At 42.4% G+C, this 72,089-nt stretch overlaps 2 protein-coding genes and 1 pseudogene across 6 annotated transcripts; 1 reads left to right on the top strand and 2 right to left on the bottom strand.

Moving 5' to 3' along the window:
• Window positions 1–33,605: 33,605 nt before the first annotated feature.
• LOC147628973 (uncharacterized) lies at window positions 33,606–37,650 on the top strand. 5 transcript variants are annotated; one of them, XM_086812158.1, is made up of 3 exons: window positions 33,606–36,690; window positions 37,004–37,093; window positions 37,426–37,650. In XM_086812158.1, the coding sequence occupies exon 1, from the start codon at window positions 34,000–34,002 to the stop codon at window positions 35,731–35,733; it is 1,734 nt and encodes a 577-aa protein (XP_086668284.1). In that variant the 5' UTR covers window positions 33,606–33,999; the 3' UTR covers window positions 35,734–36,690; window positions 37,004–37,093; window positions 37,426–37,650. The 5 variants fall into 5 exon arrangements, with proteins under 5 accessions (XP_086668284.1, XP_086668281.1, XP_086668283.1 ...); XM_086812155.1 differs by having other exon boundaries at window positions 37,291–37,650; XM_086812157.1 differs by having other exon boundaries at window positions 33,606–36,915.
• A 1,317-nt stretch (window positions 37,651–38,967) lies between these two features.
• On the bottom strand, window positions 38,968–45,488 carry LOC147628972 (uncharacterized). The gene is made up of 10 exons (XM_086812843.1): window positions 44,244–45,488; window positions 43,384–44,112; window positions 43,266–43,323; window positions 42,978–43,118; window positions 42,493–42,881; window positions 41,947–42,393; window positions 41,530–41,796; window positions 40,785–41,262; window positions 39,902–40,110; window positions 38,968–39,138 (listed from the first exon to the last, which is right to left on the bottom strand). Exons 1-10 carry the CDS (start codon window positions 45,486–45,488, stop codon window positions 38,968–38,970), a joined length of 4,134 nt encoding a protein of 1,377 aa, XP_086668969.1.
• Window positions 45,489–45,491: 3 nt separating this feature from the next.
• LOC147628971 (uncharacterized) lies at window positions 45,492–47,789 on the bottom strand (annotated as a pseudogene).
• Window positions 47,790–72,089: the final 24,300 nt, after the last annotated feature.

The following is a 72,089-nucleotide window of genomic DNA, read 5'->3' as shown; positions in this document are numbered from 1 at the left end:
GACCATTTGATTAAATGAAATGGAGAATATATATTTTGACATTTTGGCACTGTTTCTTTGACTCATTGATTTAAAGTATTGGACTTGTCACACTAGAACTTGAACAAATCTCAATTGAAACTTGGGTGTGAATGGGTAAATATGAGAGGCCCTACTAAGGAAGACCTGGTCATACTTCCGTAGGGCACGCAGCTGGAAGACACGGTCGCGCAAGGCTACTTTTATATGAAGGCCACGCGCGATGAGCGGCCATAGCAAACTTCCAAGCATTCTCTGTCTGTGAGCTCTCGTTGTAACACAAACACACACGCGCACACTCTCTCTCCCTATATTAATTCATGGGCAAAGTCCCCAGCTCCTCTCTGCCCCTGGCTGCCCACCGATCTATCTCCGTCCGAGAGAACAACCCTAGCTTTGCTGCTGCAGAATCGCTGCGAAGATCCGTCTCTGCCCACACTGACGCCACTCCTCTCATAGAAGTGGGCTTACAAGGCTCCATCTTCTCTCTGATCGACAAGGAGGTATGCTCCTCTCAGCCTTCTCTTGCGCCTGCTGCTGCTGAGTGTTGCTACTCTGCTCCATCGAGTAAACCATGGCAACTAGGAAGCAGAAACGGAAGCAGACGGAATCCAAGCGACAACCATATTCAAAGCAAAGCTAAACTGCAAGCAGTGTCGGAGGAGGCGTCAAATATAGTAAGAGCAGCAGCTCGTGGTAGAGTGCCCAAGTGGAAGCGCTTCTTGCACAAGGTCAAAGGCTATGTCAAAGTGGGCGCCCCTCGACTACCCAGAAGCGGCGGCGCTTTGAAATCAGGCTGGTCGGGAATTGAAGCAGGAGCTCAAGCACGCCGGGATGTGAAGCCGAGGGATTGCAGGCCCATCTGGGAGAGGAGGAACGTGGCGCAGATAGCTTCGCTCCAAGTGAGGCGTCATCAAGGAGCAAGGGCGGCAACGGGAAGGCCTGGAAGGCTGGCTTGACCTGTGTACGGATTAGTAATGGATTCATCATCACATTGACTACATTACTAATTCACATGAAAGTTGGGATTAGAGAAGCCTTTTTTTTTAAGTATCATAAAATTAGAAAAAATCAAATTTACACATGAATAAAAAGAACGATGGTAATGGCAAGCATTTAATTTGGGTGATGTCACCAAGTTTAGAAAACAAAGGTCATCGTCTTGTAAGCTTCTTTGATGTGATAAGCACAAAGACATAAAGAGACCAAAACAAGGTTGTTTAAGTTTATTAAAAAGAGAATTGTCTAAGTTCCAACAAGAGAATTAATCTCCCCTAACAAGAATTAAGCATCCATCACAAATCAATTATTATCTCAAGCTTCTAATCGATTCCAAATAATATTGAATAGAAGATGATCCAAATTTCGTAGCCTGCATAGTCAAAATCACATGGCATATCTACATTGATCATAATTACATTAAAAAATAGCAAAAACTATAGAGTGATCACATTTTATAATGATGGAGCTAAAAGGGACGACTTTATTTAGCCAAGCACAACCATATGGATCAAGAAAGGGGTTTTGAATTCATATTGAAAACTCATCCAAAACTCAAGAGCACATGTAGCATATGGGTCAACCAAGGGGTTTAATATTACATGATTGAGGTCATTTTCAAGTGCTTAGATTATCATAAGAGGAATTGAGCATTGATACCTTTTAAGCACACCACTTGATAAGAGGTCATTTTCAAGTGTTTAAATTATCATAAGAGGAATTGACATTAATACCTTTTGAGCACACCACTTGACCATTACTTTTCAAGCTAATGATAAATTTTGTACTTCATTTCATCACAATGAGTTCTTGCTTGATTAGAGGGGGAGCCTACACCAACACATAGATAATACACCCCTTTTCCCCATTCGCATGCATGAAGTTGATCATCAAAGGACTAATGCTATTATTCTCTTTTAATGATACAATAACTTATGTTTAGAGTATCAAAAAGCAATTAAGTGCAAGCCTCTTTTTATTCTTGAAGGATCCACGAAGTTTTATTACAAGGTATCATTACGGGACTACTGCTAGAAATATGAGTGGAAGAATGAAGATAAAGATGATGTACATGTTTAAAAGGTTAATAGACCAAATCAAGTCGCTTGATTATAACAAAATGATTAATTGGTTCTCTTGGGTGAGGCAAAATGGACAGACACAAATGCGGATTTTTCCATGGGTTTCATCATGTATCATACTCATATATTCACATTTACCAATACTCTCATACTTAATTGGATTGTGGACCCAACTAATAAGTATACGACTAAACCTTGAGAGTAAAATGTTTCACTAGCTAAGGTCTCCATGCTGCACATGACTTTGTGTACCTCACCCTTGTCACCATCTAAGGTCACCATACACACGCCTTTGTGTACCTCACCCTTGTCCTCATCATGCGAGTGTAGCTTGTTCTCATCATTTATGTTGCCCATGCCCATGCCCACTCCCTATCATTCTCGCCTTCGAAGAAAAAGCATACCTCCCTATTATCTCATCCTCCTCTTTGTGAGAGCTAGATTATATGCCATGAATGCGGAGGTTATTTTCTCGATGAGCTTTTGGGAGCGAGCTTTTTCATTTTGGCGAGCTTTAGCAGTATGGTTTTTGCTGATGTGGATTTGATGTGTCCATGTCAACAGTGAACATAGCATGGACATCCATGACATGGACATGCATGCATACATGGCCATGCACATACATACATAGGCATACATACATATATACATACATAGCTTGCCATGCATATGGGCATACATACATACGTACATAGCTACGCTTGACCATGTATGTGCATACATGCCATTCACCATGGCCATGTACATACTCAAGATATGTGCATGGTCATGGTGCATGGCATCCTATATGGCCTTTTAGAGGCTGCTTATAACATTTATACCATGCTACTAGAGTGATGCCAATGTGCAGAAATGCTTGTCCATAGACAAAGCATATTGAGACAAGGCTTTTCATACACACAACTCCAAGAAAGGGTTGAATAAGTTCTTCACATGCTTGCATGCTCAAAAGGGTCTTTGTGTTTACAAGAAGGGTTTCATGTGTTCTCCACATACTCACACAGGGTTTTTCCATTGTTGGAAGAAAATTTCTCATGGTGTTTACATGCTTGTAAAGTGCTGCTAGTGTGTAAAAAGGCATTTCCATGCTTAAAACACTCTAAATCAAGGCCTTCCGTGCTCAATATGGCATGTATATACTTTGTACATGCTCAAAAGTTGGTGTACATGCTCAAAAAGGGCATCAAATGCATGGTCATGTATGTATCTGCATGGTCATGGTGTATGGCATCCCATATGCCTTCCATTTATATGCTGCTCAAGTGTTGCCAATGTGCAAAAATGCTTTTCCATAGATAAAACATGTTGACACAAGGCTTTTCATGATCCCAATTCCAAGAAAGGGTTGCATAGGTTCATATGCTCAAAGGGATCTTTGTGTTTTCAAGAATCGTTATTGCTCATACTCTTTACATGTATGTAAAGTGTTGCTAATGTGCACATAGGCTTGTCCATGCTCAAAACATCCCAAATTAAGTCTTTCCATGCTATATGAATATGCTATGTACATGCTCAAAAGGTGCTTTGTACACGCGAAAAGGGCATCAAAGGCATGATAACAACCTAAGCATCCCTTGTTTTTAGAGTTTACAAGGAGGGTTACATGTGTTCTCCACATACTCACATAGGGAATTTCATGCTCGAAAGAGACTAATGATGTTATTTACATGCTTGTAAAGTGCTGTTTCCCATGCACAGAAGGGTTATCCACACTTAGAACATTCTTGCTCTAAGAGAGGCTTCTTGATCCTTTAAATATTCTAAAATAAGGCTTCTCGAGGGTTTCCCATACTCAAAATTGGGAAAAAAGGTCTACCCATGTGTAGAAAAGTAGTCTGTCCATGCTTAGAAAGGCCTTGCCCATGTGCGAAAATGCCCCTCCATGTGTAGAAAGGCTTGTACATGCTTGCACAATAATTTTTAATGATATTTATATTTGGGGAAAATCCACTCCTTGCTAAGAGAGGCTTGGACATACTTTAATCATTGTAATATAGGGTTTCACATGCTCCCAATTAGATAGAAGGGGACGGATTATGCATAGAAAGGCCTCTCCATGTGTAGAAAGGCCTATCCATGCTCAAAACTTCCTGCTAAGATAAGGCTTCGCAATTCCATGAAATGGTTGCACAAGCTCTTCACGTGCTTACATAGGGGTTGCTTATGATATTTATATGTTAAGAAAGGTCACACCTTGCTAAGAGAGGCTTGGCCATGCTATAAACGTTATGGTATAGGGATTTGACGTTGGGGGAACGGCCTAACGATTCTAAGGAAGGGTCCAATGTTGTTTACATGTTCAAAAAGGGCATCCATTATCCTAGGTGCACTTGTTCTTCACGTGCTTACAAGAAGGCATACACTCGTATTTTGACCATGGGACACATAAAGCCCATTCCAACCATGTACAAGAGAGACCATTCCTGTACTAGCTACACTGAGATAACGGCAAGTATGTAAAGATATTAGGCAACCCATTTTAACCATTTATAGAACTACATGAACCATGTAGAGCACACCATCAGAAGAACAAGCATATAGATATAGATCCCATGGAGCCCTTTCTTCTTCATGTGCAAATCACACCAATACAAAAACGAGCATGTAAAGATCTTGGATAGCCCATTTTGACCATGTGCAAAGATCACATGGACCATGTAGAGCACACCGTTGAGAGAGCAGCAAAGAACAATTTGGAAAAGCCCAGCGTTTTCTTACACAAGAGGAGTGGAGGCACGCATAAAGCTTTGTAAGAAAGCACCCACATGCTTTTCAACAACAAGCGGCGGCGAGTGCTTCTTGACTATGGAAGCGAGGGGCCTCACACTTTGGCTCAAGAGGAAAGTCCTCCTTCATTGCTTGTTTCATAAGTACCTATTTTACTAATCATTTCCTTCTCCTTCTTCATTTTGTTTATGCTATATTATTTTCTTTAACTAATTGTATATTTTCTTAAATTTTTTTCTTGTAGAGGGAGGTTGTTGGGCATGACCCACAAAGGAGGAGTACGATCATGGATACAGAGTCCCCCGTCTCACAATTGTAGAAGTGGATGTGTATACAAGGTGTATGCTTGGACGAGTCTGTTTTGGGGACTCAAGTAGACAAGGTAAGTACTGAAATGGACCTTCTCTTATCCATATATAGAGATCACATACCGCCCATAAGTTAACTATATGCAGATCACATATAGCCCATTTAAACTATATGCGGATCACATTGAGAGATGACATTAAGCATGTAAAGATCTTGGGCAATCCATTTTGATCATACAAACCACATAGATTGCCATGAAAAGCACAATGTGAGAAGACCTAGAGAGATCCCTAATTTATGAGCCTACATGTATATGTGTGTGAGAGAGAACTTGCGCCTTTTGGATGGAGAGAGAGAGAGAGAGAGAGAGAGAGAGAGAGAGAGAGAGAGGGAGGGAGAGAGAGAGAGAGAGAGAGAGAGAAGAAGAAGAAGAAGAAGAAAGGGGGTTAGAAAGAGGGACAAGAGGCATACTTTCTAAAAATGTTGCAACATTTACAAAACCTTTGAAAGAAGAAGGATATCCTAAGATTTTTTCATATTACCTTTGAGAAATAAAGAAGAGGGGCATATACACAACTTTGGTTGGGATATATGCCACAAAAGTGTGAAGATAGGAAGGGGGTTGGCAAATGGTTGTTAAGATGGAGATAAACCTTACATATGAGGGTGCCCTAAAATGTTTAGTTGTCAATTGCCAAGTTGCACCACCCATTTCTTGTTAGTTCAAGGGTTTAGGCCATGCATATTACATGTAAGTAAAACACAATGGAACCCTTTGATAAGAAGAATGATGATATCGAGTCCTCCTATGTGAAGCCAAGTGGTTAAGGGGTCAAAGTCCCAACGTGGAGGTTGTGGGTTCGACCCTCTTTCATTGTAGCCAAGAGAACATGTAATAAAGTGATGCGCTAAAAAACTTGTGGTGGAAAAACCTCTTTAAAAAAGGAACCAAGACAACATGATTTTTAGTATATTGTGTAGAAACATTTGTTATGATACAAATGGAAACTACGTCCACACTTCTATATAACAAGCTAATATGTGCATGCATGGTACAAATGTGGCCATGGTATTATGAATCTTAATTATCTTGAATCTCAAAAAATTAAATATAACCTAGAATGAGCTACATCCACACCTCTATATAACAGGCCAATATGTGCATGCATGGTGCAAATGTTGTCCTAGTATTATGAATCTTGATTATCCTCTTGAATCTTACACATTATTATTTGAATCTCAAAAAATCAAATATATACCTAGAATGAATTATAACAACTAGTTTATTCATTTATGAAATGTACTTATTTATATGAAATTAAAGACATATAATGATATAATAAAGGTGATGAATCCACTTATTATAATGGTTATTATTTATATCATAATAATTAAGGTAGTCAAATACTACAAGCCAATAGTGACATTCACTTCTTTTGTGTCATAAGCTAGTGCAACAAATTTTTCTCTAGTGATGAACCATCCCAATAGGAACACAAGGTTTCAAGGCAATTAATCGCCAAATGGTCTACCACAAAATGTCACCAGTCACCACAAAATGTCACCAGTCACCACCCCAATTTAGTGACAAAACGGTGAAAATATATATATATATATTTATACACACACCTTTTGGCACATGTTTCTTTGACCATTTGATTAAATGAAAATGGAGAATATATATTTTGACCTTTTGGCACACGTTTCTTTGACTCATTGATTTTAAGTATTGGACTGTCACACTTTAACAAATCTCAATTGAAACTTGGGTGTGAATGGGTAAATATGAGAGGCCCTACTAAGGAAGACAGTCAAAGATTTTAAGTATTGGACTTGTCACACGAACAAATCTCAATTGAAACTTGGGTGTGAATGGGTAAATATGAGACTAAGGAAGACCTGGTCATACTTCCGTAGGGCACGTAGCTGGAAGACACGGTCGCGCAAGGCTACTTTTATATGCAGGCCACGAGCGATGTGCGGCCATAGCAAACTTCCAAGCATTCTCTGTACTCTGTGTGCCGCCTTGAGCTCTCGTTGTAACACAAACACACACGCGCACACACTCTCTCCCTATACTAATTCATGGGCAAAGTCCCCAGCTCCTCTCTGCCCCTGGCTGCCCACCGATCTATCTCCGTCCGAGAGAACAACCCTAGCTTTGCTGCTGCAGAATCGCTGCGAAGATCCGCCTCTGCCCACACTGACGCCACTCCTCTCATACAAGTGGGCTTACAAGGCTCCATCTTCTCTCTCATCGACAAGGAGGTATGCTCCTCTCAGCCTTCTCTTGCGCCTGCTGCTGCTGAGTGTTGCTACTCTGCTCCATCGAGTAAACCATGGCAACTAGGAAGCAGAAACGGAAGCAGACGGGATCCAAGCGACAACCATATTCAAAGCAAAGCTAAACTGCAAGCAGTGTCGGAGGAGGCGTCAAATATAGTAAGAGCAGCAGCTCGTGGTAGAGTGCCCAAGTGGAAGCGCTTCTTGCACAAGGTCAAAGGCTATGTCAAAGTGGGCGCCCCTCGACTACCCAGAAGCGGCGGCGCTTTGAAATTAGGCTGGTCGGGAATTGAAGCAGGAGCTCAAGCACGCCGGGATGTGAAGCCGAGGGATTGCAGGCCCATCTGGGAGAGGAGGAACGTGGCGCAGATAGCTTCGCTCCAAGTGAGGCGTCATCAAGGAGCAAGGGCGGCAACGGGAAGGCCTGGAAGGCTGGCTTGACCTGTATACGGGCGACCACCGGCAAAATGAGGCTCTGCCTGATGGGGGGTGAGGGCTGAGACGGCTTTTCTTCTCTTATCCGCTTAGTATGCCGCATCAACAAGGATGTGACCATCCTTCAGTATACATATGTGAATTGTGAGTGCCCATCAAAAGTTGGACATTGAACATCGTCATCTTGCACTCACTCTTGCCCTTCTGTTGTAACCTCCCAACCCAATATCTTCTAAAGTACCCTTTTTTTTAATGATGTGAAAGCTTAACATCTACACATAGTCAATGTTAGCTTAGGAAATAACCCGACATAATAACTTTAGCTTAGTGATAGTTTAAAAATAGGAGTTCAATAATCGCAAGTATCTTTCTAGTTCTCAAAGCCGATAACTATATACATGCTTACAAGCGCTCATTGTAGTAATGCATGGTGTATGAATGGATAATCAAGAAGAAGAAGAGCTTTGAGTCTACTTTTTGTTTTTCGCATTGTATATACAATGTCGCATTCACCTGTAGTATATGTATCAACAAACTGCTCATTGTTTAATTCTACCATAATGTTTACTATTAAATCTTCTGTTATTGTATTGGTTTACTCGTCAACACTTTAGGCGATGCTGTTACGATTGGTTCCTTGCTCATGCTCAGGTTTCATCGTCTAATCATTATGTCTGTGTTGCATGGAGTTGGCATGTGTGGATCCTCTACCCTTGCCGCTAAAAAGTGGTGGATCGTTCGCTGTTTGTTAAGTCCTTCTTCCGTTCGCCTTTGTTCTCATTTAGATCAGAATGGTGTTCATTGCTCCATTCTACATGTTGATGTATTCTCTCTCTATGAGTTTCTGCCACTTAATTTATCAACCCTAATTCTCTAGGTGAAATTTTGGTGAGAATTCCTCTTTTGTCACCAAAAATTAATTCACTCGCATAGTGCTATTTTGCTCATCTATCTATGGCGTCTGGTGGATCACATTGAAGTGACCACATTTCGTGGGTTTTTCATCTTTGGGTCTTTTAGAGCGTCTTCCATTTTTCAAATCCAAGCTTGTTTTAGTACTCCTCGTCAAGAGTTATCCGGTCGTGTTTCCCATTCATGCTCAATCTGATGTGGAAATCTTCTTTTGCTAGAAGATAAGCATGGTAATGTGACTACTATTAACCACTCGCAAACTTTTGTCTGTCGTCGATGAACGGACCAAACGACGTTATGATGCTCATCTGTAGTATCGTCAACGAGCTGACGGACCAAGAATGACGTTATGATGCTCGTCTGGAGAGCATCATCAAAGCTACATTGGACTATCAAAGGGAGGACGACGACGACGACGACGACTCTGTGGAGGAAGTGATGGCACTAGTGTCAGGCTTGGGGAAGACATTGTCAGTGTTCACTTGGAGGATAGTCGGCACATGGATGACTTCAATGTTCCACTAGTGATAGCCTCTCATGCAGCTCAGAATTTACTGATTATCGGATTCCTGCTTATCCGAGTTGGTGCAGAATTGGCTTCAACACGTCTTGTCGTCGCTCTAGCTCCAACAAGTTCGGGAACCTTTTCAAGTCCACTTGGCCTTATTGGTGCAACCTTACCCCACCATAACCCAACGTGTGCCTCTCTTAAGTATCTAAAGTTCCATGGTAAGAAGAAGGAAAATCCGAACACGTGGCAAATTTTGAAAACACTTTATTGGCCAATGGCATGCCACTTAACGTCAGTATGGTTTAGAAGTGCGGCACATTTGATGGACGAGCAACAAATTGGCATGCGCAGTATGGTCCCAACGCATTTCCAACTTATGCAGCCTTATGCGATGCCTTTTGTTAGAAATACACCAAAATACCATGTGACATTGGGGATACGGGCATTTGGTCATTAGGTTTATAGCCAACTTCGTGTGAACAATCTCTTAGTTAGAGTCAAAAGGGTATTGTACTTGGTTGTTCATTCATATATCTCATTCTCACTCAATAGAATCACCTTGTGATGTGTCCAACTTGCTATTGCTAATTCTTTATGTTGGGGACTTGAAAGGTCCAACAAAATCTAAACCCCACTTCTAGAAAGGTTCTACTGACAATATTGGATTATGTGGCATTTTTTTGCAACATTTGGTTGACCCAACCTCTGACAAAAATTACAGGCTTTTGCATACTACCATGCATCTTTTAATATAGTTGCCTTACTTGAAAGATCTTACAACCCATTATGTCACTTGAGAAATGACCTCCACTAACACCTTGGTGTACCTCCGCGAGAACTATTATCTTCCCATGATCTGGTACACACCTCCTCAAAACCTGATGAATTCTTGTCTTGTATAACTAACCTACTACTGGCATAAAGGTTTTATTACTACAGAGTGCAAGTCTCTTCCGATGATCTCTTGATATTCCTTCTGGAAATGCTCCTTCAAGAACATCAGCATTTTATCGTACCATGTCATTAGGAACATTAGTATTTCATCATACCACATCACCTGAGGAACATGTAGTCTGACACACCACCCTGTTGGTCTCCATGATAAATCTGGGACAAAAAAATATGCAACTTCCTGGCCATTACTAGGCATGTGTTATGTATTTATTAATCACTCCCGTTAACATTATTTTTCAAACATGGCCACACTTCTTGTAACTTATCTTTTTGTAACCCCGCAAAGTGCTGAATGATAAAAGAGATATGGGATGACCGAGCTTACAGCTTGTGTAATGCCGGTCATAGGAAAGAGATGTACATAGAGCTAGGAGCTAGTTTTGGGCCCCTAAATTATAAATGGCGGCCGGCCATTGTAAAATGAGAGCTCTTGTATATAAGACATTTTATAGATATATGAAAAGGGGACAATCCCATTAGTCTCAATTGAGTTTTACTCTCTCTCTCTCTCTCTCTCTCTCTCTCTCTCTCTCTCTTATGGATGCTTGCTTGTGTTATAGATGCTTGCATTCTATATTGTTGTTGTGTGTGCATGTTAGGGATGGTGATGATCTAGCTTCTCTTCTCCTTTCCCCTCTCTTATCTCTCTACCAAGATCCCTCTTGCATGCATGTTGTCATGGAGTGAAGGTTGAGCTTTCCATAGCTCCTTCCTTCTTTGCTCTTCACACCTAGCTTGTGAATCTCCACTTGGGTGACACAAGTGGTGGTGGAGTGAGCCCCTGGCGGCCTCACAAAGGGGAGTTAACCCTTATTAGATTTGGCTAAGTGCACATCTCCGACTCGACCTTTGCATGGTTGCTTCTCTTCTTCTTTCCCTCTCTTCTATGCAAGTTTGTATGTTTAGTTTAACATCTTTGGCGCTGCTATCGGGGAGAGCACTTAGCTTAGGGTCCTCCACATATTTCATGTGCTAGATTCCGAAAAAAAGAGATTGTTCATAGGGAGTCCTACACAGTAATTCCACACATTCATGCACCTACGTTCGGGTAAATTGGTGCAAAACAACCCTCTCTTTAACGATATAAGCTGTCTTGAAGCTCCCTCACTCATAAGGTTAGACCCATCGGTCAATACAGCTTGGAGCCAAACGGTGCTAGTCTTTGACAACACTAGTAAGAGCGAAGATCATTCCAATATCGGACAAGAAACTCCTGACCTCGAAACTGGGAAACTTTGAAGCTTAGTGTATGGACATACCACCTATCTTAGGAGCAAGACCCTACCTCTCCTACACATCAGAGAGAAGCCTTGCTTCAAGGCTCCGTAACTTTATCCTAGGAAACGCACAGTTGGAAGAGCCCCATCCCAGAGCGAGAGGTATGGAACACCAATAGGAAAGAGAGCCCATGCCACCTCTATATCTTTGAGTGGAAATAGGGCAAAAAGAGATAGCCATTAGACCCAGACTCATCTGCCAATCTGGAGAGCCATGCCCGTCTCGGGGGTGGTCGATTCATACAGGGCCCAAAGACCCATACAAAACCTGGGACCAGATCCATCTTCCCAAGGACTTGAAACATCATACCAAAGAGAAAGGGCCCACCCAACCTTGTCACATCAACCTAAGCCACATGTATATCAACAATACCCACCACATGGAGCTTACCCAAGGTACCACATGGGGCCACATGAGGCACGACCCAATCCACCCATGAGACACTAACACCAAAAATGTTGAGAATAGCCATGTAAATAGGGAGGGGGGTGGCTGCTGGCATCACGCCCCCAGTACAGCTCAACCAGCACCAAGACCCAAACTAGAGTGGAACAAACCCACAAACATCTCGAAGTTAATCACTAAGTTTGATGGGACTGGAGACCCCATCCTGCACTTAGAGATGTTCAGCCAAATATGTGAACCTTTGGCCACGTGGACATTGCCATCCCAAACCCTAAGCAACATGTTTACACACACTCATAAGAGGATTTGCAAGGGAGAATGAGAGTAGAGAGAACACTCAATTCTATTGCAGAAATGAAAAGCTCTTAACACAATAAGGAAATTGACTTATATACTAAATAAGTTTAGGACACTAGAGTGTAAGTGACCCAAAGCACCACTAGCTAGTTGTGTCTAATACATATGTTTAGCATAATTAGCCACTTTCCAAGGATTCTTACAAATTAATAAAGACATTTAAATAAGTAATTAAGTGATTACAAAGTCATCTTTAACAGACAACGCTGTGAATATGTACTGGTAACCTCTAAGTCTTGAATTGTCGGAGCGCTTCATGTTAACCAAAGTGGAACATGCCCCTTTCCTATTCTCAATCAAGAGAATGATTGAAAGAGTTTTATCTATGCAAAGTTATAGATGTGGAAAAAAATTGGAGAAGTTGTTGCTCAGTTGTTGGTCCAGCAACACAGGTTGAGCAGTTGGCCATTGCATTAATGCAGCAAATGACCCAACATTACAGAACCAACCAAGGCTGGGATCGGGTTGGCCGACCCCATCTCTATCTAAAGAGGGCACTAGTATAGTGCCCAATTTGTTAAGGTAACCGTACTAGCATGGAGTGCCCATATCTGCAACCCCGTTCCACCCTCTATTGCACATATTTCCAAAGATGGGGCAATCATGAAGTCACGAACTGCTATCAGCAAAGGACTGCTCAAGCTCGCACTCTACCTCAAGCCCTGCCCCTGTGAACCCAAGGTAACACTTGCGCTTCACAATGTACCTCAACCAAGCCAAGAAGTAGCCCAAAGAGGAATTCATAGGGTACCTAAAATGTCCTTACCACCCCCAGTTCTCCCACCTCAACCCCCATTGCCACACGAGTCACACGCCTGTTCGTTTGTCAACTAACCCTGACATAAATATTTAAAGAAGGGCATAAGGGGAAAGTTCTTGAAGGTCCTACCTACGAACCTCTAGAGCCAGCCAGTCCATCCTCCCATATTCTAAGCCACTACGTGATAGAGGGTGACCAAATGTTCCCAGTGTACTTAGCCGCCCCCCAATCCCATGGGGCCGGGACATGAATACAATGGCTAAACGACCACCCATGCAATGCTACCATTGCGCACAACCTCATCGAGTGGCTGAGTGTCCAATCAAGAAAGGGATGGCAAGTACCTCTATAGGTGCTTTTGCATTAACCCCTTTATGCGTTGTGGGTGTGGGATAGACTATATGTATAAGAATCGTCTGCTAAGACCAGGGACAACAGGAAAATCTCGTGAAGCTAATCCAAGCACCAGCATTAACCTATTGAGTGTAAGAGATGGCTTCATCTATACGGTCCCTTTCAATGTCATAACCAGATTGGAGAACAAACAGGGGATCATAGCTCATGCTACAGCAGCAGAGGCATCGACCTTGCGAGACCAAGCACACACAAAGGTCTTATCTTCAAAGAAGGTCCCTGAACAAGCATGAGCAACTAGACGCTCGAGAAAGAAAACCACGAAAATTGGCAAAGGGGATAGCCATGTAGTTATTAAGAGTGGTTCAGAAGATGGCACAACCACACATGCATCAACCTCTTTGTTAGAAGATGAACATCTACTACACTCAGCTACTCAATCTAGGGAACCGATTGACACTAACCAGCTCTCTAAAAAGCTTTTTGAATACCCTAACCCCATAAAGGAGAAGAAAAGACTCTTTTAGCAGCGCAAGAATTGGTCAAGGGGGGACTTCCAAGCTCAGATAGAAGATGAGCCTCCAACTGCTTACCTTGATCCATGCCCTTCGATCTCCAACATGAGACCCACTAAAGAAGCTCAGGTATATAATAGAGAGCTCCCAGACTCGTCACCCCCACATAGGCCAACACAAGCAACAACACCCACTGAGACAGCTACCCCCCCACCAGGGAAATCGGGTAGCTGAATATCTCAAAAACCTGAGGGATGACCATCTCAAAAGAATGGACACAGAGGTCCCCATCCAATTACCTTATACAAATAAGAGCTTGAGAACAAGCCAAGGCAACCTTCCTCCTCAACGGAACAGCCTCCGCTCCTAAAGACATGCTACGGGTATCTTTCCTTTCTCTCTTTGCAGATCCAAATCCCCATTGGCACCTTGTTTCAAGATAGCCCAAGATTATGGAAGGATCTGAAAGATTGGATGGAGCGATGCCTTGGGGCAAGCATGCAAGAATCCACAGAGCTAGACAGCTCTAATGAGTCAGAGGAAGATGAGCTCATTGAACCCCATGAGATCACTGGCACCTCCATAGTTTGAGTAAATAAGCTTGGAAAATATTTTGAAGGCGATGAGCTCAATGCTACATTGACGATAACCTTTGACGGCCTCTAGGTCACAGCAGACCTGGATAAGGGAGCAGGAGTGAGCATTGTTACCAAACAATGCTTGGAAAAATGGGGAGCACCCACCATGGATGACACATTACTGGTAGTAAAACTCGCTAACGGAGCCACCGATAGACCTATTGGTCTATTGAAGGATTTGAAAATAAAGATCCTAGGAACCACCTTCCGCCACACCTTTGTGGTGATGAACTTTGGACGTCAGCTAGTTTCATATGACTGCATCCTTGGGTGACGTTTATGAGGAAACGAAAATGATCCACAATTGGGATACCACTCAGGAACCTGAACAGGACAATAAAGTGGAACCATAATAGGGAACACGCTCATACAGAACTCGCAAGCCTGATGGATTCCGTAGGCCAAAATGCTATGTTTTCCCTACCGATTCAGACACCCATTGGCTAAAATATGTAGGGGTGGTTGAAGCACAAGACCACTTCAACCAAATATGGCAAAAGGAGTTGACAAATAACTTCCTTCTTGTCCACACGACCATCCCAAAGTCAATGGAACCCATTGATCCCAAACCCAAACCCGAAAAGCTTTGTCGCTCTGTGCGCGCAAAGCACGCAATAAGAAGTTAACACTGGCGGGAAAAGAAGCTAAAAAACTAATAGAAGAAGAAAGTGCTAGGGCAGAAGAGACCAAGCAAGTGCCTAAACACTTCAAAACCTTCCAGATGGCTGACAGATTTGTGCAATATGACTTGGCCCAACAGATAGCTAGGGACCTCATATGATGGTCCAGCCAAGGTAAAGGAGATTAACCTGGCAGGTTCGGGCGAAGACCCAAGGCCAATATACATTGGAGATTACCTCTTTGCCAAGGAAGAGACCGAGATCATCGCTCTACTCATAGAATTCGAGGATTACTTCCGAGGATTACTTTGCCCTGGAAGTACACATATATGAAGGGGGTACCTCCTGAAGTAGTCAAGCACACCATTCCAATGGTCGATTTGGAGCAAGACCGATCAAACAAAGGGCTTACCCTATGAACTTGAAGTATTCCAAGATGGTCCAGGAAGAAATTAATAGACTTATTGATGCTGCCAGATTCATCTATGAAGAAATAGAGCACACAGAATGGGTATCACCCATAGTGATAGTGCCCAAAAAGAATGGGAAGGTAAGTGCGCGTGGACCTCAAAAAGGTCAATGCCGCCACCATACATGATCATTATCCCTTACAAAATAGAGCACACTATAGATATCACCCATAGTGATAGTGCCCAAAAAGAATGGGAAGGTAAGAGTGTGCGTGGACCTCAAAAAGGTCAATGCCACCACCATACGGGATCATTATCCCCCTTACCCTGCATGGTGCACGTGCTCAAACAAGTCGCAACAAGAAAGGAAGCCTACAGCTTGATGGATTCTCTGGCTACAACCAGGTGTTATTCGACCCCAAGGATCAGCATCACAAAATAGCCTTTGCCTTAGAATGGGGGGCTTACGCATACCATGTCATGCCCTTCGGGATGACCAATGCCCCTGATACCTTCCAACGACTAATCTGCACGGCCTACAAGGAATATCTTCGAAAATTCCTTGAGGTCTTTATGGATGACCTCTGTGTCAACTCCTCGTGTGGAAGGCACACTTGACTATTTACGTAAGGTGCTCGAAAGCTGCAAGCTATACCGTATTTCATTGAAGCCACTCAAATGCCAATTTTGGGTAAGGCATGGAGTTATCATGGGACACACTGTCTCCCGACGACAGGGAATCTCCACGGACCATAGCAAGGTGCGGCACTAATTTTAAGGGAGTCCATCGTTTCATGGGACATGTTGGTTATAATCGACGTTTCATTTTTATGCATGCTGATATAGCTCGACCACTTACGGACTCTTGATCCTTTTCAAGTAGACAGATGTTATAGCTCACCCTAACCCTCCTTGAAACACATTCAACAAAAGATTACCTGGTGAACTGCAACTATCTCGTGAGGATATTTCCAATGGCCGAGCTTGTAACCCTCAAGGTCTACAACTCCTTGAGAAGCAATTTCACCGTGCCTCCCGCGAGCATTGTCACACCGTCGCGTTGCACTATGGGTACTCGTCCCTCCTCTCTCCTCACTTCACTCACACACACTCACTAGCATGCATTAGGGAGAGAGATTAGCAAGAGGATTAGCAAGAGCAAGACTAAATTGCACAATGGGAGAGAATGTTGAGAGAAATTCACTTATATATATGGCCATAAGTGTTCACACTCACTTAAACTGTGGCCAACCGGGCACTTTAGTCTCATAAGAGGCCTAATGCTATTACAATGACTACTCTCATAATATATCCATGAAGTACATCACTTGGGACTTCATCCTAACTTGCTACCACACGCTCTTGAAGCGGGAATCGCCATAAATACTCTGTCATACCATTACGAGTGCCCGTCCAAGTTGTAGCTTTGGATACCATTGCTTTATATCTTGAATGTATGACCCTTTGGTGTATTTATTGTGACTCCTTAATGTAAGATAATGGCGGTAGATCTTGTTAACCCTAGAATTGGGTTAACATCCCCCCCTTCCTGATGGTGATCGCGTCCTCATGATCGCGTTGAAGACCTTTGTGTGGGAAGAATGGACAAGCTTTATCGATGGCTTTGATGTTGATTGACCGCTCAATGGTCTTTGTCCTTTCGGAAGAATGAGAAAGGTTAGTTAGTGAATGAAAAGGTTAGTGATTTATTGGGAATTCCTAACAGGGTGGGGGTGGGGTTTTTTGTGAATGATTGCATTTTTATATTTATGTGAGCATGTTTTTTTTTGGCTTTTTGCTCACTTTGTTTTTGGCAATCATAAGCAATGCTACATGTGATTTGTGTTAGTGGGAATGCTAAGAGATGTTAATAATGGGAGAGAAGAGAGGGAAGGATCTGGAGGAACGTAGACTTAATCATCAGAACGAGATGGTGATTCTTAATTTCTCATTTGATTCACTCAAGAGACATTCATCATTTGGAGAAATTGGCCTTCGATGATGTCCCCTTGTGTGGCAGGATTCTTATCAAATGTTGGCCTTCGATGATGTCCCCTTGTGTGGCAGGATTCTTATCAAATGTTGTTGAGTAGGACCTGTTCCTGTATGCTTCTTTTGCCCATGTGTTTTTTATGTTTTATGTATATTTAAGTGCTCTTATGAAGCAAATATACATGAAGTATAAGAATTGGCCTTCAATGATGTCCCCTTGTGTGGCAGGATTCTTATCAAATGTTGGCCTCCCCTTGTGTGGCAAGATTCTTATCAAATGTTGTTGAGTAGGACCTGTTCCTGTATGCTTCTTTTGCCCATGTGTTTTTTATGTTTTATGTATATTTAAGTGCTCTTATGAAGCAAATATACATGAAGAACAAGAATTCAGTCTTATAGACTCTTATTGAACTGCTCTGTGTTAAAATAGCCACTTGTTGGTGAGGATTGAAAGAATTACGTTGACTTGCGATGCTAATATAGATATCTTCACTAAGGATTGAAGATCATTGATTTGTGAAGATGGTAGCGTTGTTTGGAGAGATTTGCAATTTGAAGGAAAATTCCAGGCAATGGGTTGTACCATCGACCAGGCTTTGGCCCACCATGGCTCCCCCATCCACCAGAGATGTACTTGGAAGTTGTTGATGGTGAGGCTTTGGTGTAAATGTTCTCCAGTGCATGAGTATGGATATGTCCTCATGGAGCAGCTGCTACATTAACATAGCCAAAGAATAGTAAGCTATAAGCTTAATAAATATATAATGGCTATTGAAGATCGTTGGGAAGGTGTTAATGCGTGAGATAGCTTAATCCGTGATACAGCTTAAATTGTGAAAGTGCAAATTCTTAAGCCATAAGACTGTAATTTGTGAGAAACTTGAACTCGTGAGATTGTAGGTTTTTTGGCCATGAATGGATATTCCGTGAAATGGCCTAATCTCGTAAGATTGCAAGTATTTTGGCCGTGAAGGGATATTTCGTGAAATGGCCTGAAATGGTATTTCCGTGAAAGTGCAGGCCATGAAAGTTAATCCCGTGAAAGTGCAAGCCATGAAAGTTAATCCCGTGAAATGGTATTTTTGTGAAAGTGTAGGCCGTGAAAGGGAATTCCATGAAAGTGGAATTCCGTGAAATGGAATTCCGTGAAAGTGCAGGCCATGAAATGGAATTCCGTGAAAGATAATTCCATGAAATGGAATTATGTGAAGGTTAATTCCGTGAGGGTAATTTCGTGAAGTGGTAGGTTTTGACCCCGTGAAGTTGCAGTTTTCGACCTCGATGTTTTTTTATTTTAATTGGTTTTATGGGTCAGCTAGGGCATGACTTGCAAGCAACAGGTTCTTGTGCACTTATTTTTCACATCCAGAGGGGTGACAAGAGCATTGTTATTTTGTCCTTGATGCACTCATAAATCTCCATTACAGATGTGGGTATTAATTCTTGAATTTGTTGCTCAAATGTTGTCAAGGCACTGGGTAAGACTACTGGTTATTTGCTTGAACACACAAGCTCTTGTGAAGGTACTGAATGCACGAGAGTGGTTGAGTGATTTTCTTGTTATTGCTTGGGCCTCCATTCTTGTCGAACTTTAGGTGAAGCTATTGGGGTTGAAGTCAGTGGTGAGACTTTCTTCACGTTGTTCGATTTTGGCAACCATATGATGGGATTACCATCATAGTATCCTTGTTGTTGAAGCACGTGCACATGCATCCATCTTTGATGAACATTATAAGTTGGTGGTTGATGCTTTTAGTGCTGAGACTTTCTTCTTTGTGCAAGCCTAGGGGACTTTGTGAAGCGCTTAGGAATCCAAGCTTTGGTATTTGTAGTAATCTTTTTGGTACCCACACTTGCTGACTTGGTGGTTCTTTAAGAACTCGTATAGGCTTTTGTAGACGGTGTTGTGGATTACTTTTCTTTTTCCTTGACCTCTGAGTGCTGCGTTGAGGAAAAGGCTTTGACTGTCGAGGCACCCAAATTTGATTGGCACCTTCATAGTAGCCTTGAGCTACAAGTAGCTGCTTCTCCACCCACATCTTGACACTATTAAGATACCTTGATTTTGGTTGTCTTCGTGGAGTTTTCTTTTGAGTTGATGTGGAAGGTTTGGGGCCCTCCTTGACTTTGGTTGGCACTGAGGTTGCAGGTTTGAGACTCATGGGCATTGTTGACGATGATGAGGCTAGAGTCTCTTGTGGAGTGGCTGTCGATGATGAGGCTTTCGAGCATGCGGTTGTCTCCTTTGGTGGGGTTTGTCCATGAAGAGGCATAGGCTCCGGGGCTTTTCCTTTGAGTTCATTGTTAGAGATAAATTGTTGGGCTGTGGGAACTTCATCACTCAGGAATAGTTGTTGATTGCAAGGTATTGTCATCTAACTTCATTGGTGAGGATGGGGTTGAAGGAGTAGATGCTTTATCGGAGTCGGTTGTTGACGTAGATGGTAGGTCATTGTGTAGAGGGGATTCTATGGAAGAGGCTTGTAACCTTTAACGTTCAGCATCATAGAAATCCATTAAATTTGGATCCTCTTCCTTGCAATATGGTATTGTCAACTTTTTTGTCGTTGACCATCATGATGACTCCATTGCTAGCAAAGCACAATGGTGCTTGGGTAGCAATAATCCATTTATACCCCAAGATGAAATCTGCTTCCAACATATACTCAACCACAAAAAACTTGAGAGTAAGGGGGTTAGTTTCAATATACATTATATGTTCAAAGTACCCCAAACATGGCATGTTCAAGTCTTGTGTAAAGGGAATTCTTTTAGGATGTGCTGTTGAGGGTGATTTTCTTGAAAGGTGGCCTCTATCACCTCCCAAAAGAAACACACTCACAAAGACAAAAAAGAAGAGAGCTCTTGATCCTAAACCAACTCAATGGAAGAACAAAAAAGGAAGCATCCATGTCATAAATACACAACCCATTAATGGAAACTGAAGCTTGAAACATATGGAATAGACTAAAGATTACTTATTAGTTCTCAAAGTACATGAAGAGAGAGAGAGAGAGAGAGAGAGAGAGAGAGAGAGAGTGGCTTAATCAAACATGGATTTCACACACCTAGGGTGATGTTAGCAAGAGCCACATGATGCGGTGAGCATAGAGAGGAAAACCAAAGACTTTGGTAAGGTATGGGCGATGGGGAAAGAAGAGGCTAGCATGAGCTTGAGGACTAAGAGAAAACATGTTCTTTGATGGTGATAGATGGCCCCTTTTATAGGTGGAGTGGGACTCCCTTAGCAAGGATTTAAGTGGCGTGAAAATGGTTCGATGAAGAGGTTGTAATTGGACCAGGTCTCAACTACTTCTAGACCCAAGATGGTGGAGAAAAATTCAAAAGATATGATTACAATTTTCTTTTGAGCCAAGATTTTCAAAGGCTATTTTAAATAGGTTTGGGATGAAATCATTCCAAAGTGGTGAATGTAATTGTGGGTAAGAGAATGAGTGAGGAAGAGGTTTGGGTAAACTGTCCAAAATTTTTGCAATCCACTGTTTTGGCTGTAACGTTTTCTGTGTAGCTCGGATTAGGGAGCTTCCAAAACCAAAATTGAAGTTCGCTCGCGTGCTCTTTCTATAAATTTGATTTTTGGTCTCATATGTAGTGTAAACGAAAAAGTCTCATCCCAAAATTTTGAGTGGAAGATGGTCAAAAATTGGATTTAAAAATGTATACCCTGAAAAAAGTCCTTTTGGTGGGTCTCCCATGTCTCCAATACTTTTTTTACCAAGCCATCTTGGGAAGAAAAAGTGTACATATATGTATATAATATCAAATGGAATCTTGGATTATTTAGGCATAATGCTCACCTCCTCTCCTTTGGTGATGTAAGACTTATGCACATGTTAAAAATTCCAATAAATGCCAAGTCTTTGGGCCCTCTTTGTGTATTATAATACTATCCCAATTCAAAATAATTTAAGCCATTATTCCCACCCTCCTTGACTTGGATTGCCAAACCTATTCTACTAGGCTTATTACTCACCTTATATGGTGAAATCTTAAAAAAAAATCCCACATGCCTTACATATAACCAAGATATATATATAAGAAAATAATAATATGAATTTTTACATTTGGAATAGGCTATAGTTTTTAAATGTGAACAATGCTCATATAATTAAATAAATGTAAGATGGGGTCCAAGAAATGGTGAAGAAGAATTGCCTTGGATAAATCCTCAAAATGACAAGGTGCTCCCATGAAGATGATGAAAATGCGGTAGTGGTTTGAAATATATTATGATAGGTTGTGCATCTACTCTCAATCCCTTTTTAAAAATAAAAAAGTGAATGGATAACGTAAATGAGCTAGTACATGTAATGTGTGAGGTTTTTTTAACATTTTTTAAGAAGTGATTTCTAGGGAAGGTGCTAAAAGCAGTGATCTAGAGGGTGTGCAAGAATGTGATTGTTTTGGAAAAAGTGCAAACTAGTGTGTGAAAGGGTGAATTTACAAATATGTGGGTATAAATAGTGGTTTCAAATAAATATGACTCACCACCGTGAGTATTGGTTGACCTAACATATCCCATAACTAGAGGGTTATGAGATTGTGTTCTTGTGTTGGATAAATCTGTGCTTGAGCTGTGGTGATTTTATTTGAATTTTCAATCCAACCAAAATCTTAGGGATCTTTTCAGTAAGATATGTTACAAGTTCCAACTCCTCCAAGGTCTTATAGTAAGATATGTTATTACTCACCTTATATGGTGAAATCTTAAAAAAAAATCCCACATGCCTTACATATAACCAAGATATATATATAAGAAAATAATAATATGAATTTTTACATTTGGAATAGGCTATAGTTTTTAAATGTGAACAATGCTCATATAATTAAATAAATGTAAGATGGGGTCCAAGAAATGGTGAAGAAGAATTGCCTTGGATAAATCCTCAAAATGACAAGGTGCTCCCATGAAGATGATGAAAATGCGGTAGTGGTTTGAAATATATTATGATAGGTTGTGCATCTACTCTCAATCCCTTTTTAAAAATAAAAAAGTGAATGGATAACATAAATGAGCTAGTACATGTAATGTGTGAGGTTTTTTTAACATTTTTTAAGAAGTGATTTCTAGGGAAGGTGCTAAGCAGTGATCTAGAGGGTGTGTAAGAATGTGATTGTTTTGGAAAAAGTGCAAACTAGTGTGTGAAAGGGTGAATTTACAAATACATGGGTACAAATAGTGGTTTCAAATAAATATGGCTCACCACCGTGAGTATTGGTTGACCTAACATATCCCATAACTAGAGGGTCATGAGATTGTGTTCTTGTGTTGGTGGATAAATCTGTGCTAGAGCTGTGGTGATTTTATTTGAATTTTCAATCCAACCAGAATCCTAGGGATCTTTTCAGTAAGATGTGTTAGAAGTTCCAGCTCCTCCAAGGTCTCTTCCTCCCATTATAGCAATTGTACATTGCTTACAAGAGTGTTCAAGGTGACTATTTGCATGGATTCATCTATTGAATACGAGTCATGTATCTTACAAGAGTGTTCAAGGTGACTATTTGCATGGATTCATCTATTGAATACAACGAGTCACGTATCCAAGTTCCACCAAGGATGACATTATACTCAAGGGAATCTAAGGTAACATGGAATGTAAATTCCACATCACCACCGATTGTTTGAGTAGCATAGTTAAAAGAACCAGGAACTTCAATGTTTTGTCCATTGGCTCCTTTTGTAAGACCATTGTCTGTAGGGATGAGTTTAGGTTATCCCAATGACACCCGTGTCTATTGTTATATGTTGTGACTAGCTCGAGGGCTAATCAACACACATTTGCGCTTAACATCATTTATCGTAGGGAAATCTAACCATACCATGATAGAATCTTCTAGAGGAACCATGGATGTTTGAACTTTAGATCCCGTTTCTGTTTCATATTCCCATTCACTTCTTTCATCCTCTTTTTGGCTTTCGGCTTTTTCAAGAGTACCCAATGTGTACACTAGCACACTTGGTCCTTTGACAATTCTAAATGAGGTATGTTTGGAAACTTGCGAATCCTCACAGTCTTGTTCTATGGAGCTCTTTATATCTTGGTATGACTCATGTTGAGCCCTTAAAGGTGCAAGTGTTAATGTTATGCTGGCATCACCATGAGAGAAGAGCATTCCTCCATATGAGGTTTTGATGAGAGACTGCTTTAATTTTGTAAGGGAGTTATCGAATTCCTTACGTGCTCCTTACATGCTTTCTCTTAATTGCATAATTCGTGCAATTTGTCTCAAATGACTCTTCTGCAGAGAGTATTTCTTTCTCTTGAAAGGGGAAGCAGTACTCCTCTAGGTTTTGTATTTTAGTTGTTTTTTAAGGATTGGCATTATGAGGCTCAATCACAACCGGTGATCCTGTAAGACATTCAACCAAGCTAAGCATGCTCTCCTGAGCTCGTTTTTTACGTTCCACATATGTCATATGATCATGATTTTCCATTTGGGGTGGTTCGGTAGGTTCTAGTTTCTTGATTGGTCTATGAGGTGCACTGAGTGACGAATCAGAACTTGTTTCATCCTTATTGACGTACTAGAACTTGTTTCATCTTTTGACTTTCTTTGGATTCTCAATTTTCATTATGTTTGTCCATGCAACGAGATCGAATTTTCTTTTGGGCTTTTGTATCCTGTGTCGCACATATGGGTTTTGTGGTTTGTGTGGTGGCCTTTGAGGTGGACGCTTCTGTATCATGTATAGCTTTTGGCTCTTTTGGGTTTATGTCCCCTTTTGGGTTGATGACCTACACAAGCTCCTTCGCCTTGTCCTTTAATTCAACCTTGGTTTCGATAATTTGTTGTCTCTTGTTTTTCTTGGGTTTAGAAGGTTTTGTTTTCGGTTTTGGGTTCTGCTTTTTAAAGCATGCTCTTTTACCCATGCTGAGGTATTATCTTTTGCATTCTTTTTTACCATTTCTCATGCCTTGGCTTGTAAGCGTGTAAACACATTTAAGGGTACCATGGACAATTGCCCATTTCTCATGCCTTGGCTTGTAAGCGTATAAACACATTCAAGGGTACCATGGACAATTGCCCATTTTGTACACTCAAGAGATGTTAAGAGTTGTATTTTGTGAGACAAGTTGCATTGAAGCAACTCGTCTTGGGCAATCTTGGAACATGTGATCAATGCTACATCATTCACACATGGGTCATAAAGTGTCAGTGACTATGGGTATGGAAGTGTTCCAAATTGTGCAGTCTGCCACCTTGTGAGGCCCACAACAATAGAAACACTGAAGTGTCCGATTAACTGCTTCCTGAGCAATTTCTACCCTTTGGACTATTTTTGTTTGGTACACGAGATATGGAGGTTTTGAGTCAATTGTGGATGAAGTGGGACACTTTTTAGTATCATGATTAAAGGTTTTACAATATATGCAGTATAGAAAAGCAGGTGCCTTGTATACACAATGAGGATTGGGATGGTCATAGTGATTGCACTTAACACAAGGCATTTTGTTCCTCACTTGTAGAGGCATTAAGGATATTTGCTTTTAACGGAGCTCATCCTCTCTTAGAGATGTTGGTTTGTAAGATTTTAAGCAAGGCTGCATAGAATTCAAGGAATGACAATTCCGAGATCAATCTTTCTTTTGCCATTGCTTCACTTGGTTTAGATGAGGAACATATCGTAGCATGATCATCTTCTAGCATGTTGTCAACTAAATGTACTGCTTCTTTACAACATTGATCGAATGTTTTCGGATTGGATACAATGATCAAGTTGTGTAAGTTGTTTTTCTTTTAGCCCATTATGAAACATCTCTTCAATTGAGAATCGTTTAATTTCTCCTGTGACTCACATCGTGAGTCCAAGAGTTTTATCTGAAGAATAAAGTCTCTGATGGTTTCGTTTGGTTTACGCTCAATTGAATAGAGTTCTTTTGCTGCACTCCACCGATCATCTTATCTGGAAAAGCCATGGATAAAGGTTGTTTTCAAGGTTGTGAAGTTGGTCTTGATTGCCAGCATCAATGTAATGAACCATCGACTAGATTTTCCCTCTAGGCATAGGTTCAACGCATGTACATTGGTGGGACAGTTGGGATTTCCAAAGGCTTCACATCTTTGTTCTCAAACATTTGTATGAATTGAACAGGATTCGTTGTTCCATTGTATTTGTACATAATTTTAGAAATTTGTACAACCTTATTTCTGTATAAGTCACTGAGGCCATATGTGAGTGCTCTTGTTAAGAGAGACTCACTGAGTCCTTGGGCTATCCCCTTTCCTAGATGAGTCAGTATGTACAAGGTGTGGGCATCCAGAAAAGGGTTGGTACCTATAGGATTTGTAGAGATGTTAGGTAAAGGGCCAAAGCCCGGTGGGATCGAAGCGACAAGGGGTATAAAACCCGATGATATGCTTGTTATAGGCATGGCCAATGGTATTGGGAGGTGCATTTGGGGCATAGATTTCAATGGCTTGAAAATGTCAGCCCCATTGGGTTCAGTCCCTGGGTTCAGTCCCTATGGGATCGAAGCGACAAGGGGTATAAAACCCGATGATATGCTTGTTATAGGCATGGCCAATGGTATTGGGAGGTGCATTTGGGGCATAGATTTCAATAGCTTGAAAATGTCAGCCATTGGGTTCAGTCCCTATGCAATCCCTAGCAATCCCTCTATCATTGCCATGTCTGATTGTCTAAATGCTCCTTAATATGCAAGTACACATTTTTTTTTGCTTTTTATATTTTCTCATAGCCCATTACAGCCTCAAGATGCCTGGCGTTCTCTTCGTTGGGTCAAAAGAGTGTTCGTTTGCCCTAATAAATAGCTTAGACGCTATACGCATGTGAACGACCTCTTAGAGATAATTTTTCAGAAAAAGCGTATACTAGTAACTTCCTAGATGGAAGAGGAGGTCCTAAAACCTATTTTCCATCACTGTCTTAGACGAAAAAGAAAACCGAAAATTTATTTCTTGTTTCGCAACACGTTTTTTAGGGTGTTCTAAAAGGAATTTTGAAAAACTCTATATGAGAGAGTTGTAGTATTTTTGGAGTACTACAACTTTGTTTCCCTCAGTCGTCCATGATTTTGTCGTTTTAAGACCTCAAAAAGTAGCCTGAATTATATGGCTCAACGTCGTTTTCGCGTTGTTTTCTACGATTTTTTATGGTTTTCGGGCTGTTTTTTGTCTCGATTTTTGGGTCGAATTTTGAGGCTGTTAGTCGGAGGCCAAAACGATCAATTTTAACTTCGGACAGCCAGTCCAAACTTGAAGAGCTCGATGTTAACTTTTCGATGAGCCCTAGAGTGCCTTCATCGGATATATAGTTTAGGAGAGATACGGGCCTCCAAACAGGGGTGTTTTCCAGAGTCTTTTTTTTGGGTCGACGGACTCCCTTTTACGTCGTGAACTAGTAGGGTGCAATTCATGGCGTGAAGTGGACTTCATGAATTTTATAAATTTTAAATTTTTTTGGCATGAATGGAGGGTTTCACGCCATGATGCGGACTTCACGGAAAGTTAAATTTGATATTTTTTTCCCGCGTGAACAAAGGGTTTCATGCCATGAACCCTTAGCATTTCACGCCGTGAAGTGGACTTCACGGAAAGTTGGATTTAATTAATTTATTTTTTACCGCATGAACGAAGGGTTTCACGTCGTGAACCCTTAGCATTTCAAGTCGTGAACCGAACTTCATAAAAAAATTAAATTCATTTATTTTTATTTTTACCGTGTGAACGAAGGGTTTCATGCCGTGAACCCTTAGCGTTTCACACTGTGAATCAGACTTCACGAAAAAGTTAAATTCATTTTTTTTCGGCGCAGACTCCTATGACATGAAACCTTAGGCCATGAAGTTACAGAAAGGGTTCACGCCGTGAAACATTTTTCGATTTTTTTTTTCGACGCAGACTCCTAGGGCGTGAAACCTTAGGCCGTGAAGTTGCAGAAATGGTTCACGATGTGAACCTTTTTTTTAATTTTAAGTCTAGTGAGAAATACTAATTTCCTTTTTTGGGGGGGGGATATTTTTTGAATTTAAGATTAAGAAGATATGGGCATCAAAAAATTTGTAAATTAATCTAAAATAGGAGATTAATTAGACTCTTAATTTTGGTCTCCTCTATTAAGGCAAAACTAAGCAAAGAGAGTCAAATTTCTCCAATTAATGAAGAAATTGATGTAATTAGGTGTTTTGATGCATCTAAATGCTCTCAAAACACTAATTTCGACTACTTATATAATCAATTTAGACAACAATTAACACATTTTCTAAAATTTTTTGTCTCTTAAATAAGATTAATTATCCTTAATGACAAAAACTAGTCCATTAAGAGAAATTAGTCGAATTCAAGGATTTTTTGATGGTTTTAAGAAATTTTTTGAAAGATTAAGCTACTCCTAATGCTTGCTAACACTCTAATGCAAACAATTTCAACAAAAAACACACAATTTTAAACTAAAATTAATGATCTTAGTTCTATATTTAATATTAAAGAGAGCTAACATTCACTAAAAATTGCATTCTATTGCATTGTTTGATGTAATGGATGCAAACTAAGTCTAATACAAACTATGTGTAAGCCCTAAGAACATGAAAAACCACAATAACAACAACAAAAACAACAAATTAAGCAAAAAACACTCTTTTCATCAAAAAACAAAAAAGAGAGCTATTCTACACCAAATCACACACAAATCACCATCAAATCCACATCTTTTTCATGGGAAACCATTAATCAAGATAATGGGCAATGGATAATGCGTAGATTAGAGGAAAAACGATGGAAAAAGGATGGCTCCCCGGCAGCTCACCCTAACCCTCCTTCAAACACATCCAACAAGAGATTACCTGGTGAACTGTAACTGTTGTGAGGATCTTTCCAATGGCGGCTGAACTCATAACCCTCGAGGTCTCCAAGCTCTACAACTTCTTTGAGAAGAAATTCCACTACACCTCCTGCGAGCATTGTCACACCGTCACGTTGCACTACGGGTACCTCTCACCTCACTTCACTCACACACACTCACTAGCGTGCATTAGGAAGAGAGATTAGCAAGAGGATTAGTAAGAACAAAACTCAATTGCACAATGGGAGAGTATGTCGTATTATGAGAGAAATTCACTTATATACATGGCCATAAGTGTTCACACTCACTTAAACTGTGGGGCTGACCGGGCACTTTAGGCTCATAAGAGGCCTAATGCTATTACAATGACTACTCTCATAATATATCCATGAAGTACATCACTTGGGACTTCATCCTAACTTGCTACCACACGCTCTTCAGCGGGAATCGCCATAAATACTCCGTTCACACCATTACGGGCGACCGTCCAAGTTGTAGCTTTGGACACCATTGCTTCATATCTTGAATGTATGACCCTTTGATGTATTTATCGTCGTGACTCCTCAATGTAAGATAATGGCAGTAGATCTTGTTAACCCTAGAATTGGGTTAACAATGGAGGAATGCTAGCAGGCATATACCACCCCACCGCCACCCCCTCTTGGCACCACAACACTCCCCCTCTTCTCCTCACAATCATCTATACCCATTAATTTTTCCACTCCACCTCCCTCACCAACCCCCCCCCTTGCCTCCCACATTGACACTGAACTTAGGCCTACCACCACCCTTATAGATATACCCTCAACATCGGCCCAACCTCCCCCAGTCCTTCATAATCTTGTCACCGATGCCACCAAGAAACCCATCCCCCCACATGCTTCTTCTATAGTAATCAATGCTTTAAGCTCTAGAGCTAGTTTCTCTAGTTTCTTTAAATGTTTTCTTGACTATGTCTACCTCTACCATTGGTGCTACAATGACTTGTTATACTGATATGAGGTCCATATCATATTAAGAAACTATTGATCAACATCCATGTCAAATAGGGAAACCAGAAACCAAATTTAGTTTCTCCTTTAGGAACTTTTCTTTTTCGTCATCCTCCACTCCTTCTCGCTAATTAATACCTTCTAAATAAATAGGTTGGATAGATGTATATACTTTTCCTAACACTTTGAACTTCTTCTTGCCTCGGGGGATGGTAATCCAGTTTGTTTCCCAATTCATGTCATAGCTAGGGTTGGCCCAACAAAATCATATATGCTTTAGAGTTTTCTTTCATCCATAGGATCACAAAAGATATTGAAAATTTGAAGTTAGCTATGCTAATTTCCTATCCATGAATAATTTTGACAAGTATGTGTTAACCACTCCATTGGTTAACAAAGTTTCACCCGCTTGACCTGCTACAGAAGGCGCTTTGCCATCTTACCCACTTGGCGCTCATCTTTTGTAAGATAGTGCTAGAACATATAAAGCAACCTTATCTTGTGCTTAATGTCAAATAGGGAAAGTTTATGAACTCCGTGTACAAACTTGCTTAAGATTGGTAATAAAGGTCGTACCATTTTTAAGTTTAGCTAGCTTAGTTCGAGAAAGCGAGTTACTTATATATCAATCATTTTGATAATATCTAAAGGATAATCATTCCCTTACAACTTCTTTTCCCTCTTCTTGTTTGCTTGTATACTATCGAATCTTTCTTGTGAGTTCTTCTTTTCCCTCTTCTTGCTTGCTTGTATATAATAGTTTACTTGTGAGCTCTTCTTTTCCCTCTTCTTGCTTGCTTATATTGAATTTTTCTTGATTGATGGATGCATGTTAGATAGGTTTGATTGTAGGTTATCTTCTTGCATTAGCTTCCCCTTCATTCCTTGCCTTTTGTGAGAGAGAACTATCCACAAAGGACCATCTCTTTTTGTCTTTATTTAGATATAGAGAGCTCTATCTTCACACCATTGGGGCAAAGAAGAGCATTTCGGTGTGACAAAGTTTATACAAAAAAAAGTGCAATTGAAAGTATGACAGTGGAACCCCTTTAAATAAGAGCCGCCATGCTTCTCTGAGCTCCAGATTCACTAATTAACTTTGTAAACAATGTCATAAATTTTATGAAAGAGGCATTAAACCATCCTATCTTTGGGCAAATCTCCAGTGAAGGAGCAAGAGTAGGACCAAGAAGCTCAAGGTTTATTCCCTTAGGAAGTAGTCCAAGCATTCCAAAAACTATAATGTTTTAAACATTTTTGGTGTCGCGATAAGCTAGGTTTCTCCCAAGCTAATCACAACCAATACGTAGCCCACCAATTGTAGTTATGTCAATTGGGATTGTCTATTTTGTTGTACCACCAGGGACAAGTGTTCCACAATACACCCAAATAGCAACAAGTGCACATAATGCAAGCAGGAGTCTCACTTTCTATAAGAGCTTATTATAAAAGAGCCTTTACCATAGAACCAAGTTCTAATTCTTCTCCATTTGAATAAGGAATAGGGAACCTGAGTAAGTGTAAAGAGCCAATGTCAAGGACTACCTCAACCTCAATGCAAAGGGATCCATGAGAGCATTCTCATAACGTGTCCTTAGCCACGGCAAGCTAGTAGCCTTAAAGCTAGGTCGTCTCCGGAGGACAAGTGTCGTTGGAAATTATATAGCCCAACCCCATAGGACCGTACCCTGAAACAGAGTGTTTTATGTAACCACCTCCTTACATTCCATTGCCACATGAATACATAAAAGACATGCTAAGGATGGCATTTAAAATGGGAATGGGTTGCAACCAAGATAGCACCTGCAAGCTCATAGTTAGGCAAAACCAAGCTAATCCACATCTCAAGGACAATGACCAAATTTAACAAAAATAGAGATCCTAGTACCTAGAGAAGTTTGATCAATTTTTTGAGCCTATGGGATGGATTGATGATCTCACCAAGATATGCTCATTTGGAGTATGCCTTCTAGAAGGCAAAGTAGCATAGTGGTATAGATTACTAAACCCGCTTGAAAAGCCAACTATATGGTCTTGAGACACACTTTCATTATGGGATTTCGCCCGATAGAGCCCCATTGCACAATCTATAACCTCAAGTAGGAAGAGGGAGAAACAATGCGGGATTACATTGCTAGAACTAAGTATCTCCATATGAGATGAAAGACTAGATGATTTATCGCACATCATTGATTGATTTATGATTGGTCTTAAGAGCAAGAGGCTTCACAACCATCTCTACAGGGCTAGGCACACTACATCTTCGAGGCATTAGACCTAGTAGATAATCTACAAGATAAGAGTTATCCACCCAAACCAAGAGATAGGGGATGCATCATCCAAGGGTGCCCAACCAACACCCGCCAGAGTCCTAGTCAAGGACATAAGAGAACCATTTAGGCTAGCAGTGGTGGTAGGACAACCCCAAGGAAAACCATCACCTCAAGTAGGACACCCACATTTATTCCCATGAAGAGATATGATTTGGTGCGTGATGTGCTTCAAAAGCATACAAGTACAAAGAGTCCAATGCTAAGGTCTAAACAACAACAATTTTGTGCTCATTGCTAGTGCCACGGGAACCATGATATGGCTCATTGTTGGCATGAAGGAAACCCAACAAGGTTGGACTCTAGCATCATGGCAGATGCACCTTGTGCCAAGGCAACCATTAGCCTTGCCAGCCCCATCCTCCAGCAGGCATAAGCTATAGAACCCACTACTTTCAACTACTCACATTATTTCACTAGCATTGTATGCATCATTACAAGGGAATGACCCCATGCCAATGCCTATAATGAGGTCTTAGACTAAGCACTAGGAACTCCATGGGAACCAAAGACTCCAACCCATATACCATACAAAAGGGTGTGAGACCTGTGGTGTTTTATGGATGCTGATTTTACAAGAAGTTGAGCTTATAATGGTCCATACTCTTGGATCCAATCATGTGGTAGTAGGAGATTATTTGTTGAGCTTATAATGGTCCATACTCTTGGATCTAATCATGTGGTAGTAGAAGATTATTTGTTGAGTTTGGAGTCTGTGGAACCTCCTATTGAAGTAGTAGAGCTGTCATTATTCCAATTACCTGGTATGATGAGATGCAATAGTTTCTAGCAAGATGAGCGTAATGGGATATGGACTGACCAGAGACCAAAGGAAATGGCTAGTAGTCCACAGTTGGAATTTTTGGGTAATCGCAGGAGTGCTCTATAAGAGAGGAGTTGATCATATTCTTAGAAGATGTGTTCCTCCTCATGAACAAGAAGTGACCAGGGTATTAGTAGAGGACATTTTGTAGGGGATGTTAGTGGTTGAAAAATTCTCTAGGGGATGCTTACAAGTTTGCCAAACAGCGTGATGCGTGTCAATGGCTTGGTCAACCATAATGGAGAAAGATTGGATGCCTCATACCACTGGAATCTTTTAAGAAATGGGGATTGAGCTTTGTTGATCCAATCAAACCAACTGCCCAAAGGACTAGTAAACAGATACATTTTGGTAGCAATAGATTACTGCACTAAGTAGGTGGAAGCCAGAGCTTCGACAGATAATTCGGCTTAGTCTCTTTATATGAGATGATCATGACTAGGTTTTGGTGCCCCATTGAATTAGTCAGTGACCAGGGAAAGGATTTTCTAAATAAGGTGATTAAGGAGTTGGTCACTTGGCATGTGATCATACACACAAGAAATCCACTGTGTATTCTCCTTGGGTAAATAGTCAGGCATAGTCTAGCAACAAGATTCTGCAACGAATCCTAAAGAAAGTGGTCAATGAGAGTTGGAGAGATTGGGATGAAAAGCTGTATTCTGCACTCTAGGCTTTTTTGCACATAATTTATTTGCATTGATAATTGGTTATGCGGCTCAAAAACAAATCTATATATTCCACTTCCATCAATGAAAGTGCTTATCAAAATGGGAGAATGACATGTTTCCCTATTTTGATACCTTTGTTGATGAACAATTGCTATCAGTTTCTCTTACTGTAGTGCTACCTTGTTCCATTATGTCGAGTATGTTTCTTCGGAACAATACTAAGAATGACTAGTCGACTATATAAATTTTATAAAACTAATCCTCCACCGAAATACAATATAGCTTATGATCAAGGTTAGCAACATAAATTGTAACAAGCTTATAAAAATTGATACTGATTGAGAAACCACAATCACGGCACTCTAGTTTTTTGTGCATAAGAGGAAGGGGGTGGGTTATAAGATGTTAATGTTGGCTAGCCAGGCTCGGTTATAAGTCTTGAACCAAAAACAAAAGATGCACAGTTGCTCGTGTCTTAGTTGCCATGTGGTTTCCTGGATGGAGCACTCTCAGCAGCAGCAGGTGCTCAGAAGGTTGAGAGGAGCATACCTCCCTCTCAATCAGAGAGAAGAGCCGTTTAAGCCCACTTCTATATAAGAAGAGGAGTGAGTTGAGTGTTGGCAGAGGTGGGCAGTGAGGAGCTGGGGACTTTGCCCTTGAATGTATACTGTTATATATGATGCTAGAGAAGCGAGAGAGAGAGGAGGAGGGAGAGAGCGGGCGGTGCTGGCTAAGCAGGAGCCATTGCCATGCCTCCTCTTCGCTTGCGTCTCCCGCGGGAAAAAATCTGTGAGAGGGAATGAGACGGGGCGGCAGCGCAGCCGCAGCAGCAGTCCCTCCTCCTGCCGACGACAAGCAAGATGGCTGGTCGACCGACTACACTCGTCGAATCTGTGGCTACGGCAACAGAAGACAGAGGTTCGGCGGCAGGCAAGGCCAAGCCCAATGCCAACAACTGGCTCTTTCGCAGGTGGAACGCATCCATGCTATCCTCCAGCAGGCCAACAGCTGTCCTTGGGGAGCCCAAACCGAAGAAACCCTCAACTGCCTGCAGGTCCGTTTGACTCCTTACCACGTGTCGCACGTGCTGAAGAAGCTGCAGCCCGATGCTCTCTCAGCTCTCAACTTCTTCACGTGGGCCGGTAAACAGCGCGGCTACCGCCACACGGCCACCACCTACAACCTCATGATCCATTTGCTCAGCAAAAGCTTCCAGTTCCTGGCCATCAAGCAGCTCATCAGGCTCATGCGAAAGGCTGGTTGCGAGTTCACCGAGGTCACCTTCAACATTGTCATCTCAAGCTATGGCAGAGCAGGCATGTTACGAGAAGCTAGGGCTACTTTCGACCAAATGACCTTTTTTAGGTGTTGCCCTAGCACCTACACATACAATGTCCTTCTCCATCTCCTTTTCCAAGCAGACATGCATGATGTGGCCAGATCCACCTTTGTAGCCATGGTGAGGTCTGGCTGTTCTCCCAATAGCATCACCCTTAGCACTATCGCCCATGGGCTCTGCAAGGCAGGACTGCACATGGATGCCTTTGAGTTTTTCTCCATCATGACTGCCAAAGGGTGCAGGCCAGATGTGGTCGCCTACACTTGCCTCATCAATGGCCTCTGCAAGGCTGGAAAAGTCAAAGAAGCATTCCTACTGAAGAGCGAAATGAAGCAGCAAGGTGTCCAGCCTAACAGATACACCTACAATTCTCTGCTTGCTGGACTGTGTAAGATGGGAAAGATGGGTCATACAGGCAACCTTTTGCTGGAGATGGTTGGTTTGGGAGACAGTCCTGATACATGCACTTACAATATTCTGTTACAAGGTTTTTGTAATCTTGGTAAGGTGGATGCTGCTAAGCAGTGCTTACGGGCCATGATCAAGAAAGGCTGCTTCCCAGACATTGTTACATATAACATATTGATAGCGGGCCTATGTGTTGCAGGTCAAGATGGCAGCGCCTTTGAGCTTGTTGATACAATGCAGAAGAAGGGCATAGCTCTTGATGTTATCACTTACAACACGTTCATTAGGTACTTTTGTAGAAAGCACTGTGTTGATAGAGCCTGGTGCATGCTCAATGAAATGCTGGACAAGGGCTGTGAGCCCACAGTTTCGACATTTAGTTTGCTTATTGATAGCATGTGCAGAGCAGGGAAAATGCGAGAGGCTTACAGTTTATTTCATGTCTTACAGACAAAGGGCCTTCAGACATATCCTCCCGTCAACAACTCATTGATGGCTGGGCTGTTTTATATCGGGGATACTAGTAAGGCATTGGAAGTCTGGGATGAGATGGTGAAGAGAAGCTGTGAAATGGATCGCATCACATACAATGTTATGATACACGGTCTATGCATGGCTGGGAAGTTTGAACAGGCTTGCATGTATTATATAAAATCAATGGAAGCCGGACACACCTGTAGTGAACAACTGTGCAATGCCATCATAAATGGTCTTAGAAAGGAAGGAAGGTTTAATGACCTGGTTAACTTTGTTAATTGCATGGTCAGAAAGAAAATGTGTTCTTGATGGGCACGATTGGTTTGAAAGCAATTTTAGTATATCGGCCTTCAGACATGAATTTGTGCTGAATGACTGAAGCCTACTCATGGCATGATGTGAATCTGATGGGTTATTGCAATATCATTGCCGACTCATGAAAACAATGACCAAAGTGTATGCTCAATACAGAGGTTGCAGGGATGCTCCACCTAATTCTCAAATGCAAGAGGTGGTGTGATGTTTTGTTTACCCTACTTTAGTCCCAATCCTTTGCGTGTGCAATGTGGTGTCTTTTAAACTTCTTTGTCAAGGGTTCCATTGCTTTCACGCTTCGAATGCACCTCTCCAGCAATCATTGTGCCACTTGATTCAGGTGTGAAATTTTGAAAGCAATGTGGTGTGTCTTGAATTTCTTTGCCAATGGGCCCCATTGCTTCCACACTTTGAAGGCTGTTAACACCCCAGCTATCATTTTGCCATTTTATTGAGGTATAAAATTTTGAGAGAGAATTTTCAATTCAACTGAGTGCAAGGATGTTAAAAAGCTGCAGAATGTGGAACAGTGGATCTTGCAACATATGCTCCAGAATATGTCTAGATATTTACACTTCAGTTGGGGCATCAGTTGGAAATTGAGGCTTTTCAGCAGACAAGCCAACATAGGTTCAAACTTCATGGTAGTTGAAACCAATGCTGATTGTATGTTCAGGTTGAGGACAGAGCGAAAGGGTGTGAGTGATACGCAGGGCCAAGCCTAAGGCCAACAACTAGCCAGTTTGGCTTTTCTTCAAGTGGAATGCATCGACGCTATTCTTTGGAAGTGTGGCAGGTCCTTGCTCTTATTGCATCTTAGCCAGCTCAGTCTCCTTGAGTTGGTTTCGGGGGGCAGGGGATGCCTCTTTGTTGTCCTCATTATAAAAGGATCCGAAGTTCTCAAGTGGTGAATGAAGAACTGTCCGACTTGCAATTACTTATTCCTGTAAGGTAAGCATCAAAAGCGGTCCCCTTGGGCAGTTGGTCTACTCAGTATTGGGAGTAGCACGAGCACTTGGAACATCCAATATTCGATTGGTGGAGTAGCTGCTGGAATTTTCGATTTTGGCTTGAGGAGTAGCTACCAGAATTATTGCTCTAGCTTATCCACTACTAGTTGTATTTTCTTTTGGGGTTGTTTATTTTATACCCATAGATTTTCAACACTAAAGTCAGGTACTTTTTGTGTCAATGAGAGTATGTACGTCTTCCATTCTCTCTTCAAATAATAGTGCATGATATCTAATGTTGTTTATTCTCGCAGGCACTCTTTGCATTGGATGATGAGATGGCACCATGCATCGTGAGGAAGTTCATGACTGGTAGCAAGAAAACACGAAGGAGACCTCGAAAGGTAAGTCCAATGTAGGCAGTGTCTTTACTAGAGTTGGCATCTCTCATGTGAGTATTTCAGCCCTTTTCACTGTTAAGCATGCACGTGCTGACTGTGAAGCTCATAGTCTTCATGCCACTCTTATCTTGTAGCCATTATTCTCTTCTCCTTTTGCTTTTGTTGCCTTAGCTAGTGATCGTGCCTTGTGTTTGTATTAGGGCTGGAAATGGTTGCTGGTTGGTCTGTTTACATCTCTTCTTTCTCCATCAAGGTTCATTTGCTCTTTGCATGTCTAAGTCTTAAGGTTAAGAGGTGAATGAAGTTAACACAGTGGAAAAACATGCTATGGCTAGGGTTAATCTGGATTGAGGGGTTTTAGAGAGCGGAACAGTCAGCTGAAAGAAAGGTAGAGACCCATCAGTTAAGGTAGATTCCCTCTTAATTGTAGAATGAGTTTACAAGCTGTTGGTATCACAAGCCTAAGGAAATATCTGCAAAGTAGCCTTGGAACAAAAAGTTTTGAAATGCCACCAAGAGGACATTGATGGGTTTCACATTTGATATCTTATTTATTCTTATATCTGTGTCGGACATGTCTTCATGAATGCTAGGAAGTGGGATTCTTTTAAGGCTTGCCTTCACATGAATGTGGTTAATCTTAGAAAATTATTTAAATGATAAAAATAACCTTAAATATAATTGATAAATCATCATATAAGTAGAGGTATGTCAAGCACTATAATCCAAATAGGTTATGAATTTATAAAGTAGGTTCTTACATGCAAGAAAAAAATTATCTCAACTCATTATAAATTTCTCCTAAACCTTATATACTATTTAAGAGATGAGAGAGATTTTTCATGATAAAAAAATTATTATATTAATAATTTAATTAAATTTACTTCTTAGAATCTCTTTTTAGTTATTGAGTTTTTGACACCCAAAATACGAAAAATAGTGTGAGCTTATATGGTGATTTACGCTTAAGAATACATATCTAATTATTTCAATTTAGTTAGAAGACAAGGTGATGGTCTCAACTTTTAAAACTTCATTGATAACAAAACAACGTATATGAACCCTTGCTTATATTTGGATCATCCTGTGGGAAACTTATGAAAATAGTGTTTATTATTATATAAAATGACTAGATATCCTAGTTAAAGTCTTATGAGATGTTTAAAAATGCATGAAGTACTCTTTTGTTCTATAGTAATAAATATGGTTTAAAATTTATAAACTTTCATTTAAAACAAAGTACCTAAAAGGATAGGTGTATATATGATTAGCTCTCACAAAATGCACTAACAAAGCATAACTTTGCACAAAATATGTGTGTAAGATTTAGTCCTCGTTTATGATTGTTTGATTAGTTATAAAAATCTTCAAAGTTAGACTTTTTTTGAGACGGCTAAATACTTTAGAATTTTCATCAAGACCTAAATTTTGGAGTTCTAATTGATTTTTGAGCCCAAGATGGATTGCATTATACCATATATATAAACTTTGGAAAGCAATGAGAAATTGGCCAACTAAAGTCTTTGATCCAAATATAGTCCAAACAGCATTGCATTACGGCTGTAATTTGACTTATGAATTCTTATGAAATTGAAAAGCCTAGAGATAACTAATGTGATCTCAAAAAATTTTAATTTTTCTTCACTATATATCTAATGATATGAAAAAAGAAAACCTTTGATTTTGAGTATCCCTATATTCTAAATAATTCCATAAAGTTGTCAGAATACGCAGCGAAAATGATGACAAAATCTAAAAACACAAGAGCAAGTGCAGAAAATAGATAGCAATGGAGAGAGAGGCGTGTAACTCTACTCTATATACACAAAGAAGGTCCCGAATATGATACAACAATAGCAAGGGTTTGTGGGGCCATTTTATATGGCTCCCAAACAGCAGTCGGCTTGTTCATAGGCAGCCGACAGGACCAAATACTCCACGACCTGCATAAAGACACCCAGTTGGCGAGAAATGAACAGTCGGCCAACATCATCAGGGTGTCCACGACCTGGACCACAGTCGGCCAACACCAGAACTGAAGTCGGGTACTGCAGATACAGTCAGCCAAGATAAAGACATCTTGCCACCTCAGGGCTGCCACCCAAGCCACAGGAAAAATGAGAAAACACCTACAATGGGCGGGCACACCCACAACAAAAGTCCTTGTGTCTAGGTAAAGATAGGAGATGACTTCTAACACCCCCTCTCAGCTCCTGGTTGTGAAACCAACCATAGGGAGCTGGGGTGCCGCCTGAGCAAATCCTGAGATAGCGACTTCGTGAAGAGGTCCATCGTACTATCTTCAGTCGAATAGAACTCTAGCAAGATGTCATCAGCAACGATCTGTTCACGAACAAAGTGCCTCTGGATGACTGTGGGTTTCTCCAGTGGAAGTCCAATCTTGCCATGCAACCTCACCATCTCACAAACAGCACAAACAGCCCGGTACTCTGCCTCCGTTGATGACAAGGCAAAAGATGACTGCCTCTTACTGCCTCATAAAATTGCTCCTGGGCCTGAAGTAGATCTCCTCGTGTTTGAATCTCCTCCCCAATCTGAGTCACTCCAACCGTGCAGTCGGACTCCATCTATCAATCCTCCTCTTGTGTAAAAGAGTCCACGATCCTTCGCATGCTGCAGAAACCACAAGATACGCAATCCTGCCTCCCAAAGTGTCATCTGCAACCATGAGCTCAACTGCCTCATCAGGAAGCTCCCGTCCAATCTGGTATCCATTAACCAAATCAATGAACCATTCTGCTTCCGAGTCATAGAGGCATCACACTGCTCACAAGGATCAACACCTGTTACGGTGGGAAGCCAAGTCCTGGGAACTTGCTGAAGACCACGCAAGGCCTTCTGAAACCTGTCAACCACCTCCTCTGAATTCGGAACCACAAAGCCCGAAGAATGTGCAACAACCACCTCCTTCTGCAAGTAATCAACTGCCATTTGCTTGGCTTTCCGAGAGGTTCCCGTGGAAAGAACATCCTCATCTACAGGAATTTCTGTCTCGAATACTACGAGACATCAGAGCATAAGTTACCTGTTCAGTTTCCTCTGACTGACGAACACAAGAACCACCAACATCAATATTGGAAAGTTCCTGCCAAATGCTGCCATCAATTGGCAAGCTATCCTCCATCTGATCCCGGAAAGCTTGCACCTGCAGCGTATCCATACTTAAGTGGCCATTACCAGACTGCCACTGATCACAAATGTGAGGATTACTGTTATTACTTAGTATTTCATCCACTATCTGTGTATTTAAGACTGAAACTGAAAGTAAACTTGAACACAGATGTTTGATTGATTGATTGAAACTGTGATACAACAGGCTCCTTATATAGGAGTCGAAGAGACACGAATGAAAAGACACATCCCATGACCAATAGTCATGACTCTAGGCGAAGAGACACATCCTTTGGACGAATAGCTGCAACCATTGGATGAAGAGTTGCAACCTTAGAGCGAAGGGGTGTGACCAGTCGTCGAAGGAGTGTGGCTCTTGATGAAGAGGCATGTCTCTAGAGCGAATAGTCGTGACCATCCGAGTGTAGGGGTCCTCTGTAATCATGTCACTTCAGTATCTGTAATCATGAGGAGACTGTGTATAATGAACTAAGTCACAATCGTGACATTCCCTCCCATTTAAAATAAAACCCATCTGATTAAATGAGAGTCTGTCGTCTGCCAAAGAATTCTTGGAGAAGTTGAGGATATTGTTGCATTTCTTCATCTGTCTGCCAAGTAGAATCTGACTCATCCAAGTCCATCCACTTAACAAGAAATTCTGTAGTAATCTTCCGTCTTGTTTCTTTCTGACGAACGTCAAGAATCTTTTCAGGAACAAGAATAATGTGATCATCTTCAATCTCAGGAACATAAGAAGATAACTCCGGAATAGATGAATCTCCTTGTATGTATTCCTTGAGCCAAGAGATGTGAAATGTCGGATGAATTTTTCCCCAAGATGGTGGAAGATCCAACTTATAACTGACAACTGAAATCTTCTTTATAACTTTAAATGGACCATAGAAACGCGGTCGCAACTTCGGAAAGACTGACTTTACTGTCTTATATCGATGCGGTGCAACATAAAGCAAAACCAAGTCACCTTCTTGAAACTCAGTATGCCTTCTGTGCTTATTCGCATACTTCTGATACTTCCGCTGAACATGAATCAGTCTGTCTCGAACTTGCACAAGAATATCTTGCATTTCTTGAATCAACTAATCTGCTAATGCCACCTTGTGTTGAAGAACAAAGTTTGTAGGCACAAGCGGAGTGTGACCATATGCTGCTTGAAAAGGAGTCATTCCAGTGACTGAATGCGGAGAATTATTATAAGCAAACTCCACAAGAGGCAAATATTCTTCCCAAGAAGCTAATCTTGTCTGAATATAATGTCTAAGCATTTCTTCCAAAATTTGATTTACCCGTTCTGTCTGTCCATCTGTCTGAGGATGATAAGCAGAACTGAACAAGAGATTCGTACCAAGAGATTTGAATAAGGAAGTCCAAAAATGTCCAGTAAACTTCGGATCTCTGTCAGAAACAATAGATCTTGGCAATCCATGAATTCTGAAAATATGCTGTACGAACAACGCTGCTAGATCTGGAGCAGAAACTGTCTTCTTGCAAGGAATAAAATGTGCCATTTTGGAAAACCGATCAACCACTACTAAAATTTGAGCATTGCCTTTCTGCGAACGCGGCAAAGTAGTGATGAAATCCATGCTTATGCTTTCCCATCTTTCCTGAGGAACTGGCAAAGGCTGAAGCAATCCTTGAGGAAGTTGTCATGAGGCTTTCATAATTTGACAAGAGTGACAAGCTTTAACAAACTTAATAACATCCTGTTGCATCTGAGGCCAAAAGTATGTTGCTGATAATAGATGATATGTCTTGTTAATTCCAGGATGAGCTGCAAAGGGTACTTCATGATGCTCTTGAATAAGGAGTTGCCGCAAAGATGCATTGTGAGGAACACAAATGCGATCTAAGTAATAAAGTAAATCATCTGCAATTGTATATGCGGCAAACATATTCATTTCTGCAACAGTAGGATGAAGAGATTTGAGAGCTCGAAAGACATCTCCAAAGTCTCTATCTGTCAAATACTCATGCTTAAAACATGCAGGAATCTCCATCTGCACATTTGAGATAGCAAAGTTCGTAGCTCGAGGCATGCGGCTCAAAGCATCTGCTACCACATTCTGTAATCCAGGAACATAGAGTATCGCCATGTGAAAATTTGCCAAAAATTCAACCCATCGTCCTTGACGAGGATTCATCACTGGCTGAGTAAAGATGTAAGTCAAAGACTGATGATCTGTCTTAACCACTGAATCTGCACCAAGAAGATAATGCTTCCACGTTCTATAAGCATGAACAATTGCCAAAAATTCCTTGTCATAAACGGGATATCGCATTTGAATAGCCGAAAATTTATGACTATCAAAAGCAATAACACGATCATTCTGCATAAGAACGCCTCCAGATGCTCTATCCGAAGCATTGGTCATGACGTCAAACGGCTGAGTTGGATCCGCAATAGCCAAAACATGTGTAGTTGTCAACGCATGCTTAAGAGCATTAAAGGACTTTTCAGCTTGAAGTGACCAGTGCAATTTATCCAACTTTGTAAGGGCCGTCAAAAGAGCAGCAATATCTGAGAACTTGTGAACCTTGGTGTGGTAAAAATTTGCTAATCCCAAGAAAGATCGCACATCTGAAATTGTAAGTGGCAAAGGCCAATCAACAATGACCTTTATCTTCTTAGGATCAACTGCAATACCATGTCCAGAGATGATGTGTCCAAGATATTCCACATGATCTTTGAAAAACTGACTCTTCTTCTTGTTGATGTACAAGACATTCGTACGGAGTACCTCGAAGACAATCTGCAAATGCTGCTTGTGATCTGCTAAAGTCTTACTAAAGACCAAAATGTCATCCAGATAAACGATGACAAACTTATCCAAGTAAGGACCAAAGATGTCATTCATCAAAGTCATGAAAGTAGCTGGGGCATTGGTTAACCCAAAAGGAATGACCAAAAATTCATAATGTCCATACTTTGTTCTGAAAGCTGTCTTATACTCATCTCCAATTCGAATCCTGATTTGATGATAGCCTGACTTCAGATCAATCTTCGAAAATACCTTCGCACCAAGCAACTGATCAAAGAGCTCATCGATGCGAGGCAAGGGAAACTTATTCTTGATTGTCTGCTTATTAAGGGCACGATAATCAATGCAAAGTCGCATAGATCCATCCTTCTTCTTGACCAATAAAACTGGAGCACCAAAAGGACTTTTGCTTGGACGTATATGACCTTTATCCAACAACTCTGCCAATTGTCTCTGAATTTCTTGAGATTCTGAATAAGAAACTTGATAAGGAGCTCGAACTGGCGATGGTTGTCCAGGAATTAGATCAATCGTATGATCTACAGAACGTCCAGGAGGCAATGTCGTTGGCAGCTCGTCAGGAAATAAATCCTTATAAGGTTGAAAGAAGGGCTGCTGTAAATAAGAAATATCTGATGGCGAGGATTCTGATTGGTCAACTGTATTGTCTTCTGCTTCTCGCAACATAACTAAGGCAGAAGTGCTGTCGCGTTTACGCACTAAGCGTTTGACTTGCATAGCAGAAACCACAGTAATCGGCTTAGAATTAAACAGACCTCGTAATTCCATTTCTCGATGATTATGATAAAGTCGAATGGAATGATCTCGAAAGCTGATCAAAGGATCATACTCATATAACCAAGACTGTCCAAGGATCATGTCATAGTGTGACAAAGGCATAATAGAGAAATTCAGCTGATCCTGATAATCCTGAATCTGAAAACGCAACTGCTGAATCCGTTTGTTGCAATGCAAGAAAGAACCATATGCAAGTTCCACTTGGAAAACTTCCGCACTCTGCTGAGTAGGTAATCGTAACTTGCTGACGAGAGTAGTTCCCACAAAATTAGTTGAGCATCCACTATCAACAAGAACATTGATAGGATGCTGGCCAATAAATCCCAATAAGCTCAAAACTTGATTGGAAAGGTTAATAGGCACTGAAGTATGGTTGTGGGCATTTAACATTAAAGCACTGACAACTTTAGAAACTCGCACTGCATGAACCACCTGCTTGCCTTTTTCTGGCGCAGAAGGATGATGATGTCCATGTTCACCTTCTGGAAACATTCCATGTTGGAATTATGGCGAGAATTACGCTTTGGGTACTCATACCACCTGTGTGGTCCATTGCAAATTGTGCAAAGACTTGGAGGGTTGCCTTGAGAGGTTGAAGGTGCCGATGAAGAGGCTTGCTGACCTGCTGAGGTATCGCGGCAAAAATTGCGGCAATAGTTGGGTCGGCGACCTTGCCAGTTGCGTCCTCGATTCCGATTGTTGTTGTTGGAAGAGGATCCTGTTTGTGAGGCTGCTGCCTGACCTGAAAATCTAGGCCGAAAGGGCTGTTGTCGAGTAGATTGCTGACCTGAGGATTGGGAATATGGAGACTCAGGTTGAGATAAATTTCCTCTGCGATTGTGCTGGAAACGAGCACTGTATGAGGACCGATTGCCAAAGAAGGATGTCCTGGGCTGTCGTCGTAGATCTCCAAGGCGCTCTACATAGGCAATGGCAGCATCTATGGTGAGAGGGTTAAACTTCTGCACATCTTCCTGTAAGTTGGGTTCAAGCCCATCGATGAAGCTGTGTAGCTTGTCAGCGGGGCTGAGGCTCTCAATTTCCAGAGTTAAACGTTGGAACTCTGTGATATATGTGGCTGAGGATCCTGTTTGCCTCAGGCAGCGGAGAGCAGACCGGGCATGGTAGTCCGCACTGGCAGGTTCAAAGGCCTTGCGGAGGGCGCGCCCGAGTTTATCCCAAGTAGGAGTGTGCTTACCATCTGCAACACGTCGTTGCCACCATAGAAGTGCTGTATCCTTGAGTAGGGAACTGGCTAAAGCCACCTTCTTGCTTTCGACCAAATCGGTATTGGTCAAATATACCTCCATTTTGAATATCCATTGGTCAAGCATGCGCTTGTCGCGGCGACCATTATAAGGGGCAGGCAGTTTGACATCAAGTTTCTTTTTTTGTGCAGCAGTAAATATTTTATAAAGAAGTTGGAGTTCTGGATTGTTTACCTCGGCAGCTGGATCTGGTTCATCTTCATTTTCTACTACCGAAGTCTTTGAAGAAGATGGTTGTGGATCACTGGCTGGTGTGCGTGTTGGATGGGGCCGTTGCAACTGGTCGAGTCGTCTGTTGATGGTAGAGAGACTTGTCGAAAAAGTCTGCTGAAGTGTCTCCATCTGCTCGCGTAATGATGTAATGGCCTGCATTTGCTCGTCTTGTTGCTGGCCCTCCTCCTCTGAGATAGATGGCATGTTGGATCTGCTAGAGGGAGTAGCGCGGAGAAGCTGGTGAAATATGTGGTACTGCTAGAGGAGAGAGTGACAATGAATCGTCTCCCAATTCTGCTAAGAAATTGGAGCCTAACTCCGAAGGCTCGTAGTCTTTCACCTCGTCGAGAGGAGGTGTCTCTGCAGGGGTTAAGGGAGTGTAATCTGGCACAATGAGCTCGCTGTATACTCGAACCAAGGGCTGAAGCGAGATGATCCGGTTTACCGCATCCACACGGCACTCGTCCAGGAAATATGCAAGATGTGGGTACCATCCCAAAATAAACTCGTAATGAGCAAGATGGTGTGCTGGACACGTCAAGTAAATATGCCAGATCACCCACGCCTGTAACTGAGTGGCGTGGCGGTGACTGACGTATAATAAAAAGTCCAGGGGACCTGGTACATGAACTGGAGCCGGAACAGGTTCTGCAACGGTTCGGGTAATGGGGTGGGCTCCGGTGTGGGTGTATCGGGTATAATAATTATTTCCGGGGCTGGGCGAGGATTTTCGGGCAATATGGCTTCCGGGACCTCGTCTATGTACGAGATGTAAGGCGCGGGCTGATTGCTGTTGGGTTCCATTGGACGCCTGGTTGAGAAGGGGAATGTGTGCCAGAGTGGAGAGAAGTCCCTGGCGTGGCAGGACCTTTCCTCGAGCAGCGTGAGAGAGGAGCGAATGGGCTGGCCGGCGAACTAATTCGTTGCGCTGGCCCCATATTCGCTATTGTTTTTTTTTTGGACTTATCGAAAGGGCACGTGGGTTTAATAAAAAGGGCCGCCCAAGTTAATTAATGGGCTGGCCGGCTGGTAAGATCGCCGTTTAGTAAACCCACCAAGGGCTGCGCTGGCTGAATTGTGGGACGTAGCGCTTATGCACTGGCGGCCAAGAGGTGCGCAGCCATGAGGAATAGCGAAGAGATGCCATGCGAAGAGGTGCCATCTCTTGGTGCCACCGTTCGTGTGAAGGGATGCGAACCCATGCACGAAAGGGCACAACCCGATGAAGAGGCACACGAAGGGCTACCAGCAGGAAATCTCTGCGCACTCACCGGGTACGCCACACACACATCTGTGCATTTGTCTTCTATATGTGAATTGAGAAAGAAGGTTTAGGTTACCTCATACTCGTAGATGTAGGTTCCATCTTTCTTCTGCTTCCATACAACGTCGGGTAGGGGAGTAGAGCGGAGAGGGTGAGAGGCTCACAACCGTAGGCCCGGGAAAAAATTTTGCTCTGATACCATTGTGAGGATCACTGTTATTACTTAGTATTTCATCCACTATCTGTGTATTTAAGACTGAAACTGAAAGTAAACTTGAACACAGATGTTTGATTGATTGATTGAAACTGTGATACAACAGGCTCCTTATATAGGAGTCGAAGAGACACGAATGAAAAGACACATCCCATGACCAATAGTCATGACTCTAGGCGAAGAGACACATCCTTTGGACGAATAGCTGCAACCATTGGATGAAGAGTTGCAACCTTAGAGCGAAGGGGTGTGACCAGTCGTCGAAGGAGTGTGGCTCTTGATGAAGAGGCATGTCTCTAGAGCGAATAGTCGTGACCATCCGAGTGTAGGGGTCCTCTGTAATCATGTCACTTCAGTATCTGTAATCATGAGGAGACTGTGTATAATGAACTAAGTCACAATCGTGACAACAAACCTGAGGACCTCTGGGAGAGAGAGTGTTGAAAGCTTGTAAACTCCATTCTACACTCCGCCTTCCCACACTACTTGGCCTGTTGCTTTGTCCCGGAGAGCAACGAAATGCTCATCAAACTCCACCCGTACGCCAGTCTTGCAAACCTGATGCATTGACAACAGATGAAAACCAAGTGTGGGAACATACAACACCTGGGAGGAATGCTTCCCTCCTCTGCCATCGGAAATTATCTCCAACCTGCCTTCACTGTGATCTGGGATAGTGGATGTATCCCCAGGAAGAATGTGACCAGAACACCTACAGAGATCTTGTAAATCTGAACGGGAAGGAGTCATGTGCTTGGAAGCACCACTGTCTAGAATCCACTCCCGAGTATCCATTGCGGAGAGTCCTCCAATCTCCTCCCTGCCTGAAGCAAATGAACCAAGTGCACAAAAGCTGGAGTCTTCATGATTGCTGCTGAGAAATCTTCACCCTTCTCGGTCTTCCGCTTGGGACACTGCCTCCAATAGTGGCCTTTCTCGCCACAATCATTACAGGTCCTCTCTGCCTTTAGTTTTTCACGGTCAGCGTCGGACTTCTTCTCAGAAGACTTCTCTGATGAAGCTTTCCCTTTACCCTTGTTACGGCCTTTCGACCGTTGGCCAGTCAAGGCCTTCGAACCTTCGCCTAGTGGAGGGTTCGAGAATCTTTCTTCCTGGTCCAAGACCTTGGACACAAGCTCCTCCCACGTGATGGTGCTGAGCCTGCCACTGGTAATCAAAGACGAGTAAGATGCTGAGTACGGAGAGAGCAAATGTGACAGCAATGTTATGGCCATGTCTTCCGATGATATCTCCTTCCCAGCCTGAAGAACTTCCTGCTGAAGAGCTTGCAGCTTGTTAATATGCTCCCGCATCGTCGACGACCTTGCAGGGCTCATAACCCGCATCTGTACTTCCAAGGAAATCCTCTTCATGGGTGATACCTTGTTATAAAGAGAAGCCAAATGCTGCCATATACCTCTGGCCAGCGTCATATGCTTTACATGATGGATTACCTGCGGTGTGCAGTTGAAGAAGATAAATGAACGGACCCTGGCATTGACACGATCCCACAGCTGCGTTTGTGCCTCCCGGTCCTTACGAATGGACAGTAACTCCCCTTCCTCTACCTCTGGCTGTGGAACCCCAACAATGATGAAATCAGCAAGGTCGTAAGACTCGAGAACAGATTCCATCATAACCTTCCATATGCCGTAGTTATTCCCGTCCAACTGACGGTCCATCGGGAACGTGGGGAGTGTAGGGATCTTCACATGTCTCTCAGCCATCTCTAACAAATCTGCCATTGCGGGGATGTAATCTGAAAAAGGGTGGGTGGGTGGGAACAAAGAAGAACTTAACCTGCAAGTGGCTGTCCGGCAAATCAGCCCGCCGTCCTCTTGCTTCTCCTCTCCCCGAACAGTCCAAAACAGTCCACCAATCAGCAACGCAACAGTCCCCCTCTTGCTCACACAACTCCCAAGGTCTATCAAGAGCCTAGGGCTTTGATACCATGTTAGAATACGCAACGGAGATGATGACAAAATCTGGAAACACAAGAGCAAGTGCAGAAAATAGACAGCAATGGAGAGAGAGGCATGTAACTCTACTCTATATACACAAAGAAGATCCCGAATATGATACAACAATGGCAAGGGGATGTGGGGCCATTTTATATGGCCCCCAAACAGCAGTCGCCTGTTCATAGGCAGCCGACAGGACCAAATACTCCACGACTTGCATAAAGACACCGAGTCGGCCAGAAATGAATAGTCGGCCAGCATCATCAGGGTGTCCACGACCTGTACCACAGTCGGCCAGCACCAGAACTGAAGTCGGGTATTGCAGGTACAGTCGGCCAAGATAAAGACATCTTGCCACCTTAGGGCTGCCACCCAAGCCACAGGAAAAATGGGGAAAAATACGGGGAGTGAGGAAAAATGAGAAAACACCTACAATGGGCGGGCACACCCACAACAAAGGCCCTGGTGTCTAGGTAAAGACAGGAGATGACTTCTAATAAAAGTTGGTCAGCAAAGAGAACATAAATATATCTATAGACACTTTTTGGTCTTATTACCAACCTAGTGTTAAAGACAATTGACTTTCATATGAGCATGTGTAAAGTCGTAAGTTTATGCAATGAGAATTTGATTCTAGAATGCAACAGTAGTTGAGCCATGGAAATATTTGGTGAGTCATTTGAGAATATGCTTGTATATGGTGTTAGGGCCACGCTTTTTTGGTGGATCCATGGTCTTTGCCATGGTTGTTTTTGTATGGCGCACGACGGCATATCATACAGAATACCGTACGACGGCACCGTACCGTACCGCACCGTACGGATTCGCACGATTTTTTTTTTAAAAAAAATTTTGGACAAATTTTTTTTAAATAATTTTTTGGGTAGGTAATGGTCTTTCTTTTGCTTATCTATGGCTATTTGAGCTTCCTCTGTACTATGATGCTTCCCTCCTTTCTAAATTACTCCATATCTAGACTTGGAAATACCTAAGTTTATAAGTATTTTTTCAAAACACCGTATTTTATCGTATGAGTACGTACGGTATCGTACCGTATTGTATTCCGTACGATATGCCATCGTACGTCGTACGGAAACAAGCCTGTTTGAGATTGTAGATGAGCCAAAGGCAAGATCTTCAGAAGACCAAGAGTAGGGTTGGCTGCACACTATTGTAGAAGCACCAATCAATGGTGACCAATCTCGATGCCAATGCACTCTTCTAAGTGGCTGTAGGAAGGCTGCAAACTAAGGTTGAGAGAAGGGCTGAATGGGGACTGTTCTAGGCTGAGAGGATGGTTGCGTTTTCCTTCACCAAGAGGGTGCGAAGCAAATGATGAAGATATGAATGCTAAAAATTGTTGTGAAGCTTAGAAGGGCTGATGGACTGAAGCGCTTCTTCACAATGCTGATGATGATGCGTTTTATGGATAATTTGATTGTTGAATGCCTGAATGAATGGTGGAATGCAACGCTAGGTATTTATATGCATGAAGGGAGCTGGTCGGTTTGCTCAAGGATAGGTCTGTTGGCTCCTAATGCAACACGACTGCATAAATATGCAATATATGCTGAATGTAATGTTTTAATGCTGCTGACTGGACGATAAGGTTGCTGACTGGGTCATAAGTAATGCAAAGGTTATAATGCTATGGCTAAAAGGGTAGAGATGCTAATGAAAAATTCACATACACATGAGATGAATGCTATGCAATGCAGACCATGACCTAATGCAAGCCCTAAGGCTTCTAGACTGACTTCTACATGCATGAATGATTCTTTTCAAGTGGGTTAAGGGACTTGACTGACTCTCTTGACCTTCTATGGTTGAGGAAAGACCTGGACTGAGGCTTATAATGTGACCACGACATACGACAAAATCATGTACAATGATGCATTGATGATGAGCCATCTTGTCACCATGCACTATAGTGCAAAGTGCATGTGATAGCTTCGGCAAGGTGCTCCTTAACCGACGCAATGATTTTCGAAATTTTTTTGGTAGTCTTGTTGGCCTTTTGGAGCCAAAGCAAGCTCAATAGGTTCAGCACCTGTACCAAATAAGGCAGCAATGTATCAAAGACATTTGGGGCATCAATTGATGGTTGTAGCTTACATGAAAGCATAGATTCTCTGGACACAATAATCTTCTTGGTGGAAGGTACATACAGCTTGTATCCCTTGCTCTCACTGCCATACCCCACAAAAATATATTTCAATGCCTTTGTTGTGTTGGTACATGCACGTAAGCTAGACATCCATAAATACGTATATGAGTGACTACAAGGATTCTGCCATTCCAAGCCTCATAAGCTGTCATAGATTTCAATGCTTTAATGGGACAACGGTTCAGCACATAGTTGGCTTACATGATCGCTTCAAGCCAAAATTTGGATGGCAAATCCTTGCTTTTAAGCATAAGTGTGCGATTACGGCGTTCAGCCACACCATTCTGTTGTGGTGTATAAGTAGTAGTACACTGATGAGAAATACCACGTGATTGCATAAAACGTGTAAACTCATGTGACAAATATTCCCCCCCCTCGAACGCAATGTCATGAGCTTATGGCTGCAAGCATTTTCAGCCATAGGGAGAAATTGATGGAAAGTTGAAAATGCATCTGATTTAGCTTTCAAACCATACACCCAATAAAACCGAGTTCAATCGTCAATGAAAGTCATAACGTACAAATGTCTTGCAAAAGATGATGCTCTCATAGGCCACATAAATCACTATGCACGAGCTGCAATGGTCGAGTAGCTCGCACAGTGCCATCCTTTGGAAAGGACCGACGATGCATTTTTCCCAATATACATCCCTCGCATACATGCTTGTGTGGGAGCTGAATGGTGGAAACTCATGAACCATAGACTGACGTTGTAAATGCATAAGAGAAGGGAAATTAAGGTGACCAAACTGAGCGTGCCATAGCTCAATGTCACGCATGACCTGTGATGTGGAAACAACCATAGCATTATTATGAGAATCACTACTCCTGTCAAGCTTGTAAAGACCATTGCGCAATGTACTAGATATCATAAGCGCATCAGAATCTGTTCTGTCATAAATGGAGCAGCAATGATCAGAAAATTGGATTTTGAGACCAGCTTTTGCAAGTGCCGAGCAGAAATAAGATTCTTTTGAATTCCACGTACATACAAAGTATGTGCAAGAGTATACATGTCCCCACTACATGATGTTACATTGTTAACTCCACATTGCCAATGCCTTTAATGGCATATGATGCATTATTAGCACAAAAAACTGTACCACTTGACGTTGCATCTCTCAAGGAAGCAAGCAGCTTCTTGCATGAAGTGATGTGCTTTGTAGCACCCGAAACAAAAATACCAATCAACATCCGACAGTGACAAACAAGAGGCAGGTAAATCACTGCATGTGATTGTTAATGCATAGCCATCATGTACAAAATTTGCTTCCTCGGCATTCACATGTAGTTGCAGCAAGACCTTGCTGCTGCTTCTTTTTCTCTCTCTTTACGCTTCTTGCATTCCTCAATTACATGACCAGGTTTCTGACAATAGTTGCATCTCCTCTTTTTCTTAGTCTTCTTCTCCTTGGACTTGGGAGGATCTGAATGGACTTGTGCTTTGCCCCTAGGTTTAGCACTAGAACGAGCCTCTGATTTTCCTTTGCCATAATGGGAGGCAACAAAAGCTTGATTTGCAGCAATCATGTTGTTCCGGTTGGAATGAGATTGCTCGTCCTGTAACAAGAGAGCTACCAAATCTTCAAATGTGTACAAATCTGTATTTCTCTTCGTCAAGACACGAAGGGTGGTAAGCAAATCCTTGATAGGATTCAGGCAAACCATTGAGAACCGTAGAGACAAGTGAATTGTTAGGTATCACCTCAGCAATATCGATAAACTGCTCTCGCCTTTCTTTAACATGGGTGAGAAATCCATCCATAGAATCACCCTCGATCATATGCTCCGAGTCAAGCTTTTTTCGTGGATAAGATACACGAGCTTCATTGTGGATCTGATATAAAGAGGCAAGTATATCCCATGTACTTTTAGAAGAAGTACATGAATGGATATGAGGTATGACTTTCCGTTTACACGAGAGAGCAATCAAGGAATGAGCCTGCGTGAGAAAATGGTAGAGCAATCAAGGAACGAGCCTGCGTGAGAAAATGGTATTTTTCTAAGCCCTAAAAGGGGATTTTATTTGATTTTATTTGGGTTTTTGGTCTCTTGCTATTGGCCGATAGCTGTCCTTGGACCGACCACAGCATATATATATATGCATCGTTTGCTATTCGGCAGACACCACATCATATTCGACATCACACCACTAGATCTTCTATTGCTGCACAACTGGCTTACCTCTGCAAAAGCCTGGATGTTGGCTTTTTTTTACTGCAGCATATCTTGGGACAACAACCCACTCTCTGCTAACCAAAGGTCTTGAGCAATTCGTTGCGCTCATACTCCTGGTCATGGGTGCTTTTCTGCTTATTTTCAGGCTCTCGGCTAATGATTGCTCCAACCGAAGCATTGGGATTCAAAGAACTAGGGACAACCACTGGGGTCTGTGTGGGAGCTGGGCTCACCACTAAAGCCGTGGAGGCTGAGGCGGCGGTCTGTGGAGCGGTAGTCTTCTTAGGACACTCCCGAGAAGTGTGTCCTTTTGTATAACAAAAGAAACACCTACCCTCCTTGTACTGAGTATAGTTTTTTTCATACTCGTATGGAAAATATTCCATACTTCCATACCGGTATGCGTATGGTCACGCATGGAAAAACTTTTCATACTCAAGTCAAAAAAGAAAATCTTTTGCGTCTTTTCTAGACATAGAGATTAATTGTCACTGTGTGAAAGTCATGACGGATGAAACAAGGTCAATTTGTGAAAAGCATGATAGACCATCTATCATGGCTTTTACATATTTTAAGTCTCTCATGGCTCACTTCTTTGAAAATGGCGTGTCTATCCTTTAATTTAAGAATCAAGTATGAAATCCCACGTATGGAATTTCTCCAAGGTTTGAACCATATTTATTTCATAGTTCCAGACTCATACACGTATCTCGTATGATTGCCGTATGAAAAAACTATGCCTACAAGTGACAGGTTTTGGCAGTTGCCCACTCCACACTCCCTAGTCCCTTATTATGTAACATGTTACATGATACATCATTGATCATACATGTATGATGTAAACAAGTTACATTAATATAAAGTCCGGATTTTGGATTCTGACTCTACATCATTTATGTTTTTTCTAATCCCAAAATCTTTGCAGTTTTAAGTTTCTTTGGTTTTTTGTCATATGTAGCATGTTTTTCCTTAAATTTAGGGTGCCGTATGGTATCCAACGTATGGAATTTCTTGGAGGTGTGAATCGTACTTTTTTCGTACTTCTATACCCGTATGCGTTTGCTGTATGGAAAAACTATGGTACTGAGCAATCTCTTCAACACTCAACTTGCCACCGGTCTTACTTGCCTCCGCTTTCGGGTCTGGGGTAAGCTTGGGCGCATTGGTCGAGTTATTGGAGCCAGAGACTCCTGTGCTCTGTCCTGGGGAAGACCTTGTTTGGTTCTAGCCTTTTTCCCCTGAGGTGGTAGCCTTGGGAGTAGGTGGTTGGGAAGTCTTGGGCTTTCCGCCATAATGCTTCATTTTTGCACTCTGTGCAAGTGAGAGTGCGTCTTCGAAGGTGGCTGGCCTAAACATATGCACCTCCCACTGGATTTGTGTATCAAGGCCATATAGGAATTGCCCTTCCTTGTCTGTATCAGATAAGCCTAACTGCAAACATAAGTTCGAAATTTTATTGGCAAACTGAAGGACTGGTTGCGCATTTTGACGCGCTTCCCTAAACTCGTCTTCAAGGTAATGGGGCGGTAGAAACCGTTGCTTAAGGTCACGGACAAACTCGTCCCAAACATAAGCTGCCATATCTAATTTGGTGTGGGCATGAGCCCACTGGGTCCACCAAGGAACGACCTCACCTTTCAAGTACCAACTAGCTAAGATCACCCTGTCAGTATCATTTTTTCTAACTGCGGCAAAGTAAGCCTCAAATTGATAGAACCATGAATAAAGAATTGTGGGGTCGAGTTTACCATTTTACTTATTGAAATTCATTTTCTCGGGAAAATGATTTGAGGAAGCCGCTGGTGTCAGTCTTGCGTCCATAGCCGCAAGGTATCGCTTATGTTCCACGCGTCGCATGTCGTCGTCTTTATGTTGTTAGATCTCCAATGCACGCATCTGCAACTCAAGCATCAAACTCGGCTGCGGTCGTGACCCTTCGAAAGGGTCCTTGTATAGAGGATCTAGAATCTGGGAAACGGAGGGAGAGGGAGGAGGAGACGGAAAACGCAGAGCTGCAGAATGGGTGCGCTCTTCCAGAGCCAGTATTTATGCCTTCTGCTCTTCCAACTTGGTACTCTAGTCTACGATTGCTCGCATCATCTGTTGGAACATCTCTTATACACTCATGCCTGATGCCCTAGCTGTATTGCTTGGTGCACTTTGGTCCCAAAGCTCTTGGTCTCTCTCGCCGTCATAGCTCGCCATAGCAGGAAAATGCACCTCCTTTCCGGAGCGCAATCTGACCATCCATTCTGTGTGTGGTAGACTTCTGGAGGCTTCAGGAGACTGAAACCAACCGTCCTTCGAGGAACAGGAGTCACTCTGAAAGGGGTGGTCCACCAGAGTCTGAAAACCAACCACACCAGTGAGAAAAAATTTCTGGTTTCTTGTTGAATCTTTACACTTGAAGTAGGCTCTGATACCATTGTAACATGCAAAAGCTTCGGGGGAGATTGGTAACTTCAATGCTCAGAAATCAGCTAACGTTTCACGATGAAAATAACGCACAAAACTGAAAATAGATGTGCAGAAAACTAGAGAGAGAGAGAGAGAGGGAGAAGAGGACACAGACCCTCTGTAGGGCGCCCACCATGGATGGTGTATTTGCTTTTATTAGAATGATGCAAAATCTGAAATAAAAGACTAAACCTGAACCTTCTTGGCTGAAATTGATCTCTGCCCTTGACCTTCAATCCTTCACCCTTGCGTTAGCTTCTCCCTTGGCTGTCCTGGCTCTTGAGTAGCTTCAGCACCTTGTGAATTATGAGATAAATGAACTGAATTTATGGCTTGGGCTGGTTTATCAGGGGTCGGTTTGCTGAAAAAGACCCATGACCTGTTTTAATAAGCATTAAATGCTTATTTTGCCCATCGTTTCAAACCTACAATGCTGTCCAGCCTGCGCTTATGCCCTGGCTGGGTGTCCAGGCTGCTGGGCAGCCAAATGCAACTAGTGTGGGTTGCCCCACACACAACCGGCTGGCTGATTTTGCCCATCGTTTCACACCTACAATGCTGTCCAGCCTGCACTTATGCCCTGGCTGGGTGTCCAGGCTGCTGGGCAGCCAAATGCAACTAGTGTGGGGTTGCCCCACACACAACTGGCTGGCTGGACAGGGCCTGGGACCCTGTCGGCTGCCTGGCCAGAGCCCCTAGGGCTGGCCGACAGCCTGCCCAGCCCATACTAGGGCTGGTGGGCTCACATGGGGCCCTCCTGGCCTTGGGGTGGTTTTAAACCTCCCCCATGCCCGCTGCTGCAAGAGCTTTAGGCTTTGATCTGGGGTAGCCCCTATGGGCTGGCCCCTTTCTACATGCAAATCTACATGCCTACCCAAATGTTTGGCACGTGGTCGCTGACCAGATACTCAGATCACCTGACATCATTCTAGAGGGAGACTCACAGCGCGGATTGGCACTGCTTCATGTCCAGGACTATGCACACCTAACCTTGGCTGAATGTGTAGGACAATGCACACCTGACCTCAGTGGAACCCTGGCTGACTCGTCCCAGACTAGGCTCACATGGGACCAGTTTTCCACCCCAGGTCCTGCACCATCTTGTTCAGATATGTCTACGTGGCATCCAAGTGCGGGATGCACGTGACACTGCTCCATCACATCAGCATTTTTCTCCTAGAGCTCACCTCGGGACAACAGCCCACTCTCTGCTTCATCATTATCACACAGTAGCCCTCTCTGCTCATCATCACATCGTTGGGACAGCAGCCCTCTCTGTTCATCATCATCATTCGACATCGAGACGGCAGCCCTCTCTGCTCATCATCATCATTCGACATCGGGACGAGAACCCTCTTTGCTCTTCACCACCCCTGAGGTATTGCAACACCCGCGTCACCAGAGCCTGCACCACTCGGGACGGCAACCCTCTCTGCTCTTCACCACCCCGCAGGTATTGCAGCACCGTTGTCACCAGAGCCTGCACCCCTCAAGTACTACAACACCCTTGTCACCAGATCCTACACCACTATACCTTCTACTGTCCACTACAGATATCTACCACTGACGCGAGCCTTCGACACCGACCACCCCTTCGAGTGTCTTCTCCTCACATCGACGCGAGCCTTTGTCACCGATCGTAGCTCCAACCTTGTCTTTGCTTCTTCGCCGGTCTTCTACTTAGAGTCTCCTCACATCAGAGGGCCTCTTGTACTGGATTGGGCACTGATGATGTAAGTGGGGATGTCGTAGTATCTAGTCCATACTATCCATGATGGAGTTGATGGTTTATTGTCTTGTGGATGACTATCATGAGGTTATAAATTGCACTTTCTTATAAGGTGAATTTGGACACGTTCCTGGATTCATCTAGGTATATCTTTATGCTGTATTAGTTGACATGCAAATTTCACATTTTGAAGTTTTTGTCCAAGTCATAGTTGTCTGCAGGACGCGTAACGCACCACAAGTACGTAAGAACCGATACGAAACGAAACAGACGTATGGTATGAGGTCAGTGCCGTTTTTTTTTTCCGTGACAGTTTCGCTGCAACGCTTCGTACAGTTTCGTACTACCTGATCGATACGGTGGGATCAGAAAAGACGTTTTTTTGCCCCTTTTTTTAGCATTCACTCTCTATTGACATTTTTTCGTCATCTCTTGGCTGTTGCCTGTTGTACCCTGGTTGCTGTGAGATCGCTCCCTACAGGAGGCCTACAGATCGGAAGACAATATACACATATTTAGAACACTTAATCTAACTAATATTAATCAATGGAATAACATAAGCAACACTACTAGAAAATACAAATGACACCAGCACTGGGGCCGGAAGGGGCCAGCCCCCCTCTCAATACTTATTGTATTTCTTGGAGTATTTATATTTGTACAAGTGTCACGAGCCTGAAAGGCCAGATTTCTCCACTAGGGAGTGAAAACAACCAAACAGATCTGGTTCAAGTCGATGAAAGTGTTGGTCGGAGTAGCCTCAAATCACAGGCTCATTCCCACCTTCACTGGATGCACACTTGCCTTTCACTGGTCTTCCGGGACCGTGCACAAACGGGCACGCCCGCACTAACGTAGGCAACAGTGTTACACCACGATGGGAACGTATTTCGGTTCTCCCAATTAAGCTTTGTACCTGGTTTTTCCTCATACCCTCTTGACCTTCACTGGCTCCTCTATCTCGATGAGGGCGCGGTCAGGGCAATCATGGGAGAAACCACTTCCCAATGATCTTCTAAAGTGTATGCAATTGGAGAAGAAACTTGCCTACACAAAGCTTGAAATAATAGTATTTAACTTTAATTGTTATCTGAATTTGAGATAAAATATTGAAATAAATAGCTAGCATGGATTTTAGTTCATTTTCTCAACAATGAAGACCATTTCCCTTTGTATTATACTCCAAATGGAAGCATTCAGCTGCTGTAAACAGAGCAACCAGTCGGTACACGGGACATGTACAACAGGTACACGTGGACAGCCAACAATTTGCAGGTACAGCAGGGTAGTAAGCTTTGTTTGCAGGTACAACTCCTTCGCAAGTACAGCAAGTACACGTGGAAAAGGCAAGTATAGCAGTCGGTGAAGATGGCAAGTAAATCCACCAACCCCACATGTGGGTATTCCATGCAAGGCTTTAATTTTAAAGGTTATGAAACCTTAATTCAAATTATTACTTAGGGCCCTGCTCTCAAGCAAATGTCCAGTCCCTATTTAAATTGGGTGTGAACACAATACCTTATAAATATTAAGGTTCACTCTAGCTTATGGATTTTACCAATTAAAAAAAGGCCAAAATGAAAATACTTACCACCTGTTCACACGCCACACCACCAAGTCAGCAATCAACACTCCACGGTACACTGGGGGCGTGCCTGTCCAGTGTACTTGCACGACATAACATGCAAACACACGCAAACAAGTCATACAAAAAGAATTTTTTGCATGCAGGCATAAATGCATTTGCACAAATAATGGATGGAATCTCCCTTTCATGAAACTTGTACAAGAGGTTCCTGTCGAGCACAAAACTGGCGCGACAGATATAAATAAATATGTCTTGGTCTGGCCATACACGGGTGGCACCAACGGGCTCCTGTCCAATATCACGAAGCAGATCACACACGGGTGGCACAAAACTGGATCCCGTCCATGTGACACCATAAGACTGGCCCTTTCACATGGAACACTGGCTTGGTCCCATGTGAACATGGCACAAATTTGACCGCTCTATGGAGTGACAGTCCCATAGAAGTGGCTCCAAAAATGGAGATGGACCAAATGGTGATAGTTATCTTGTACCCACCCGTCCTTTGCTCAGGTCCCTAAGGCAGCAAGGCAGCCTGCTTGGGTCCCATCTCTCTTTTGTCTGTCTCTCAAGCTCTCTAGGACCTACTACCTAGGCTCTTCCCTCCCGTCTGTGTCTCTCTCCCCCTTCTCCCCTCTCTCAAGCTCTCTATATCTACTACCTAGGCTCTCTCTCTCTCTCTCTCTCTCTCTCTCTCTCTCTCTGTCTATGATTCTCTCCAAGTGGGTTAAGGGACTTGCGTGACTGACTGACTCTCTAAGATTGAGAAATGACTTACGTAGCTAGTGCGTGACATATCCTGGACTGAGGATTACAATGGGGTCACGGTGTACGACAAATATCAAATCCTAAAGGGTTCTATTGCTGTACAGTGTTGCACTGATGATGAGCCATCTTGTCACCATGCACTACAGTGCAGAGTGCATGTGACATTTTCTCCTGCTGCTTAGCTTGGCGGCAGGTTCATGGCTTCCAAGTAGTCCACCAATAACTGGGGTACTCTTGAAAGAACTCTTCATCTAGTCAAACTGCTTCGTGGGTACCTCGATCTCGGAACTTCATATAGAACTAACGGAGTCTTCGACCGGAACCATGCTTTCAACGATGAAGGAGGATCTGCGTAGGCTCAATGATCTCTGATTTGTCTACCATGTCTAGTTGCTTTTCATCTGAAACATCAAACACTTCTGGTCCAACATATGGTTTTAGCCAAGAAACATGGAAAACATCATGCATCGTCCAATTGTTAGGCAACTTCAATTTCATGGAGACATAACTTGTCTTTTTAACTATAGGAAAGGGTCCAAAACTACGGAAAGAAATCTTGGGTCAGCGTTTGTTCACTTGTTTCAATCTCTGTTTCATGATGTGCAAATAGATCCAATCCCCTTCCTTGTGAAGTGGACATCTCGTCTAGACTTATTTGCCTGTTTGGTATAAGCTTCCCGGGCTTTGGTCAAGCGGTCTTTAACTGACTCAATGATTTCGAAAAATGCTTCCGTCATTTTGTTAGCCTCAAGAGATGGAGACACCATTCTCGTCAAAAGAGAAGAGAAACGGCGACCAAAGGTTGCCTCATACGGAGTACGTCGGACATTGGATGAATGAGTATTGTTCAAGATGACTTAGACCAATGGAAGATAATGTTTCCATTTGAACTGTTGGTCATGACAGTATGACTTGAGAACGTCCAAGACCAATTGGTTATAGATTTCTAACTGGTTGTCTGTTTGTGGATGGAATACACTAGACGACTGTAACTTGGTTCCAAAGTTCTCGAACAATGTCCTCCAAAAATGTGAGGTGAACTTGGAACTCTTGTCTGATGTAATGGTGCTAGGCAAACCACAAATGGGATATCAATGCTTGAGAAAAAGGCGGGCTACGTCCTCAGCTGTGGCCGTATGCTTGCATGGGATGAGCATGCAGAACTTACTGAAGCGATCCACAATGGTAAAACACTGAGTGTTACGAGATCCGGTGGATGTTAGTAGAGGGCTACAAAGTCCATAGAAATGTCGATGAAAGGTTCGTTGGGGATAGGCAAAGATTGAAGTAACCCAGCCTTTGTCGTATGTGGTGTTAGCACATTCATCCCCAGTTTTTGCCCATGTCTGGTGTCCTTTTGGTCCCTTTTGCATGGCCCTTGATTGTGGGCTGGCCACCCTTATTTTATATATTTTTCTGGGATTTTTTCCAACTTGGATGCCTTTTTTTCAAATACCCAGTCGGCCAGCTCTCCCCACCTATAAATAGGTGGATTGGCTTGTTAGTTTTGTATCTTGCCTAGTCTATCTTTTGCACCCTCACTTATGAGACTACTTCTGTCTCTTGCTTAGGACTGTATCGCTTCGGTATATTCAACATAGTTGCTCCATATCTCTCTCTCTCTCTCTCTCTCGCACTCTCTACTCAGCACACTCTAGTGCCTATTTGCTTCCACTCTGTGCACTCTTTCATGTGGAACCTTGACTTTTTGACAAATCTTACAGGCTTGAACATGTGAATAAACATCACGCCTCGTTTTTGGCCAATAAAAGGACCATTTCAATTTCTTGAGGGGGTTGATACCTCTATGTCCTCCAACTAAGGAGTCATGGGCACCATGGAGAAGAGCTGCTCGCTTTTTCTGAATGACAGAGGCGGTTCTTGTAGAACAACCAACCGTTTTGCACTGAGTAATGGCTAGGCTCAGAAGTGAGGGCCAAACTGTATTGAGTAATAAACTCAGGGAATCGACATACTGATCTTTCATGCTAGAATGGTAGACTCTTGCATGGTCTAGATGATGGCCTTTCGATTAAGAGCATCTGGGTTATGCTTACCAGGAATGTATTCGATCATTTCTCCAAATTGTTGGAAGATCTAACTCCATCTGGCTTGCCGATCATTCCACTGGACACTTGGCATGGTCTGAAGCCACTTAAGTGCTTGGTGGTTTGTTTTGATTGTAAAAACCTGTCCATAAAGGAAATGCTTCCAATGTTTGAGCGCTGTGATCACACCCAAAAGCTCTTTGTAATAAACCAAATAATTCTTTTCGGCGACATCCAACTTTCTACTATAGTAGGCCATGGGTCTATTGTTTCGCTGAAGAACTGCACCTATGGCTACATTGCTGGCATCAATAATGACCTCGAAAGGTTCATCCCAAGATGCTAACTGTAGAACTGGCGCTTCTGAGGCTGCTTTTTGGAGTGCACGGAATGTATCAAGCGCCTTGCTTGTGACTGTGACTTTTTGTCTACGAGTTTTCACTCCCTTGAGTAGGTCGGTGAGAGGTGCTGCAAGTTTGGAAAACTGGTGAATATGAGTGCTGTAGGCTTGGCAAAGACCTACGAAAGAATGGATCTCTTGGGTGGTTTGAGGGATGTTCCAATCGAAGATCCCTTCAACCTTTGAGGAATCCAATCGAATCCCAGCGGAACCGATGATATAGCCCAATAATTGAACCTCTGTAATGCCGAAGATAGATTTGTTGGCGTTTATGTAGAGTCCATTATCTCGCAAAAGTTGCAAGACTTCCTCCACATTTTTCTCATGCTGCTCCGCAGTGGCTGAGAATATAAGTATGTCATCAAGAAATATGAAAACACACTTACCAATGAGAAATGTGAAAATCTTGGACATTATTTTATTGTAAGTTGCGGGTGCATTGGTAAGCCCAAAGGGCATGACTACGAATTCATAGTGACCACGCTTTGTCCGAAAAGCTGTTTTTGGAATGTCAGCTTCAAAAATGCGGACCTGATGGTAACCACCCTTGAGGTTGATCTTAGTGAAAAATTTTGCATTTTCTAAACGCTCCAAAATGTACTCAATCCTTGTCACCATAGGAAACTTATTCTTAATGGTGAGTTTGTTTAATGCCCTGTAGTCTACACAAAGGCATGCAGACTTGTCCTTCTTTTGGACAAATAGGATGGGTGCAACAAATGGTGAGGAAAATGGTCGAACAAATCCGGCTCGGAGGAGCTCAGATAACTGCTTTTCTAGCTTGCCCTCTGAAGTCTTGGAAAGATGATAAGGGAACCTGCTAGGAGGTTCTGATACAGGGACCAAATAGATATGATGGTCCTCAGGACGGGATAAGGGGAGATTGGGCGGGAGATCATCCCTAAGCATAATGTCTTGGTGTCTAGACATGAGGTTTGCTAACTGTGGGATTGGAGATGAAAATGAGATAGATGAGGTAGAGGCGGTTTGAGCACGAATATAAATCAATGCTCCTTCCACTCCCTTGCGGATAGCTCGTCGGGCTTGGAGATGAGAAATCAACGGGATGCCAAGAATGCTTCTATCTCCACGAATTATGACAGGCGTAGGAAAACCTTTAGAGATAGTAAAAGTGTCCTGTCCCCAATCGAGAATAGGCTCATACTGACGAAACCACAGGATTCTTAAGATCATGTCACATCCCAAAAGAAGTAAGATAACGAAATCTCGTTGGAATGAGGCCTTTTGAACTACAAAGGCAAATTGTTGTGACTTTTGAGATATGTGGGTGCGGAGACCAGGTGTGAACTCGTCCACATCCAAATGATAGGGTACTAATGTACAGCTCATTTTGGTAGCCAACCGGGGAGAGATGGCATCCTTAGAACTTCCCATGTCAAATAGGACTACAAACTGGCGGCCCTTGGCAGAGCCATAAGCTCGGATGAGGCTTTTTTTGTGCAACATCACTCTCACCCTCCTGCTTAGCATCAAATACCACGGATGGCATAGGATGCATATAAGGTAAAAGCTGAATTGTGTTGGTAATAGTAGGTTGGGCTGGAGGAGCAAGAGATGCTGTGGCAATTGTGGAAGAACGTGGTTTGGAGACGTGCTGTGTTTGCCATTTCTGGCAATCCTTTTTACCATACCTAATGGTATGACAGAAAAAACATCTGTACTCTAATTGGTACTTCTGTTGCTCCTCTAGAGGAAGATAGCCTCCAATGATGCTTGCTTTAGCCTTTTTCTCAGGGGTTTTCTTAGGTTTGGGTTCCTTATTCTTCTTACTTCCTGACTAGAGCCAGAATTGCCGTCCTTCTTAGCGTCTTTAGAAGACACATTACCTTTCCCTGGCTACGAAGCAGATTGTTGCTGCTGGGGTTTGGTACCAGACTACTGCGGTTGCTTAGGCTTGCCTCCGTTCATCTTCAATTCTTCATTTTGAGCCAGAGTCAAAGCCTGGTCATATGTGCTGGGTTCAAAGTTACGAACTGTGAACTGGATGTTAGGATCTAATGAATTGATCCATCCTGGCCTGCTCAGATAACCCAAACTGTTGTGCTAAAGTTATAACCTTACCGAAAAACTGAAGCACGGGTGACCCGTTTTGCTTGAGTCCATAGAACTCATCTGCCAGGTTGGTCAAATATTGGGGAGGGAGATATCTGGTCTTAAGCTCATGAACAAAGGTATCCCGGCAAAAAGCTGTGACACTTGTGATGTGGTCTGTATGAAGACTAGACCAATGCTACCACCAAGTGACTACTGCACCTGTGAGGTGGGGAGCCGTTACGTGGACTTTGCCGTGAGGATCTATTAGCTTTGCCAATGGAAAATAAGCATTAAATTGATGAATAAATTGATTGACAGCTAAATGGTTACACTTACCATCATACTTACTAAAATTCGATTGAGTTTGGATGACAATTGTCGATGCCACGGGATTCTGGCTTGTGGCACCTATGGGTGGGGAAACTGAAGAGGTGTGTTGATATTTTAGATGCAAGGCCTCCTTTTTCCATTGGTGTTCAAGTAACATGGGCTCTCGATCGAGGTCTCGTTGGTGCTCTTGAGCGGCGAGTTCAGCCTGACATCGGTCTTCTTCAAGCCTACGTTGGACTTTCTCATAATCCCGTCTGTTTGCTTTCTCTTTCCACCGTTTGGCTTCATCCTCTCGTCTTTGTTGTTCCCTCTGAAAGAAGAGGGTGACGAAGTTGGGGCCAACTGGAGAAGTGGGTTTTGCTGCTGTTGCCTCCAAGAGTTGGAGATGCTTCATAAGAAGCTGGTTCTGTGCTCGGAGTAGAGCTATGGTATCTGTAGTAGGAGGAAGAGCAAGGTCTCCTTTTGGGGAGACGTCTTCCTGCTGATGTGTACTCTCCTATGTAGACATGTCACTGGGTCGTGCCGGAGCGAATTATGACCATCCAAGGATGCTCTCACGCTAGGATGCGGTGTGTGTAGATAAGCTGAATCTAATACCAATGTAACCTGCAGCAAAATTATGCATAATGAAAGATCTTGAACACAAAGTCTCATACCGCCTTGTTTATCCTGAGTTTCGCGAGTCTTTTGCAATCCACTTTATCACTTCAAACTTTAAGAGATGAGAGAGAGAGATATAGATCTGTACACCTTATTGGGTCCCAATTACCCACTGAAGGGCACCCTCCTATTGCTAGGAGTATTTGCTTTATTATCTTTGAAGAGAATGAATGAAGGACTGACTTGGGACTGTAGATAAGCCAAACGTAAGACCTTTGAAAGACCAAGAGTCGGGCTGAACTCTACACGGCTATAGAAGCATCAATGATGACCGATCTCAAGCCTATGCACTCTTCCAATGGAATGTAGGAAGGCTGCAAATCTAAGGCTGAGAGAAGGGGATGATTGGGATTGTTCTAGGCTGTGTTATACCCTAGGAATGAATGAATATGAAACGTTTTACCTTCACCAAAGTGGTTGTAGCACAACGATCATATGTAGGAGTGCTGAATGCTGCATGAAGGCTGAAAACGCAGGTACTGAAGCGCTTCCTTCCTTGGCTGAATATGGGCTGATGCATTTGTTGATGTATACTCTATATGCTCAAGCGATGAAGCTCCAAGAGGCTGAAGACTGAAACGCTTATGAGATGATGATTGAATGATGTGAAGCAATGCTATTTATGTGCACTTTAGGGGCTGGTTGGCTGGCTGTGAAGCTGGCTGATTGGCTCAATAAAGCTACACGACTTGATAAATGGAATAATGGTAATAAATGCTGGAAAAATGTTGTTAAAAAAATACTATAAAATATGCTAAAAATACTAGATGATATTCTAAGGCTTCTGCAATGGTTTAGGTGGTCTATGTGCATATGGGACGAATGATATGCAATATGCAACCATGCTCTGATGCAAACCCTAAGGCTTCTACTGACTCTATATGCATGAATGATTCTCTCCAACTGGGTTAAGGGACTTGACTAATTGACTGACTCTCTAAGGTTGAGAAATGACCTACGTAGCTCGTGTGTGACATATCTTGGACTAAGGATTACAATGGGATCACGGCGTACGACAAATATCAAATCCTAGGGGGTTCTATTGTTGTATAGTGTTGCACTGATGATGAGCCATCTTGTCACCATGCACTATAGTGCAGAGTGCATGTTACATGCATGAAGACTCGTGGTCTTTGGGGAAGAATCAGTACCCACGGAGGTATATGGATTATATTGTTGGCTTGGCATTTCTACAACTTGTGTACCGACTCTTATGGTTGTCTCATGGTGGGCTGTGTTATGGCATTTGTATATTGATAATCCGGCATCTCCCGTGGGGAGAGTAAGGCCCTCAAAGCTTGTACATGATATTTTCTCCTTGGGTAATAAAATTCTCCAAGGGTGGGGGGTTGGTCCATTCCGGCCGCTATGCAGTGTAGCTGTGCACATATCTTTCTTTTACAATTATATGGATTAAATGGCATATGATTAAGAAGTACATCAAGAAGGTATGGGTGTGGTTGCCTACTTGCATTGGCATTTCTGCTAGGTTGGTTGCTGCATCCATGAGCGCATAGATCTTCTACTAGGCGTCTCTGCTTAGAGGGGGGACCTCATCAGACTCTAGCATGGTCACCTTTGCCTCCTATCTTTGATTTGCATATTATTGGCATCCAAAAGTTGCTACACATAGCATCTTTTTGTGGCATACATCAGCATGTAGCTCTGCATATCTTCATTGGTTTCCTACAGTTGGCACTTGGTAAGACTAGAAAAGATTATATATATGTAAAAGGTTTGCATTTAAATAAGGTTTAGGGGATTTCAAATGGGAAATACCTAAATCAATGGTTAATAGGCATTAAAGTTAAAGTAAAAGGGAAGTAAATGGTGCACAATGGAAGCCCAAGGGTCGCAGAAGTAGGCGCCCCCTTCTAGGGGTAGTTAAAGGGGCTTTTGTGAATGAAAAGGCCATGCCTAGCCAATGAAAGGTCAAGGGGCTGAAGTTAGAAGGTCATGCATCACGTAGGTCTATATAACCATGAGTTTAGGGTCCATTTGGGATATGATTGGGTGGAGAATCAAAGTTCTGGCCTTACAAGTCCTCAAGCTTATAATGCAAGGAGCATGACATTGGTATAAGACCCAAGTTCTTTCTCTTTCATGTTTCCATTGAGCTACTCATTGTTAACTCTAATTTATACTCCTTAATCTCTTTTTTATTCATCTCCATAAGTTAATCTCTATGTTTCTCAAATCTTCTCCATACAAAGTCTTGCCTAATAAGTTGGGCATATCTCTTGCCTCATAAATTGGGAATACTTTGGAGATTCTACATGGATCAAGTGGAGTACATAACCTTGAAGAATCATTGAAGCAAATATCAACAAGGAGGAATCAACGAAATTGTTATTCACATCATTAGAGACAATTCATGATTACCCAATCAAGTAAGGTTATTGTGTTGCATTTTTTTTCTTTGTAAGAATTTTTTTATTTTGCTTATTGTTATAGTAAATTGCTTCTCAAGGTGGGAAGGATGAAAATGGGGAGAAGGGGGAAAACCCAATGTCCTCTTTTCACATAGAAGAGGATATTACAAAAACAAATGAAATAGATATGCAAGATTTAGATCTTAATGAGTATGAGGATATAGAAATGAAAGAAAAAATCTCGAATATAGAGAATAAACTTGAGAAAATGTCACATGCACTCTGCACTGTACTGCATGGTGACAAACTGGCTCATCATCAGTAGTGCAACATTTGTGCAGTATTAGTTTCATTTAGGATGATATTTGTCATATGCTGACCCCATTGTAATCCTCAGTCCAGGATAAGTTAGGCACGAGCTATGTAGGTCATTCTCAGCCATAGCAAGTCAATCGGTCAGTCTAAGTCCCTTAACCTACTTAAAGAGACGCATTCATATACAATCAATAGAAATCTTAGGATTTGTATCAGAAAGCATCATGCATATTGCACATCATTCATGCATAGCATCTAGACCATTGTAGGAACCCTAGATATCATCCAGTATTTATCAGGATATTTACTAAGATTTTTTTGGTATTTTTTCCATCATTTTTAGCATTTTTCACATCATTTATGCATTATTTATGGACATGAGAAGTAGACCAGCTGTGTAGCTAGTCGATTGGCTCATGCAACCCATATAAATAGAGCCCTTGCATAAACATTCATTCATTCAATCATATTCAGCAAAGGAGCAATCAAACGCTTGTCATCCTCAGCATGAGGAGCATAAGTGATTGCAATTTTTCAGCCACCTTTCTTCAACGTTTGTCTCCTACAGTTGTAGGCGCCGCAAACGCATGAGCATATAGCCATCTACATCAGTAAAACACATTAGTTGAGCATTCAGCCAGCATTCAGCCTTGTGTTTTCTACATCCACACAGTTTTCAGCATTCATTATATCATCGATTTGCTGTAGCCACTTGGTGAAGGTAAAACGCAGCATTTATATTCACTTATAGCATTCATATACTCAGTCTAGAACAGTCCCAAACAGCCCTTTCTGAGCCCTAGCTTTGCATCCCTTCCTCATACCATTGGGAAGAGTGCATAGGCTCGAGATTGGACATCTTTGGTGTTTCTACAGCAATGTATAGTTTAGCCCAACACTTGGTCTTCAGAGGTCTTGCGTTTGGCTTATCGTCAGTCACACCATTAGTCTCTTTAAAGATAATAAAGCAAATACTATCTCGGTAACGGGATAGGGGGCCCTTCAGTGGGTAATTTGGGACCCCATACGGTGTATAGTTTTCATCTCTCTCTTTCATATCTCTCATAAGTTTGAAGTATTAAAGTGGATTGCTAAACTTGCGAAACTTAGGATACATAAGACGGTGTGAGCATTTGTGTGACAGGATCCTCCAATACGAAGACTTCCGTTGCATGTTACATTGGTATCAGATTCAGCTTGTCCACACACACTGTATCCTAGCGTGAGGGCATCCTTGGATGGTCAGATTGCATTCCGGCACGACCATCGACTTCAACATCATGTCTACAGAAGAGAGTACTCATCAGCCCCGGAAGACGTCTCTTCCGAAGGAGACCTTGCTCTTTTTACTGCAACAGACACCATAACTCTTCTTAGAGCTCAGAACTAGCTGCTCATGGAGTGTCTCCAACTCTTGGAGGTAGCAGCAGCACGTCCTCCTCCGCCTCCACCAGTACCCGACTACATCTCCCTCTTCTTTCAGATGGAACAACAAAGGAGAGAAGACGAGGCCCGAAGGAGAGAAGAAAAAGCAAAAGCAGAAGCAGAAGCTAGAAAGGAGCAAGAAAAAGAAAAAAAACGGGACTATGAGGAAGCCCAACGGAGGATCAACGAAGACCGGCGTCAGGCTGAACTCGCCGCTTAGGAGTACCACAATGAGAGCTCGATCGAGAACGTATGTTACTCGAGCACCAAAGGAAAAAAGAGGCCATTCATCTTAGATACCAGCACCTCTCTTCAGCATCCCCCGCCTCAGGTGCCACCAGCCAGCAGTTCGCAACATCAACTATCATCATTCGCAGTCGACCAAATTTCAGTAAGTATGATGGTAAGTGTGATCATTTAGCAGTAAATCAGTTTATTCATCAATTTATTGCTCATTTTCCATTAGCTAGGATCACAAATCCTCAGGATAAGTCCACGTAGCGGCTCCCCATCTCATGGTAAGACAGTTACTTGGTGGTAGCATTGGTCTAATCTTTATATAGACCAGACCACAGGTGTCACATCTTTTAGCTGGGATACCTCTGTCCATGACTTGAAGACCAGATTCCTCCCGCCTCAGTACATGACCAGTTTGGAAGCAGATGAGTTCTATGGACTTAGACAGAATGGATCCCAGTGCTCTAGTTTTTGGGAAAGGTTATTACTTTAGCACACAGTAGTTAGGGTTATCTGCGCAGGCCAAGATGGAGCAATTCATTCATGGATTGGATCCTAACATTCGGTTCACAGTTCGTAACTTTGAACCCAGTACATATGACCGGGCTTTGACTCTCGCTCCCTCAGAATTAAGAAATGAAGATGAACGGAGGCAAGCCCAAGCAGTCCTCGCAGTCCAGTACCAAACCCCAGCAGTAGCAATCCACTGCACAGCCAGGGAAAGGTAATGCATCTTCTAAAAATGCTAAGAAGGACGACAGTAATAGCTCCAGTTTAGGGGGTAAGAAAGATAAAGAATCTAAGCCCAAGAAAACCCTCGATGAAAAGGCTAAAGCAGGCATTATTGGAGGTTATCTTCCTCCAGAGGAGCGAAAGAAGTATTAGTTAGAAAACATATGTTTTTTGTCACATCATAGGGCATGGCAAGAAGGATTGCCACAAATGGCAAGCGGAACAAGCCGGCCAAAGCTCCTTTTGCCACAATTGCCATAGCCTTCCCAGCTCCTCTAGCCTTGCCTACTACCACCAATGTGGTTCAACTTTTACCTTCTATGCATCCTATGCCATCCGTGGTATTTGATGCTAAGTTGGAGGGTGAGAGCGATGCTGCATAGAAAAACCTCATTCGAGCTTATGGCTCTGCCTAGAGCTGACAGTTTGTAGTTCTTTTCGATATGGGTAGTTCTGAGGACGCCATCTCTCCCCAGTTGGCTAACAAAATGAACTACACATTAGTCCCATATCATCTGGATGTGGACGAGTTTACACCCAGTCTCTGCACCCACATTTCTCATAAGGCCCATCAGGAATTTTTTGGACCCAAAAAGGGCCTCCTAAGGATTCCTAATTTTAAGGGATTAGAGCTTAAAAAGCTGGGCTTAAGGGAGACAAAGGCTATGATGACCCCTATTTTTTGCCTTGACACATCAGCCATACCCCCCTAGTTTCACTTTTTAAAGAGAATATTCTCATACTGTCTCTCTTACTTTTTGACTTTTCTCATACTTTCTCATACTTTTTGAAATTTTTATCTTCACTCTCTACAAATTGAATCTTTCTTGTCAGTTTGAAATCTCCTTTCTCATTAACTCCCACCATATCTCCCTTCCACATCAGCAAAACATTCTTGTATTTAGGTGGGACCCAAAAAGTAAAACTTTTTAATTTTTTTATTTTTTTTACATTTTGAGGTGGAAAAAACACCACTCAACCAATATGTATGATGAAAATAATTTTTTTCCTCCAAAAAGCTTGTAATTCAAGGGTCACGTCAGAAGCCTGTCAGGAGCCAGTACATCCATAACTAAGTGTCAGGTCCCCACAACTCCATAAACATAACTAACTATCACATCCATGAGATCTCGAAATTGTGGGGACCCCAAAAATTATTATTTTTTAATTTTTCTCATAAATATAATGTATTGATGAAAAACTCCATGTTAGTATATTTGTATATTAAAAATATCATTTTCTACTTAGAAAAACGGATTTGTGTTAAACTTGAGCAACAGCAAAGTTTTAACAGTCTCTCCCTCTCTCTCTCTCTCTCTCTCTCTCTCTCTCTCCCTATGAGGATCTCTCTGCTTTAGCTTCTTCCTCTGCTTAGCTATGGAGCCTTTGTAAGCTGTGTGTGTAGTTCCTTGTGAAGCTAGAAAACGGAAGGTTGATTTATACATTTATATTCCTGAAGAGTATGGCAGCTCTAAAAAAACCCATCCTACTCATGCACAATCTGTCCAAGCTCGTAGGATAGCTAAGTAGAAAAATGTAGATCTTTGGGTTGATGGGCATCTCTATCCAGCTGACCCTCCATTAAGAGCAAACTTTCCTTTCCGCAATTTATAATCTTTTATGCAATTTGTTGGTGAAGGAGAGCTTGGCTTGTTAGGACACTGCACAAGATTGACTACAAGTGGAGCTTAGCAAATCCATATTCTCCATGTGGAGTACCCAAGGGATGGAGAAATCACATTATAAAACAAGAGGGAAAAATACAAGACATGGAGGTGGAGCTTCTGCAGGAGGAACACGTACAAACTATCTACAAGAGATGTTCAATTGGTTTTATCGCACAACCTTTGGAAGGGTATTGGTTAGGGAGCGGGCCCAACAATCTAAGCTTGCGCAAGAGGCACG

This window comes from Cibotium barometz, chromosome 18, assembly GCF_041138505.1.
Source record: "Cibotium barometz isolate CiBa-2024 chromosome 18, ASM4113850v1, whole genome shotgun sequence".
Taxonomy (NCBI): Eukaryota; Viridiplantae; Streptophyta; class Polypodiopsida; order Cyatheales; family Cibotiaceae; genus Cibotium; species Cibotium barometz.
Note: the sequence above shows the minus strand (reverse complement) of the source record. Positions and strands in the feature narration are given on the sequence as shown.

Bases quoted from the DNA above. Each gene is read 5' to 3' on its own strand.
- LOC147628973 (XM_086812158.1), top strand. From the start codon at position 34,000: ATGAGACGGGGCGGCAGCGCAGCCGCAGCAGCAGTCCCTCCTCCTGCC.
- LOC147628972 (XM_086812843.1), bottom strand. From the start codon at position 45,488: ATGCCATCTATCTCAGAGGAGGAGGGCCAGCAACAAGACGAGCAAATG. The intron at 43,324-43,383 runs GTCAAGAAGAAG...CTTAATAAGCAG, and splicing joins TTGGTGCTCCAGTTTTATTG to ACAATCAAGAATAAGTTTCC. The intron at 42,394-42,492 runs GCAATTGTTCAT...ATCTTTACTCAG, and splicing joins TTTATGACAAGGAATTTTTG to CCAGTGATGAATCCTCGTCA.